The 72,089-nt window shown below is 40.9% G+C and overlaps 3 protein-coding genes and 1 long non-coding RNA gene across 6 annotated transcripts in view; all 4 read left to right on the forward strand.

The window, feature by feature from the left end:
- Positions 1-1,104: 1,104 nt before the first annotated feature.
- On the forward strand, positions 1,105-8,552 carry LOC121718287 (GTPase IMAP family member 8-like). 2 transcript variants are annotated; one of them, XM_042103238.1, is made up of 6 exons: positions 1,225-2,407; positions 4,158-4,853; positions 5,124-5,882; positions 6,083-6,169; positions 6,820-6,969; positions 7,576-8,552. In XM_042103238.1, the coding sequence occupies exons 1-6, from the start codon at positions 2,383-2,385 to the stop codon at positions 7,611-7,613; spliced, it is 1,755 nt and encodes a 584-aa protein (XP_041959172.1). In that variant the 5' UTR covers positions 1,225-2,382; the 3' UTR covers positions 7,614-8,552. The 2 variants fall into 2 exon arrangements, with proteins under 2 accessions (XP_041959173.1, XP_041959172.1); XM_042103239.1 differs by lacking the exon at positions 6,083-6,169 and having other exon boundaries at positions 1,105-2,407.
- Positions 8,553-9,998: 1,446 nt separating this feature from the next.
- LOC121718336 (GTPase IMAP family member 7-like) lies at positions 9,999-12,186 on the forward strand. Its single transcript, XM_042103355.1, has 3 exons — positions 9,999-10,206; positions 11,403-12,077; positions 12,126-12,186. The coding sequence occupies exons 1-3, from the start codon at positions 10,179-10,181 to the stop codon at positions 12,164-12,166; spliced, it is 744 nt and encodes a 247-aa protein (XP_041959289.1). The 5' UTR covers positions 9,999-10,178; the 3' UTR covers positions 12,167-12,186.
- Positions 12,187-49,165: 36,979 nt separating this feature from the next.
- LOC121718409 lies at positions 49,166-51,480 on the forward strand. Its single transcript, XR_006033925.1, has 3 exons — positions 49,166-49,995; positions 50,291-50,325; positions 50,603-51,480. It is a non-coding gene; the product is annotated as an uncharacterized LOC121718409 (long non-coding RNA).
- A 20,050-nt stretch (positions 51,481-71,530) lies between these two features.
- LOC121718284 (GTPase IMAP family member 8-like) overlaps positions 71,531-72,089 on the forward strand; it is a 3,944-nt gene continuing 3,385 nt past the window's right edge. For both annotated transcript variants that reach the window (XM_042103232.1, XM_042103233.1), the window contains exon 1: positions 71,531-71,639. In XM_042103232.1, the coding sequence (XP_041959166.1) occupies positions 71,612-71,639 (28 nt within the window). In that variant the 5' untranslated portion in view covers positions 71,531-71,611. The remainder of the gene's footprint in view (positions 71,640-72,089) is intronic.

The raw sequence follows: 72,089 nt of genomic DNA on the forward strand, positions 1-72,089 counted from the left end.
ATTTAAAAATCACACTGTATTATCCACAATAACAATATGTACACTCATTAACACTCTATGAACCACTTAATGTCACTTGTATTGTTATAAACATTTGACAATAACCGCACCATCATCAAACATGTTTTGAATGCCTTTTCTAAAAATCTGATACCTTACTGTGATCACAGAATTCATAGTTTACCCACCCTTTTATTTTACCACTACATTCCTGGTCTTGAAATATTCACAGGAATCCATAGGAATTAAATATTCATGTTGTTTTATCCAAAATTAGTTGTGCAGATGTATAGTCCATCTTATACACACGCATGAAGCCAACAAAAAAAAGGCAAAAATAGAGCCTTTTGTGTAATTTTTCCATTTTGTGTAGTCATTCTATATCAGAACCTGACACACAATCCAAATAGTCTAGAAAAAAACTCAGAAATGCAGACTTTTATTGTCAGTATGCATTTTGGGTAACCAAAAGTCCTATGAGGAGTTTCCATAAGGCATTACAAAACCCATGAGCATACCTTGGCAAATAATGGTCTAAAATACTGATTTTTCATTTTATATTGATCTACTTTTGCACACAGCTTCGCAAGACCTGGTGCTAGGGCTCAATTGTGTTTCTAAAACCATATCAAGTGACCTAGAGTGCTGAACTGTAATCAGTTCAGAGATGCTTGTTATCTCGCAGAAAGAAAAAAAACAATATTCTAGGCTCTGTAACTCTGTGCCAGTGCTTCCTAAGAAACTACAGGATCTTAGCTTTCTAAAGATGTCCAGCATTTGATGGTAGGCCAAAAGAACACACTGCCCTCTGAGTAGGCAGTGCAATGTTGGGGGAGAAAGCCAAAAAAGGCAGGTTATTGGAAGATTTTAAAAAAGAGAGACTGGCACTCTTGCACTCTGGTAACATTTGTGTGGTCCAGGTGCTGTTGCATAAAAAATGGTCATTCATAAGACTACTTTTACTTTTATACTTTAAGTAAATTTCCAAGCCTGTACTTTGTTACTTTTACTTGAGTAAAGAAGTTAAACCAGTACTTCTACTTTTACCAGAGTATTTTTTAACACAAGTATTTGTACTTCTACTTGAGCATGGAAAGTGAGTACTTTTGCCATCTCTGTTGAACAGTGGACTGTGAGAGAAAGGGTGAAAGTCTTCAAATTTTCCAGTGCACAAATAAGACCCTCAGTCCTTAAATAAAATCTTGAAGCAAAAGCAAGAAAGATTTGTATAAAACTAACTAGATAGCAATAGCAACATGGGAATACTAGTACTGATGGCTACTATAAAAAAAGCAGTTTAAGAATTGTTTAGTTCTAGTGGAGACAATGACTTGTTGTGCCTCATTGATGGAAGGAGCTGGAAAGGAAACCAGTTTTGAAACATGAGACCAGCTTTGCATTTGGTGTGACAAGCATTCCCATCTACACAACTTTAGAACGTGTTGTGTATGACCTCCTTCTGTCTGTGTATGTCTGTGTTGTATCTAATCCTTTATTACCCCTCACCTGTACTCTGTAGGGGCCATTTCGGCCATTTGGGTGCCCAAGTCCATGTGTGTGTCTGGTCCAGTCTGGTTACAATGTTTTTAGCAAGGAGTCCTGTGCCTATTGAGGGTACAGCTTACACACACAGGCAGGGGCATGAGGATTTTGGGGGGAAGAGGCTCAAGTGAAAAAAGAGCACTTCTCATAATTTTCCAAATAAAAATTGCTTTATGACATGTGGGTAGTATATTGGCTAGCAAATGTCTGACTAACCGATTTATTAAAATACCCTCATGCAAATACTACTTAATACTCAACAGATTTCTACAAAAGAATCAGTAGTAGTATTATACAATCCCCCCCATTCACGTGTAAGGCAGGGCTGTCTATATCATGTATTGATAAAGATATATTGGCAAAGAACGAACTAATGGAATGAATAGGCCTAGTTATTAAAAAAAGGGCACTTTATCTCCTGGATGAAAAAGGGCAGGGTCTCAAGACCTCTTTGATGTCTATATGTGCATGTGCACGTGCCTGCACACGGGTACATGCACCATGTGCGGACTGGCTTCACCTTCACAGCCGGCAGGGTGGCCAGTTTCCTCCCCTTTAGCCTACCAAGAGCCTATGGGGGTTGCTGTTTCTGTAAACTGTCAGTCCTGTGTTGTGACATCAGAGAAAAGTTCTCCATTTGGCCCCTGGCCAGACTTCGGAAATCTGGGTGTCCATTTTGTAGATGTTATCTCAGTTAGACTCAGATGCCCGTGTCACAGTCATGAAGACATCTGTGTTGCACTGGTAAGTGCTGGAATACTGAGTGTTAGTTCGGATCTTTTGAAAAATAAGCAGGTGATCTGAACAGGTGCAGGATTAGCAGTGAATCACAAGAATAGAATGTCACAACAACCCAGTCAAGAAGGTAAGTTATATGCAAATATGATTTTCTGTGTAACAAGATGAGGTTAATGAATGTACAGTGTATCTGTATCTGATGGAATAACTATTGATAATTATTTAAAACAATAATACCAAGTAATGAATAAAGCATCATATTTATACTTAATATTTACATAATACTTGGATTGGAACAATGGGATGCCAACGGACTGTCTCTATAGCAATGCCTTGTACGTCAGTCGGTACTATACGGACAGTATGATATGATGTTTTTGTGACTAGAATGAAATGATTGGGGAATGCACAACAAACATTTAAGTATGGAATGCTGCACTGCTGAATTTGATACATAGGGTAATTTCTGGTGTATTAGCTGCATTGCACTGGTTATACACTGCAGGACAGTGTTTTATGCTAATTAATAAAACAAAAACTATTAGTATTAATCGCACCCGTGTATTACTGCAGTGCCCAATATCCCAATGATTCAGAATCAGATTGAGAGGAATGAAGAAAAAAAGAGCATTCCCATGTATAGCCCTCTTTAACGTCATAGCTGAAGATTTTGCATAATCTGTATAAACCTCAGTTAATATGCGGGAAATTGTGGGTAGTCTGGAATATCTGTTTGCATACTGACATTTAGATACTAGTAAAAAAGGAACCAATATTACTGGATGTATAATACTTCATGGACAGTGTAGTAGAAAAAAAAAGTACTGTTTATACTATAGATGCAATATGTTTTTAATATTACCTAAGATTATTTGTTATCTAAACTCAGTGTTTTATGTCTGTTACAAACATTACATTTGCTCTGTGTCAAATACATGCAATCCCATTGGAGAGTGCCGTTGCAGAGGCAATGGTCCGTTCAAGCCCCTGTTTGTAATATTATTTAAAGCATATACATGTGGGCAGCCATGGCCCACTGGTTACCACTCTGGACTTGTAACCGGAGGGTTGCCGGTTCGAGCCCCGACCAGTGGGCCGCGGCTGAAGTGCCCTTGAGCAAGGCACCTAACCCCTCACTGCTCCCCGAGCGCCGCCGTTGAAGCAGGTAGTTCACTGCGCCAGGATTAGTGTGTGCTTCACCTCACTGTGTGTTCACTGTGTGCTGTTTGTGTTTCACTAATTCACCGATTGGGTTAAAATGCAGAGACCAAATTTCCCTCACAGGATCAAAAAAGTATATATGCTATACTTAAAGTGCTGATGCTGTTTCCCTTATGTTTATCTTAACTAATCAACCATCAATGTATAAGGTAGAAAACAATGCCATTTGTCTTTTTTTTCATTCAGTCATGGTCTCTTGATTAACATCACAAACTGACAGGAAGCTGTTAATAGTGGCCTGGCAATGTTGCTACCATGATGTGTAATCTATTTTTACTCCACACTTGTTTTGATGACATACTTGGAAATGCACACAGACAACCTGTCAAACCTGTTGAAACCTGAAACCTATCAACAACAGAGCCCCAGATAATTGAACTTGAACTAAAAAAAATACAAATTAAATACAAATACTGTAAAACAAATGTATTGGAATGACACAAATATGCTAAGATCCCATGAAACCTCTTGTACCGCTATCTCTTAACTGTAACAATTGTTGTTATGATGATAACATTCATTTATCATCAACATAAACATGTCGAAGTTCAACATTTTCCTGCTGCATGTATGGCCATTTTTTTATTTAAATGTGACATTAAGATAACTGGCACATATATATAATAAAAAAAAAATATTTTTGAATTATTTTTCAGAACTGCGAGTGGTGATGCTGGGTTCAATTGAGTCTGGAAAGACATCTGTGATAAACACCTTACTTGGTCATACAGGGTCCGATTTGGGGAAAAGAACAGTTAACTGTGTGAGGAAAGAGGGGGAGGTCAGAGGCAGAAAACTCATTCTAGTCGATACCCCAGGCTGGTGGAGGAACTTTTCGTTAATTGACACAGCAGAGTTTAAGAAGCGGAAGCTTACGCTGAGTGTCTGCAAATGTCCCCCAGGACCTCATGCTTTTATCTTAACAGTTAAGATCGACAACCCCTTCACTGAGAACAACAGAAGAGCCATCGAGGAACATTTGAGTCTCTTTGGGGAGAGCATCTGGGAACGTACAATAGTGGTCTTCACTATCATAAGAGATGTGCTGGGAGCAGAAACCATGGAGGCACTGGTAGATGAAAGCCTTGAGCAGTACATTGAGAGTGGGGGAGAGACCTTGAGATGGCTAGTGAGGAAATGTGGTAACCGGTATTGTGTCCTTAAGCATGATTCTAAGCAGATTTCCCAACTGCTGGAAAAGATAGAGGGTGTAGTAGCGAAAAATCACGGGGGTTATTTTCAACTCGATGAGAAGGTGTTAAAGGAAATTGAGGAGAAGAAGAAAGCCAACGGGGAGAAAGCCAGGTCCCGGCGTCTTATAGTTGCCAGGCAACGGGAAGGAAGTAAACCTGGTAAGTGGCTATTGTTTAACCACTCACAGCTTTGTAAAGCAACACAATGCAGTTCTTTTACCTTAAAATAACATTTTCAAACTCATTCTGATGCTATTCTGACTTATAATATGAAAAATGAAGTCTGGCATTGCCAATGTGCACCTGAAACACTTAACTGGGTTCTGTTTTGGCATTAAAAAACATTGAATATTGATGTCAAAGGGCATAGCTAGTTTCCACTCATTTTGTGATTTGTTTTTTTTTTTTCATTTCTGTTGTTGACGTTAGAGATCCAAATTCTTCTGCTAGGCTGGGTGTGCTCTAGAAAGACCATGGCTAGAAACATCATCCTAAACCTAAAGGAGAACATAGGCTGGAGAAGAACCATCCAGACAAATAGAAAATCAGGAATAGTGGCGGGGCGTCTGGTCAGTGTGGTGGACACCCCTGGCTGGTGGAAGTACTTCTCTGGCCAGTTCACTCAAGAGTGGATGAAGACGGAGCTACGTAGGAGTGTGACGCTTGACGGTAAGAATCCCCACGCCATTCTTCTTGCAGTTCCAGCAGATACTACCTTCCTTGAGGAACAGAGGAAGATTACAGAAGACAACATGAAGATATTTGGCGAGCATGTGTGGAGGCATACCATGGTGCTGTTCACATGTGGAGACCTGCTGGGAGACACAAGCATTGAGGAGCACATTGAGTATGAAGGAGCACCACTGCAGTGGCTCGTGGAGAAGTGTGGAAACAGATATCACGTCTTGGGCAAAGACCAAGGTGGGGAAAGCTCACAGGTCACAGAGCTGCTGGAGAAGGTTGAGGAGATGGTGGCTACAAACAGCATGTTCAGTCTCCACGAAGAGTCTCAAACACCAGAAGTCGAGGAGATGGCTGAAGAACCAGATGAAACAAATGCAGAGGTTGTGCGATTCTTGGACCAGGAATGGAACAGGATGGACAAACAAATGGAAGAGACCGTCAAAAGCATTTGCAGTCAAACCCTTGTCCTAGAGGGAAATAGAAGCATAGATGATTTTCCTGACCGTGAGTTATGATTTTCTGACTTATCTAGTAAGAATGGTAATGTTGATTAAAAAATTGAATTAAAAATCCAACAAATTAATTACTAAAACAATTATCAACAACAAAAAATAGAAATATTGGCCTAATTGTGTTTTGCTGAATGATACTATTGAATGATACTATTTTGATAAATGATGGAATGTCTTCATTGTTCCAATCAGACAATGAGCCATTCACTGATACCAGTGGGAATGAAAGGTTGTCCACAAAGTGCATCAGTCCACTGACCATAAATCCCCCTGTCGCAGGTGAGATCACATGCTATTTCAACCCAATCCTTTCCAAGTGATGATCTGAACACTTTGCCTTATTATAGATGCCTGTTCCCACCAGTAAGGATAACTATAAAGAACACTGCGACAATGAGCGACCACACTGACCAAGGGGGCCCTCAAGTTTAAGAATGTGATGTCAAAAATGTTATGGATTTCCATTGGCTGTCAGCTTTCAGAATTGCTCTGAAAGTTATCCCAGACAATATAATTCGTCATGTTGCTATTTTGACCGTATAAGGTGGTGTGGACGTTGTCATTTATATTAGCTAGCTAGACCGAAAGCTTACTTAAAACTGTTCTTTTTGCCTTTATTGTTATCTTCCCCGTTGTTGTGGATGGGCCTTGAAGGAGAATTTTGGTGATTTTTCTCATAGATCTCTGTTTCTCGAGGTCACAGAGTTTTGTTCTCAGTTTTGTCACTCTGAAGGGGCAAAATGTAAAAATGTTAAATGGTAGTGCAGTAGAAAAAGACTTTTCATAATGATTGGATTGTAAATGAAAGCACTATATTTAAATAAAGTAGTAAAAAAAAAGTTTTGTCACTCTGGGGGCATGAAGGAATGTAGCACTGTAGCTGCCTGGCTGACCTTTATTGACTACATGCTCTGTATGCTCCATGCCAGACGGAGAGGGCCCAGCTGACCTGTCTGAGCAGGCTGAAGGGGAGACGCTGGAGAGGGTGAGGGAGATGCTGGAGCGAGAGTGGAGCCGACAGGAAGTGGTGGTCAGGGAGCGGCTTCACGAAATCCTGTCAGAGCAACACACGCCCGCGGGTGAGTCCACACACAACTGGTGATGACCATTATTCCTCCTGTGGTGATTGATAACCGTTAATCGTCCTTTGGTGTTTGTTTCATGTTTCTTAGTTTTGTGTTGAGTTTGTTCTAGTTTGTAATGGTATGGTAATAAATATTAATATTTGCTGTCTGTAGAAAAAGAAAAACACACAAAAATGTCACCCACACATTCACAAGTGTTGACTAGAGCAGAGCTACAACTGGTTTAAAGACTGTTCCAGACTAAACTATTGTTTTTGCTCAAAGTATTTTGGTTACACTTTACTTGACAGTATCGACATAAGAGTGACATGACACTGTCAAGAAAGTGTCATAAACAAGTCATAAACGTTTATGACATATAGTAATGCTCCTGTCATTAAGTGCCATTCTGTTTTTCATTATGGCACTGTCATTACAAGTTAGGGTTAGGTTTAGGGTTAGTGTTAAGGTTACAGTTAGAGGTTAGGATTAGGGTTAGGGTTCATGTGTCATGACAGTGTGATGTGTTCATGACAGTGCCATGTCACTCGTACAGTATGTCAATACTGTCAAGTAAAGTGTAACCATTTTTCTCAATTTCTTGTCTGTTTGACACCCAAGGTCTGTCATCTGAATCTGATGAGAGTGATCAATCATGAGCGTGAACTCCAAAAAAAATATCTTCAGATGATTTGATGGCACCTCTGGACATGACACTGATGAAGATCTTGACCATGAGAAAAATGAATAGCACATTCACACATGAGAAGATTATATGTACTGTGCATTATACAATTTTATATTTTGTAAGGGGCGTTGTGCACCCCTATGATGTGTGTGTGTGTGTGTGTGTGTGTGTGTGTGTGTGTGTGTGTGATATGTCATCCATAATGCAGTGTGATGCCTAATGTTCATTTTGGCCAATTTACATGGTTAAGTGGTTTTAGCCTGTGCAAATGTCAATGTGAATTTCCGTTATCATTTTCTGTGTGCCATGTGTAAATACTACTGTTTAAGCAACGTGGCACGAGTGAGAGTCGGGCTAGGAAAGGATATAGACCCTTCCTACAGTACGGCTATGGTTTGGCCGCAGGCCGCAGCTACCCCTGAGTTATTTCCATTCATTATGAGTCTTGGAATGCCTCTCATCCAATCAGAGGTGAATAAAAAGCTTAGACTAGCTGTTGTATTTAAGGGAATCTATATGCTGTCAGCATACAATACCCTATGCTTTGCTTTTTAAAGTGATGAGTAAACTTCTTTTTGCTTTAAACTTCTAAAAGTGTTGATTTATACTCGTTCCCATAGTTTTGCCTTCATCAGAGCGCTTTTTTGTAGGCCATATGGGTAATATATCTTTACAATATTTGTTATAATCTGTTCATCCAATCCTATGTGTATGATTGTTTTAACCTGAGTGTTTATTTACAGTGGAAGAACTCAGCAACCACTGAAAAAAGTCTATCTTTCTTTCAACGACACCTAACAAATATGTGTATGTTTCATTTATGTTCTGTAAAACACAGGCAATGGGAAATAGGAATATTTAAATTGCAACTTTATGAATAAAATAATCATTGAGCTGAAATCACTTTTCATACGGACTCCATTGGAATTCATCATCATTCTTTATTAGCTCTTTGAAGATATCCACATGGTGACTGGTTAATGTGTAATAAGACCACTAGATGGCAGCAAACACACACAAACAGGTCTGAGGTTGCTTATTTATGTGTTTTCAGTAAAATCTTCTCTCTGTATATGTGGATTAAGTTACGGAATAGGAAAGGGAAAACTGCTTGAACTTTGAGCTTGGGAAAGATTCAACAAGAGATTACATTTTCTGTTCATGTTCTTTGATATATCAAATGTCCGTACGATTCTGTCTTTCTTGGCCCCTTGGAAATGTCTATGCGATGCTTGATGAGTGCAAAATAAGACCACCAGATGGCAACCAACACCTAAACTGCTAGGCTCTTACAAGCGTCTCTCTGCATGTGTGTATTGGTTTACAGAAAACAAATACACTGAGAAAGAAAAGGGGAAGATGTAAGAACTGAATTTATGTCTTGCAATATCAAAGCATGGGATATGAGTCCAACATATTATTATTAGAAAGGTTTTGATCAAGAGACACAGTGCTAGATTGGAAATAAAGCATTTAATCTTAGGACACATATAATCCATATGAATCAAAATATGTTTTCTTTACCTAACGCTAATCAAGTCTGTAAAACAGTGAAACCATTGGAACGAAACAACGTGAAAGTGAAAATGACACGCTTTGTCATGCCTTTGATCTGGCTTGTCAAGAAGGGTGTGGAACATGTCAGACCATGTCAGCATGGGTGTAGCACAAGATCCTGGGGCCCTGCATAGGCAGTCTTGATGGGCCCCCATGTTCCTTAACCCAGGTAAAATAAAAACTATTTCAGACTTTTCAAGGGCCCTCTCTCCCCTTCGGCCCCTATAAACAGTAGTGGTTTTCCCCCCAGTCCGACACTTCTGCATGTCAGGCCAGCTGACCACCAAAATAATTAAGTCTGGATTTTACTGGTTGCAGCACTTCAGCATCGAAGGCAGAGAGATGAAAGTGTGTTGAATGTGATGGCTGAAGTGACTGCTGCACATGCCATGTGTAAGACGACAAAGGCCTGATGAGGGCAAACAACAATGGCAATGTAATACAATGTACCACATGGTACGACGCAACTTGTGCTCAAACAACCAAGTTGTAACACCTGTTTGTAGAAAGCATTAACAAAGTATCCCACCTGTGTCACAATTCACTATTCCGGCATTCGAACACAGTAGTTCCAACCATGGAGGCATTATATGAAGAGTTTGGTTCCAAAATACTATATCTCCATTTTTGAAAACATTAATAAGTCATGTTATGTCATTGTGTATTTCATGCAGTCTACCTGGTTTACATGATTTGAGGCTGCTGAAACTGTCCACTCTTATACTAACACCAGGCACACTGACATCAGTCATCAGTGAAAAATAAACGTTGTCTGTTCCAACCTTGTTTAGTCGTTTAGCAGTCCTTTTGCTTCATGTTTACACACACATCAGCGACACAAATGTGAAAGAGCTGAAAGTTAGAAGTCCATGAGTCAACTGTTAGCCTACTTGTTAGAGTGTAACATTGAATATTGATCCTGGTGACAAATTGGATGTGCTGAACAGAGGGAGAAATAAATGTTGAATAGAAGAACACCATGTCAGGAGAACATCTCAACCAACAAGGTAAAAACAATGAAACAATGACTATTGCACATGTAACAATGTAAACACAAGAAGTCAGTATTGTCATATCAAATATTACAGGCTGAGTGTGCTGAGTGTGTCTATGTGTCCACCAGGACCCCATGCTTTCATTCTGGCCATTGGTATCGATGTCCCATTTAATGAGAAGAACAGGAAGTCTATAGAGGAGCACTTAGGCCTCTTTGGGGAGAAAGTTTGGGAGCACACCAAAGTGCACATAAAACACAAAGAGTAGCGTAAATTGCACAGTAAATCACACAACAGTTTTGGTTATCATTTTGTAGGATCTTGTTTTCCTCCTTGTTTTTTGATGACGTGATGACGTATTGAAAATGTAGACTGGCCAGTTTATGAGCATTCATTGAAACTCAATGCCATTGGGCCCTATTTTCGTGACACAAAACCAGGCGCAAAGCATATTACTGTATTATCCCAACGCAAAGCTTTTTCCTATCTTACACTTCAATTTTCTTAAACAATAAACAGGGGTGTGGCAATTAACGACATAAGGTGTGGTCTGGTGCATGATCAAAAAATCGCTATCTTACACCATCTAAAAAGCATTACGCCACTGATCAAAAAAAACCTGGTCTATAGCGAAAGGCGCATATGAAGCACAGCTGAAGACGCACTGTCACGAGATGTAGGCAGTTCCTCTGCAAGATGTCCTTTTTTATTCAGTCATTCGAACATTATTGGGATAAGTCTTGCTTTTTTCAGGCTATGTTTTCAATGCCCATTGTCAGTCAATAGTAAAAGTAATTAACTGTGTATAACTGTTTTGTCGTTAACTATGACACCACAGTGAAGTTATTTTCACTTAAACGAGTGCAGATGTGTGTAGCCTATACTCTGCTAGGTTTAGTAAAGCATACTGATGCACTGTTTGAAATTGCGCTTAAAGGGAAGTTGATGTTAAAGGGAATTCTCATTGGTTTAAAGAATGTTAGGCCCAAAACACACCCATGACTGATTAAGAAACATAAGAGCTGCCTTTTTGCACCAGGCATCTGACGTTTGATAACAAATCCACCCCGAATGTCGACTGGACAAACCCCTAAATGTGTTTACACTATTCACTAATGGCCATGCGTTTTAGATCGTTAAAATAGGGCCCGTTTTCTTTTCAAGAAAAGATAATTCCTAAATGCAGTGACTTTTCTTCTCTTCTTCAGATCTTCAAGTGGTGGTCTTAGGTCCAATTGAGTCAGGAAAGACATCTGTAATAACCACTGTGCTTGGTCAGAGGACAGAGTATAAGTCAGGAAAAAAGACGGGTGACAGTGTGAAGAGAGAGGGGCAGGTTGGTGGCAGAAAACTCACCTTCATTGATACCCCAGGCTGGGTGGGGTATTTTCCTTCAACTGACACAGCAGAGGTTATCAAGCATAAGATTGTGCTGAGTGTGTCTATGTGTCCACCAGGACCCCATGCCTTCATTCTGGCCATTGATATCGATGTCCCATTTAATGAGAAGAACAGGAAGTCTATAGAGGAGCACTTGGGCCTCTTTGGGGAGAAAGTTTGGGAGCACACCATAGTGGTGTTCACCTGTGGAGAATATCTGGAGGATAAAAGCATAGAGCAGCATACTGAGAGTGAGGAAGAGGCTTTGACATGGCTGAACGAGAAATGTGGGAACAGGTGTCACATGTTTAACACTGACAGTAGAGAAGGTTGTAATAAAGTGAGTGAGCTACTGGAGCAAATTGATATTCTAGCAAAGGCTAGGAACAGCTACTTTAAGCTTGCTGAGGAAATACTGAGGGAAATTGAAGAGAAGAGGAACACCTACAGGGAGAGAGCACAGCAGAGACGGCAGAAGGTTCAGGACCAAAGAGAAATACTACATAGATATGGTGAGTGGCTACATCATAAGAAACATGTAGTAATACTACATAGATATGGTGAGTGGCTTAATCACACAAAGCAAAACTAGAGAAGAAATTGTCAGAATGAAATCTTCTCACTATTAAGGACTTATTACTTACTTTAATACAGGGGTCTCAAACTCAAATGAGCTGGGGGCCACTTCTGCCAACGTCATCTGATTGGAGGGCCGCGTCAATGTTAAAGAATAATACAAAAAAGAATGACTATTTCCTAAAATGCAATGGTTTTTTTTTTTTTTTTCAAATACTGTATTTTCAAATACAAAACTGCAAACAGAAAGTGCAAGTCTTTTTATCTATTTTAGACACCTGTGCTATAAAATAATGATAAAATAAATATAAATACAAATTATGAAAAGAAACAAAAAAGCATAAAAACAGGTACGTGTGTGTTTCACACCAAATAAAAATATGTTCCTCTCATAACTTATTTAAACCTGGCATATCAAAATTTCAAAAGGCCATGGCTTGAAAGTGGTCAGAGATAAAGTCCTACTGTAAATGTAATAACAATCTTTGAGTATAAACAAAAGTTTATGAAGGGGGTAAATTTACCCATCTAATTTGACACTGGATGGTAAGCACCTCAAATTATGCACCTTTCAGTAAATACTGGATGTTGAACATTTGAGGAGGTTTACTTTCTTTTTGTCATATTACCCAAATAACAAATTAACAGGAACAGGAACAAATTAACAGGAACAGTAGGCCTAAGATGTAACAATAGTAAACTATTAGCCTGTTCCACAAACCGTTATTATAGGTCTACAACAAAGTAGCCTGGTCAAATCAGTTCCTATCGCTAGTGACTTTGTAGTTCTTCAGAGCTGTCTGTACCATGTCCATTACGGACACTATCATCACGATTACCACTGCCACCTCGAGCTATTTTGGGCAAAGGGTCGAAATAAGCATGGTATGCTTAGTGGACACCGTTGTACGCAAAGACGCACCTCCATTCACAGACGCATCGTGACTATCACTGTCAATAGACGATCGATCATAATATAATCTCCAAAGGGCAGATATTCTCTCTCAGAATCAGAATAGGTGAATAGCATAGCCTACCCAAGACTTCATCACACGTAAACATTTTTTCAACATTTGGTGTAGGCCTATTTCTGCTTCAATTTGTGCAAAAATATGGCCTGCATCGCTTCCGCGTCATTACAAACAAATGCACGTCTTCATGTTTCTCGCGTGTAGGCTAATACACTGTATTTCCTGAAAACTGTGTGCAGCGATTTTGGGCTTGAATCAAGCTCTGGATGTCTAGCAACTAGTGGAGGAGAGTACAAATGAGATTTGTCACCGTACTTGGATCTATCGTCTATTTTAATCAGTGTTGTTGTTGCAATTAAAAATATCCTCAAGGGCCGATTTACATTATTATTATGACCGCCGCGCAGCGAAGATGGGACACTGTAACACCAGGGTACATGAAACTTGGTGGGCATGTAACCCCACATGGATAGCATGGAACCATCATTTTTCGTTTTGATCTGTAGCACCCCCGCTGGACTGGACCCCCCGAAAGGAGGGTAGGGCAGACACAGTTTTCTGTGAATATCTCGAGAACCGTAGGGTTTAGGAGGACCATTTTTTTGTATGTTGATCTCAAGGGGCCATGTCAACCCATTCCATAACCACTCATTTCATGTATAGTGCCACCTAGTTAAACACAAAAAAGTAAAAATGAGGTGTTGTAATCGCAGGTATCTCTGACCTAACATAGTCAAAACTGCACGAAATTGGAAGTGTAGGATCATTATGACACCCTCTGAATGCATGCCAAGTTTCGTGGAATTCCGCTCATGGGGGGCCACACAATAAATTAATTTATGTTACTATACACCAACTGGCCTGTAGGTGGCCAGAGACAGTTTTCTGTGAATATCTCGAGAACCGTAGGGCCTAGGAGGTCCACCTTTTTTATGTATGTTGGTCTTAAGGGGGCATGTCAACCCATCCCATTACCACTTATTTCATGTATAGCGCCACCTAGTTAAAAATTAAAAAGCAAAAAATTAGGTGTTTTCATCACAATATCTCTGGCTGACAAGGTCAAAACTGCACGAAATTAAAAGTGTAGGATCATTATGACACCCTCCGAATGCATGCCAAGTTTTGTGAACTTTCGTTCATGGGGGGCCTTACAATAAAATAATTTATGTGTACATTTAGTGACCGTACACCAACAAGGATTCCCGGGACACTGAAAGACCGGGGTACACAAAACTTGGTGGGCATGTAACCCTACATGGATAGCATGGAACCATAATTTTTCGTTTTGATCTGTACCCCCCCGCTGGACTGGACCCCCGAAAGGAGGGTAGGGCAGACACAGTTTTCTGTGAATATCTTGAGAACCGTAGGTCCTAGGATGACCAATTTTTTCCGCATGTTTGCCACCAGGGGTCATCTTAACCCATTCTATGTGCACACATGTGCATAAACAGATACACACACGCATACATACATTCACAGTAATCATATGTATGACACATACTCACACAGTAGACATATGTACGCATGCATGCACATGCACAAACATAGGCACATACGCAGGCACTGACCCCATGTGCCCCCTTTAGGTCCTGACCTGTCAGTGCACTAGCAGGGCTGGGTATGGTTGGGCTATTACCATTATTGTGTGCACCTGTATTTGGGGATGGGGCTATAAAAGGGGGTCCCTGTCAGTCAGTAAATATAGTCTTTGGTATCTGATGCAATATTACAGAAATACATACTTCACAACATCTAAACTGAGACAGATCCCGAGTCAACCGATCGTCCACCTCTCAATCTTCAATTCTGTGGGAAACATTGTATTATACAACATATCATAATGTGGACTAAACAATGTAATCAAGGAAAGTTAATTACTTGTACAACAATGTGTGTCACTAATATGATGCCATTGTATAGGGATAATTATTGTGATGGTTGGCTCTAGGGAGAACGTCTGGAGACACACCATAGCTGTGTTCACAGAATTTCTGAAGGGTAAAATCATAGAGCAGCACATTGAGAGTGCAGGAGAGGCTCTCAAGTGAATTGAGAGATGTGACAACATATATTGTTTTTTTAAACAATCCAACAGGTTGTGGTTATTCAGCTACTGAATGAAATTGATGGCGTCATAGTTAATATAACAACAACAATTTGACTTTCGTGGATTTTGTTGAAACACACCCCTCGGTCATTCCAGCTACACAGATAAGACATATGGACGTACACAGCAGGGGTGCACATATTGCAGTTTTGCAGGACACTATGCCAACCTTCGACCAACACGGCCCGCCAGAGTTGCCCTGGGGATAAAAGGCTGTATTACGTGTAGGAGTGTGTGTGTGTAAATGACATAGAGTATCCAATGAGGCAGTCAAAGTTCCAAATGCGTTTAACAGTTTCCCTTCTTGGTTAATAGCATATGATTATGTTTCAACAACAAAGCCAAAGGAAGGGCTTCATGTGTTTCTCTGTGTTACTATCAGTGGCAGATGCTGGCTCTTGGGAGCAGGGCTAGCATGCAGTAGCCCACAAAGTTGGTGGTTCAAGCCCTGGCTTCCACCGTTGTGGCCTTTTAATCTCATTGACATGTGTACAGTAAGTCACTTTGGATTCTCGCGACTTATCTCCCTTGTACACAATGCAAATGCTTTTGTGAAGATGAAGGATTTAACACTACGTCTATGCTGTATAGCTATGCTAGGTGAACGATTCACTTATTACAAGTTCGTTTACCATCAAATTGGCTTCGTAAAGGTGAAAATCTTGCATAGTGTGCCCTTAATGTAACATGCTGTTGGTGCATTTTGACATTGTAAATGTTCTCTAACAAGAGTGAAAATCAGTTTACAGTAAAGCTAGGCCTACTATTTATTGGCTAAATGTTGGTCTCTCCTCTGTCTCTTGGTGTCCTACAGTAGTGGGACCTTTTTTCAGTGATGTACCACCTGTTAAATATTTTTTCAGCCAAGTACCCCCTAACCAGCGCAAAACATTTTTAGTTCAGAAAAAAAGACTTAAAACAGGTGATGGCAGGTGGCATGTGACAGGTTGGGTCGATTTTTGAGAACCACTGTCCTACAGTACGCACAGTGTGTGATGCATATGGTGGTAGCGGCAGCACTGATCACTGTGTTTTTAACATCAGGCAACTTTTTAAACTGAAACTTTTCGCCTACAAACTCCTCTCAGTTCCTCTCCATCTTCAGCTAACGCCATAGACAAAATAAACTCTCACTATTTATTGTGTGTGTAACAGTTCAGCACTGTTCACATTGATATTTTAAACTGATAGTAACTAATTACTTTTCATACAGTAATGGTTAAAGTAATACAATTACTTTTGAAAGAACTAGTAACTGTAACTAATTTCCAGTAACTTGCCCAACACTGGTAACAACTACAACTACCGCCTCCTGCTATACTCCTCCACCTTTGTCTTGCTGCTACACTACCTTGACACTAACACCAATTATCCATCAGGTGTGCTGCATTCTGGTCACTCTAGTTGAAACTAGATGTACCGCAGAGCGGTACAAAATATGACCGCCGCCCAGTCCAGCACATGTTTTCTACAAAAATAAGTCACGCTGAAAGGCATATATGATTATGATTATATGATAATGACTGTCTCACTGAATTGCATTATGCACACTCAATTCTCACTGGTATCTGCTAGACAACAAGTACCAAAACATGATTAGTTCATAGATTTCACATGTAATATACATTTTATACAACCCCACCCCCACCTTGTCTGAGAAATTCTTGAATTGTGTGCATGTGTGCATGTACATGTTTATGTTTATGTGTGTGTGGGTGGGTGTGTGTGCGTGCATGTGCTTGTGTGTTTGCCTGTTTATGTGCCTGTGTGTGTGCATGTGCATGCATGCGTATATGTCTACTGTATGAGTATGTGTCATACGTAGGATTACTGTGAATGTATGTGTGTGCGTGTGCATCTGTTTATGTGTGCATATGGAATGGGTTTACATGACCCCTGGAGGCAAACATACGCAGAAAAATTGGTCCTCCTAAACCCTACGGTTCTCGAGATATTCACAAAAAACTGTGTCTGCCCTACCCTCCTTTCGGGGGGTCCAGTCCACCGGGGGGGCTACAGATCAAAACGAAAAAAGGAGGTTCCATGCTATCCATGTGGGGTTACATGCCCACCAAGTTTCGTGTACCCCGGTCTTACAGTGTCCCGGGAATCCTTGACGGAAATTTGGACATGCGAAAAATAAAAAATAAAAAAATAAAAAAAATTAAAAAATCTGACTAAACCTATACGACCGCCGCTTCGCTGCGCGGCGGTCATAATAAACCCAAACCAAGACAATACATAATAGAAACAGGTCAGTACATTATAACATGAATCAGAAGTTTTAGAGAAGGATCTGAAGAAATTGTCGCAAAATTTTATTAAACAGCAAAATTGAAATAGAAATGAGGAGCATAAATCTGTAAAGCAGAAGTACAAATGTATTTTTCTGTCCACAGATCATCGTTGGTGTTGGTTGCAGCAGACAATAAAACATTCACACTCAGACCTTGATTTACAATCCAAATCAAAAGGTCAAAGTTCAACCTGATCACTTCACATAGAAAACTTATTAACACTTGCAGTTCAGAAGACATCTAGACTCAAGACTAAAAAGAAGAGACTCAAGACCAAAGAAGACGGAGCAAAGAACTGCCACTGCACAAGTTTGTCAACACTGAATCCAAGATTCCCCAGATTTTACCGAAGTTGCTGAGCATTTCTGACATCATTATGCACAACAGGGAAGTAGGAGGAGCTATTACTGGAGGAATAGTTGGATTGTTAGTTGCAGTTCTGTTCAATGGAGTACCGAGACTAGCTGCTGTCATAAGTATGCCTGCTGTTTTACTGGTATCCTTAATTGTAAGTTTTTGTGTAAGTAGTATTTTGCTATTTGGCTTCCCGACCAAGGATGAACATGATTTTAAGGGTGCTCTTGTAGGTGCTATTGTAGGTATTCTTGCAAGTGTAGGTTATCTTGAAGTAAGGTGCTCTTGGAGGTGTTCTTGGAGATGAAGCTGCTCGTGTAGTGTCAGTCGCTGTTGTTAATGCAAATTTGGTACTTGTAGCTCATCTTAGAGTTGAAGGCACTTATACTTTAGTAGGTGCTTTTTTAGGTGTTGCTTTAGGTGCCCATGTAGGTGCATTTTGGGGTACTCTTTTATGTGCCCTTGTAGTTGCCCGACTAGGTGTAGCCGCTGCGGATGTGGCCACTCTTAGAAGTATGTCCTCTGCTGTAGTTGTATCTGTTTTTGTAGGTGCTCTTGAGCAGATAGCAGTTGCTTTAAATGTGGAGGCTGTCACTGTTGTAAATACAGTTGCTCTTGTAGGTGCTTGTGTAGGAGCTTGCACATGCCTCTACTGTCCCAAGAAAAGTCCCCAAATCAATTTGTGATGTAATCACTGTATGTTATCAGCTTTTAACATTATTCTGTTTAACTTTTATGTTATTTTTTATATGTTATTTTGTGGGTGTAGCTGGGCTTGTAGGTGGTGTTCCTGGAGTTGTGACATCTCTTGTTGGTGCTCTTATAGGTGCTTATTTGGTGAAATGGTGCAGCAGGATACACTGTTTAAATAAAAAAAAATATAATATATAGTTGTGCTGTCAAATCGTAAATAAACAGGGACTTTTATTTTTACTTTTAATAGATAGGGACTTTTAAAGTCAAAAGATCAACTCAAAGATTGATCTCTGTTTCATTCCATTTTCCCTTATTTGGTCTGTGCTTCCTGTCTTATTAGTTTTCCCTCCGTTTCTGCTTCCACACCTGTTCCCCGTTATTGTCTCGTTGGTTTCGTCCAGTCCTCTGTCTTTCTGTTAATTGGTCTGTGTATTTCTACCCCCCTGTTTCTCTGTCCTTTGTCGGATCGTCTCTCTGTCTTGTTGTAGTCCTAGATGTTTGTAATTCTGTAAGTTTTGTAGTTAGCAATAAAGTTTGTTTGTCTGTAATTCTGCCTTGAGGAGTCTTGCGCTTGGGTCCTATCCGCCTTCCCTGACAGTACGATCTGACCAGCATGGATCCAGCAGACTCCAGCATGGAGGAGCTTAAAGAGGTGGAGTACACCCTCCGTAGGCTCAACTCTGAGCTGGGGAGCTCTACAGATTTGGAGCGCCGGCATGCAATTTGTTGCTTGATGGAAAGGACTATTTCCTCGAGGCCCTGGCTACAGGAGATTACAGGAGCTACCCTGGCCGACCAGCTCTCCGGTCTGGGAAGAAGTCGTCAGGCTCTCCTTGGTCCCTCCAGTGAGACTGCTAGCTTCCAGCCTGACCCGGTTCCTACGTCAACTAGCTTCGGGCCAGTGTGCCAGGGGCTTAGGGTGGGACACCTTTGCCTCCAGCCAGCTGCTCCACATCTAGAACCCCAGCCTGAGTTCCAGATCCATGACCTAACTGCTATCCAGGTCTGGAATCTCCCTTCTCAGGGACACGGTTGGCCATCAAGTCATCCAGAAGAAGGCGAGGTCCTCAGTTGCCAGACGTTTCAGCGCCTGCTCCTGTGCGCAGCCCCAAGGCGCCTGCTCCTGTTCCCGCAGACGAGTCGCCCGAGACCACGCCTGCTGCCCAGCCACCCGGGCCACGCCTTCTTCTGACTGTCCGGTCCCGCCTCTGCCCGAGACCCTCTCTGTCCCTGCCCCCGTCTCTGTACCAGTCTCTGTGTCCGCCACCGTGCCAGTCACCATCCCTGATTCTGTCCCTGTTACTATCCCGGTCACCATTCCCATTTTTGTACCTGTGTCGTCTGTGTCCCCGTCTCCTGTGTCGTCTGTGTTCCCGTCTCCTGTGTCGTCTGTGTTCCCGTCTCCTGTGTCGTCTGTGTTCCCGTCTCCTGTGTCGTCTGTGTCCCCGTCTCCTGTGTCGTCTGTGTTCCCGTCTCCTGTGTCGTCTGTGTCCCCGTCTCCTGTGTCGTCTGTGTCCCCGTCTCCTGTGTCGTCTGTGTCCCCGTCTCCTGTGTCGTCTGTGTCCGCGTCTCCTGTGTCGTCTGTGTCCGCGTCTCCTGTGTCGTCTGTGTCCCCGTCTCCTGTGTCGTCTGTGTCCGCGTCTCCTGTGTCGTCTGTGTCTGCGTCTCCTGTGTCTGCGTCTCCTGTGTCTGAGTCTGTCGTGTCTGAGTCTGTTGTCCTGCCTGAGTCTGTCCAGTCTTTGTCTGCTTGTTCCCTGCCCAAGTCTGCCCAACCATCTATCTGTCCTGCCCGTGTCTGCCCTGATGGTTCCTGCTCCGTCCAGAACATTTGTCCTGACCCTGACTGCCAGTCCCTACCCGCCTGTTCCATGTTCCTTGGGAGCGCTCCGTGAATAATTTGATATTTTAAGAAAATAACATGTTTGCCTTCCATACTGGCGAAATAATATGTATTTGTATAAGTTGTACTAACTAATGCTCTCGAAAAGTAACGATAGAAAGTGACTTGTAAAGGTTTTAACCAAGATAAAGCATATTTCTGGCGGCAACCACAATGTGCTATGTGTTATGAGAGCATTGTCCTGATTTTGGTTTTATGTTATTTTAGACTTTTGTATGCAGTCGTGATTGTGGATCTTATCAATTGTTTGTTTGTTTGTGACTGCAGGTACGTGGCAAATGCATAATGTAAATATTTAGGAATTTGTGTGTGAATATTGCAAAAGTAAAGTGTTAATGACGTGTTAATGAAGAACTATACGATCACCCAGTGTGCTAATGGCATATTCTGTGCTTTTTGGCTGTTTTATTTTGTACTTTTGTTTGCACAAAGATTTACAAGATGTATTTTTTTTATTTCCATTGATTCCAGTATCAGTATGCTATGCAACGCAGAATGCAGTAAATGCAGACGAATAAAAGCCACTGGTTTTTCAATCACCAACACCTGCGGAAGTGAGGGTCAAGAGATTCATCTTTGTGCAACTACTTCATAAGAAGTAGTTAATACCATAGGAACAATTTAGACTTTCCTTTACAGACCAGTTTCATCATATTTACTTGGAAAATTGTTCTGTTTTACCTGGTAATATTGCATAAAATGCATAGTGATTAGAATGGTTGAAATTAAGAAGAGATTAATATTTGTTTAATTACTTGGTAGAAAGTTCCTAATAACATAGAAACAATTTTAACTTTCTTTTACAGTTTAATTTTATTGTATTTAGGCCTACCTGAAAAAATGGTTCTATTTTACCTGGTAATATTGCAGAAAATGCATAGTAATGATTAGAATGGTTGAAATGAAGAAGAGATCTTTGTGTAATATCTTGGTAAGAAAATGTCAATACCATGGGAACAATTTCTTTTGGAAAACTTGGAAACTTTCTTTTACAGTTCAGTTTGATTGTATTTACCTTGAAAATAGTTCAGTTTTACCTGGTAATATTGCAGACAATGCATGTTGATGATTAGAAAGGTTGGCATGGGGAGGAATGGAATTGCTGTGCAATTGCTTTGTAATGGGCATTAATATGGAAACAATCCATACTTCTTTTTTACCATGTACTTACCAAGTACATTTCTATCAACATGTACATTGACCCGGTAATAAAGAAGACCCTGATGGAGTAATTTGTGCAGCTGTTGTTACCTGGTAAGTACTAAATAAACCCATTCATGATAAATGGGTATAGGTCTATGTGCTGGAAAGGACAGAGAAGTTAATGGGAAATAAAGGACGTAGTTTCTTAGAAACACCTGTGTTCTTTCCTGGTAAATACACTGTTTTAAGCAAAGTCATTACCAGCCAAAACAGCATAAGGACATGGTAAGTAGTTGAATGGGTGAAATACTGGACAATATTACGAGGTAATTGGGTCATAATTTCTCTCTTTTACATAGTTATAACATTTTGGTAGTTACCTTAATAATTCCTGAAGTAATTACCCATTAATGCAAAATAGTTTCATGGTAATAATGAAAGTATTTCTAAGTAATTTATTCCTAATTAATCTGTATGTTAGTTACCATGTAATTTCTTGATATTACCATATTGTTACTGGGTAAATACCTAGTTATTAGGGGACTGTAAAAGAAAGGGTTACCAATTTGGCTTGGCTGGGTTTGCGAAAACATTGCGAAAACATTGCGAAAACGTTTCGCTAATGAGACCAGGTTGGCATTTTACCCATGTTCGAGAGGGAGTGGGGAAGACGAGAAGTGTGGTAAGATTATACTTTAAAAGTCTCACAGAGTGGGTTGTAATTTAAAAGAAAAAAAGAAAGGTTTTGACTGAATAAATTTTGATTATTAAAATGTAGGCCTGTTGTCCTGCAAGCTGTGAACTTAGTCCAGTTATTTGTTTCATGTGATTATAACCGATCACACAGAAAGGCTATCTGGTGGATGCAGCGGCGCCGGAAAGAGTTTGAAAGTGGGGGTGCAAAAAAGAAAAAAAAGAAAAATCTGGTTTCGGGCTGGGTTCCCAGAGACCATTTTGAAAATTCCAGAGGCCAACTATTCACGCACGTTTTCACGTGGGATATTATGATATAAGATAGTCTAATAATAATTTTTAAAAAGTCTAACAAAAATTGTCATTATGTTACAGTAGGTGCGTGGTTAGGTGCTGTGGTTTCATTCAAGCTGAGTGGACTGCAAGTAGCGTCTTTTTACGCACCTAGTGATTTAGGCTACAAGTTCTAAATGAATAATCTGTTAAAATAAACTGCGCCTGATATTGACAGACACAGACACACCAGCATAACCTGAATTTCCATTCCATCCTGTGCACGCAGCCAAGCCTTGTTAATGACTGTGATGAAAAGATCTGCACGTAACCTACTTCCTACATTTTAAAGGTTAGCTAGTAACCTGTCACTGTTTATCCGACACTAGAATTAGTTACCCAATTGTACCTGTTCCCTTTGTGTTTGACTGTAATCATGTTATACATTAATTAGTGATTAAAAATGACCTTTCTGCGCTCTACTTGTAACACGAACTGATCTGACCCGAGTTTATGTGTGTGCCTGTCTGCACTCATGATTCTCTACAACTTTTTACTGCATTGCCATGAACAAAATAAAGGCAAAAAAGGTGTTTCTTTGTCGAACAAATTGGGATGCAATGTGAGCCTTGCATTGAATACCATGCAGGAATTTGCTAGCATCTCAAAACCGGATTATGAACATTTCCTTGCCATAGAGAAACACTCAATAGCGTTGGATTATAAACATGCTTTGCCACAAAAACAGAGAAAACGTGAGGTAAGTCGAGCTATATGAAGTTATTATTTTGCTGTCACTTCGTCTGTTTTATAACCAGAAGGATGTACTTGGTATCAAATGATAGCTCTGCCACCTCTTTCATCTGACATGCGTGGCATATCTATCCGATGACAGGTCCGCGAGTAATTCAAACGAGAGTAAGGGGTGTGCAGTTGGTTTTTGTACATGACGTTATTATTTTTCAGTCACTTTGTCTGTTTTCATAAGCCAGAAGGTACCAATGGATAGCCCTGTGTCTCCTCTTTCATCTGATATGCTTGCCATATCTATGCGTTCACGGGTTCGCGAGTAATTCAAACGAGAGTAATGGGTGCGCAGGTGAACGCAGAGACTGTAAATATGATTTAATTTCATGTTTTTTTTAATCTTCATACTTTAACGTACAGACAAGTGCGTGGTCTCGTTGGAAAGCCCCACTTCTGCTCTATCACAGGATAAAGGCTTCTCGCTGCTATGAACAGCTGCGGAGCAATGTAACAGAGAAGAAAGGGTGTGTTTTTTGACGCACTTTGCATCAATCGGCTTCGAAGGGTTAAAATCTCACGTACCCCCTGGAGTGCCTTCACGTACCCCCATTTGGGAACCACTGAGCGATGCCGTGTCGGTGTTGTGGTCAACAACTGCCCTTTTTTTTTTTACCCCCGAAAAGTGGGGGTGCGTTCACACCCCCTGCACCGGTGCTTCCGGCGCGCTTGGGTGGATGCATTGTGAATCATCAGGAATTGCCTCAGACCTACCTGTAAATGACTTACAGACAAAGGAAATGGATGTAACTGACTGAACTAGAGCAAAAAAACTATAGCACATTATTATGACTGCTATTAGCCTTAATTTAGTGTTTGTTAGCAAAGTGATTCCTGGGACACATGCATGTGGGCATGAGTCCACTGATCAGCAGTAGAAGCGTTTTGAATTGTATTTATATCTAATGAACATAAAAACTATAGCACATTATTATGACTGCTATTAGCGCTAATTTGTTGTTTGTCAGCAAAGTTCAGTTTGTTTTTCCTCAGCAATTTTATATGATTCCTGGGACATTGGGACACACGTATGTGGGCATGAGTCCATGAGTCCACTGATCGGCAATAGAAGCGTTTGGTCCCCAGGGACCACTCCCCCCACACTGGGCCCCTGAAAGCTGGTTAGGCCAAAAGCAGCGTTCAGTGCCCATCGTGAGCACTACAAGTTATGAATTTGATATGAATTACATTACTGCAAGTGGTTAAACCATCTGGCTCAACACCTCCATCTATAGGCTGACAGAGGGAACAAGCAGGGCTTTCACAAACAAACTCACACTCATACATGGTTGGGCACACAGATGTGCAGATTGCGTACAAATACATCATCAAAAATGTTAGTTTCAACAATCATTCAGTAACCAAAGGTAGAGCATGTAAGACGTGTGGTTTTCAAAAACGAAGCACCAACAACGTGGTTAGCGAACCCGGACTTTATTACAGTCGTGGGTCGTGGTGTCGCTTGGGCCCTCAATCTCCCTGCAGTGCAGCTGCGCCACCTTACAAACATACAGTCCCACTGCAGTCGAACCCCCGGATACGCTGGAACCCCTGGACGTTCAGTAGCCCCTTCTGGCTACTGTACTTGTGTCAACCGGAACATGCGCACTTCAAATCTCAAACAGTCCACAAAATGGTAGCTCCCAATGGTAGCTGTGGTCGTCTTCCGAGGTCGCCCAAGAGTTCGCACTCTCTAGGGATGAGATCCTCCTTTAGCCGTCTTCTACATCTTGATCTGCGTGTCTGGATCTTCACGCCCCAGGAGGGGCCCATCCCACTTCTGATACCAATGTAACAAACCGCAAGTTTGTCTCAGAATCATTTTTTTGGTTTAACACACTCAAACACACGAACCATAATGCCGGGCCAGACCCTGCCCTTATGCCCCAGGACTAAACCTCTGCCCCAGGCTGTATCTACTGTAAAACACACACCAGCCAAACCTGGTTCTGAACACTCTAACCAGCTGTAGAACATGGACACGACAGACATGACATATAACATTGGCAACTTGCATGGTTTCAACATTAACATTCATAAACACATAACACAGCATCATGGGAGTTCAAAGTCCTGAACCAGCTTAGGCTCGGTTCATTACACTATTTTATTCTTACTATTCTTTCTATTCTATACACTTTTATTTCTTAAAAAAATGCTTTATATGAAGCCTTTTATTAGGAATCTTGGTAACACTTTACTTGACGAGTGAGTTTATAACACATTCATAGCAGCAGTCAGAAACTGCACATAAAGCATTCATGACTGTTTCATGAGACATGACTCAACATTCATAACAAACCTTTCATGAATGTGGAAGACAGAACAACAACAACTTGTCAAAATAAAAGTCCAACAATCGCAAAGCAGCACCGTTTACTCTCCAGCCTTTATAAATATTTCATGAGCAAACCTTAACTTACTATACACTGCTCAAAAAAAGTATACACTTTAAAAAATAAAACACATCAGATCTCAATGGGGAAAAAACATCATGCTGGATATCTACATTACATTACATTTGGCTGACACATTTTTAGCCAAAACGACTTACAACCTGGTAAACAGTTTAACACTTTTAAAACAATTCTCTAAACAATTCTAGAACAATTTAAAACAATTCAAAAAGGTAGAGTACAATAGGGAAAAGTGCATCAGTGAGTGCTGTTGTTATACAGTCAAGTCAGGTGGTATGTGCTAGAATTAGCTAGTTGTAAGTAGTGCTACGAGAGGAGATATTCTCTGAAGAGCTGGGTCTTCAGGAGTTTTTTGAAGATGGAGAGAGATGTCCCTGCTCTAGTAGGAACTGGTAGCGCGTTCCACCAACAATGAACAACAGATGAACAAAGTTTGGATTGACCTGAGACGTACCGGTGGCAGAGCTAGACGATGTTTGTCTGAAGAGCGCAATGGTCGGGGGGTAGCATATATGCCTGTATGAGGGCATTCGAGTAGGTGGGAGCAGTAGGTTTAGCTGGGAGGACCAGCAGTTTGGGTTATGAGTGGTTTAGCAGGAGGTGGTGTGCCTTCATCCATGTAGATATGTCTGAGAGGCAATCCGAGGTCCGTGCCAAGACCAAGGGGTCATCAGGTGGAAAGAACAGATAAAGCTGTGTGTCATCTGCATAATAGTAGTATGAGAAGCTGTACGAATGAATAATCTGTCCCAAAGAAGTGGTGTGGATAGCAAAGAGAAGGGGGCCCAGTACTGAGCCCTGGGAGACCCCTGTGGTGGGATGGTGAGGTGCGGACAGCTCTCCAAGCCATGATACATTAAACGAGCATCCTGTGAGGTAGGATTCAAACTGATATGGACTGGGTAATATGTTAGGAACAAAAGGATGCGACTTCGTTATTTGGGAATGAAAATGATCAATCCACAGAGGACTGAATTAAAAGACCCCCGAAAATCTAAGTGGAAAAAATGACGTGGCTAGCTAGTCCATTTTGCTTGAATTTCAGCGCAGCAACTCATGATGGTACTCAGTTCGTATGGCCCCAACATGCTTGATGGCATCGGGGCATGCTCTTAATGAAACAGCAGATGGTGTCCTGGGGTATCTGATCCCAGATGTGGACATGGCCATCACTGAGCTCCTTGACAGTCGGTGTTGCAACCTGGCGGTGTTGGATGGACCAAAATATAATGTCCCAGAGGTGTTCAATCGGATTTAAGTCAGGAGAGTGTGGGGGGACAGTCAATGGTATCAATGCCTTCATCTTCCATGAACTGCCTGCACATTCTTGCTACATGTGTCCAGCCATTGTTGTGCACCAGGAGGAACCCAGGGCCCAATACAGGATCAGACAATGGGTCTGAAGTTTTCATCCTGATGCCTAAGAGCAGTGAGGGTGCAGTTGTCTTGCCTGCAGAGGTGTGTGCGTCCTTCCAAGGATATCCCTCCTCAGACCATCACTGGCCCACCACCAAACCAGTCATGCTGAATGATGTTGCAGGCAGCATTACATTCTCCAAGACATCTTTAGACCTCACATGTGCTCAGGGTGAACCTGGTATAATTTGTGAAAAGCACAGGGAGTCAATGGCGAAACTGCCAATTTTGTATTCTATGGCAAATGCCAATTGAGCTGCACGGTGCTGGGCAAGTCAAGTCAAGTCAAGTCAGATTTATTTTTAAAGCGCATTTAACATGCACATAGTGCAACCCAAAGCGCTCAGTGAGCATAGGTCCTTCCAGAGGCCATCGGGCCCTCAGGCCACCTTCATGAAGTCTGACAGTGTGGTCAGAGACATTCACACCAGCGGCCAGGAGGAGGTCATTCTGTAGGGCTCTGGCAGGGCTCCTACTGTTTGTTGTTGCACAAAGGAGCAGATACTGGTCCTGCTACTGGGTTAAGGACCCTCTACCATCCTGCCCAGCTCTTCTAGAGCAACTGTCTCCTGGAATCTCCAACATGCTCTTGAGACTGCGCTGGGAGACACAGCAATCCTTCTAGCAATGGAACGTTTGGTGTGCCATTCTGGAGGAGTTGGACTACCTATGCAACATTTGTAGGCTCCAGGTACTGGCTTATGCTACCAGTAGTGACACTGACCCTAGCCAAATGTGAAACTAGTGAAAAATCAGTCAAGGAGGATAAAGATGGAAAAAGTTATCATTTGCCACCACCTCCAAAACCATTCCTGTTTTTACAGACCTATTTCCCTTCTTCCTTTCTTGTTAAAGTTTTTGGAGAAAGTGGTCTTCAATCAAGTCTTGGACTTACTATATCAGAACAACCTCAACTTGTATTGAGCTTTTGGTGTTTCCACCACAAAGCACATCCAAGGACTGGGCACTGAACGCACTAGCAAGTGTCCTAAACGTGCTGGTTCACTAACTAGCATGAGCCCTAATGTTTCAGGAGGGAGCTAAACTCATAAGGTATTACGTATTTAAATTAGCTTCATTGACAGGCATAATCATTTTATGGGATGCAAAATGTAAAACTACAATAAAACAAAATGGACCTTTTCAAACAATCACTATAAGCCTTAAATTGGCATATGCTAATTGGCCCCACCCACCTCAATTGAATTAGGCTAACAGTAGGATGTGTTGGACTGGGTGTATGTACTAATTTATCTAACTCTAGGATAGAAGACAAAACAGCTAATTTCCCAAAAGGAAGCATGTTTCTTAAAGAGACGCTAGCATCCATGGGTTTTTAGCCTCCTTGCTAGCATGCCAGCCTCTAGGGGGCAAATTAGAAGGATTGAGTCCAGGCAAGTGCAGAGTTTAGTCACACAGTCAAAACTTCACAGATAGCCTAAATGCACCCCAGTTTTTGACTCAGTGTCAGAATGTATGGCTACTTCTTTAAAATCCAACCTGTCTGCCATTTTAATTATGCATGATTGTCTCATTATATATTTCATAATGCTGAAAGATGGCTATAGACGTCATATTAGAAGTCAAGATAGGGGCTATATTAGAAGTCAAATTAGAAGTCATATTAGAAGTCAAGATAGGGGCCACTAGGGGGCGCTATGTGTTGGGGTCCATTTTAATTTTTGATCACTAGGGGTAGTACTATAACTGTACCAAGTTTCGTGCTTTCTGCAAAAACTGAACGATTCAGGTAAAAATCTGGCCTTAGCCGCTGTACTAGAATATCTTATGAAGTCTACATCGAATGTCACTTTACTATAAAAGTTGGGAAGTATTCGTAATTCGTACGTATTTCGCACTGAGTTTAACACTGGGAGGTAAACTAGCCTACATTCAGCAGACCCGTATTTGTTAACCTGGAACGGTTGGACAATGGACATTCCCAGTAGCAAATGATGAGAAATTATCTTCAAAGGTTACATCATAAAACAAATAATTTTTGTTAATAATTGTGGTATTATGTGTTAAATAAAGTCAAACAAAATTCCAGCATCCAGATCCAAAAGACCCAGCGTCTGCCACTGATAGTAACACAGATAAACACATGAAGCCCTTCCGTTCACTTCTGTTGTTATATAAACATAATCAGAATATGATACAGTATGTGATTAACCAAGAAGAGAAACTGTTAGACGCATGTGGACCTTTGACTGCCTCATGGGCTACTCTATGTCATTTACACACACACGCACTCCTACATGTAATACAGCTTTTATCCCAAGGGCAACTCTGGTATTTTCCCCTCTTTCGTTTTTATAAACAATTCTGTTCACAATGATGTTATAAACAGCTGGGGAAGGATGTTGTGAACACGTAGAGCAAACAGGTGGCCAATCAGAGATTTCAAACAAACGAGGGAACATCACCTCACAATGCAAAAACGCTGTTTACCTGTTTTCATGCAATTTTGATTTGTTTCCCAAATCTCAACTTTGGCCGGAGTTTTCAGAAATAATTGTTTTCAAAAACCTCCGTTTTTGTGTAAATGAAAGGCCATGCGTTTTCCCTAAGTGTAAACGGGGTCTAAGTCTGCATGTCTTATCTGTGTAGCTGGATCGACTGAGGGGTGTGTTTCAACAAAAACCATGAAGTCAAATTGTTACTATATTTACTAAGAACACATGACACTGTCATGACACTCTAACCCTAACCCTAACTTGGCATGACAAAAACCGAATGACACTCAATGACAGAAGCGGTACGTATGTCATAAACGTTTATGACTTGTTTATAATGTTTATGACATGGGGCATTTCAGGGGCAGCCGTGGCCTACTGGTTAGCGCTTCGGACTTATAGGCACGACCAGTAGGCACGGCTGAAGTGTTCTTGAGCAAGGCACCTAACCCCTCACTGCTCCCCGAGCGCCGCTGTTGCAGGCAGCTCACTGCACCGGGATTAGTGTGTGCTTCACCTCACTGTGTGTTCACTGTGTGCTGAGTGTGTTTCACTAATTCACGGATTGGGATAAATGCAGAGACCAAAACGGGATCAAAAGAGTATATATACATGTTCATGAAAGTGTCATGTCACTCTTATACCTAGATACCTTCAAGTAAAGTGTAACGAATATTCATGTAAATTCAGAGCTGTAGCCCTGGGCATTCTGGCCATGTCATGGTACATTGACACATAAAAACAACAGAAACAGAAAATACACACAAACATTATCTGATATCGGTGAGCTCCATGTGACTCAATGTCAGTGATGACGCATTTGTCTCCAATAGGAAAAAGCAGTCGCTCCAGTTCATCAACACGGTGAGGATTGCTTCTTGGAACTCTTGTTTTTATCTAGTTGCTGCTTCAAGTGCTGGAATACAGAACGTGGATTTTGATCGTTCTCTTCATTAATTTTGATCAGTTCTGCAGACCAGGAAGAGGTGCTCTGAACAGGTGCCAGATTATGTGGAAATCAGATGAGATCAGGATGTCACAACAACTCAGTCAGGAAGGTAAGACAAGTGCAAAGGTGATTTTCTGTGCAACAACAGTCCTGCCATGGTAAAATATTTATATCTATATATCAAACAATGAGAAGGCATACCATTTTCATCAGCCTAGACAACATTAGGTTAAGAGTTATGTAAGAACAATGAAATGTTCAGTCACTACGGTAATTGGTCTTAATCTTTTCATAGGGCAACTATACATAGTACTATACAGTATTATTCATCTTCTTACTGAGGAAAAACACTACATACTGTACATGTAATGGGTTGCTGTTGTTGTGTTGTATTTATATATATATATATACACTCTGGAAAAAAAGTGTCTGCAAAGTATCCTAACCATAAACAGGTCCATAATATGGGTGTGAGGTCAAGTTTGTGTTTTGCCTCAGGATTATGTCCTTGGGAAGTGTTCAGAACACCATGTACATTGAAGTATGTGATGGTATAACACAACCTGGACATAGCAGTATTAAAAGCAAGAATAGTTGCAAAGTAGGCATGTGTTGTGAATATTTTGTAGTATTATTGGTTGCTTGAATTCAGTGTTATGTCTGTTAAAAGATGCCTTTTATTGCTAAACCATTATATGACATTATTAGCAAAGCAGCATGCATGCATGTAAATAATGTACGTTATATCATGTATAGTTGCTATGTACCTTATGCAGCTTAATTTAGATTAACTTTAAATCATGAGAGTGTTCAAAATATTTCAAAGAAGTCCTGATGTAAGTGTATTCCATTCATGTTATTTTCTTATATTTACATATCATGATGAAACAATGGTATTTTGATAGTTCAACATACTTTTATTTATTTCATTCATTTATTCATTTCTTGTTTCTTTCTTTCATTCAGAGCTGCGAGTGGTAGTGCTGGGTTCAATCGAGTCTGGAAAGACATCTATGATAAACACCTTACTTGGTCAGATAGGATCGGATTTGAGGAAAAGAACAGTTAAATGTACGAGGAGAGAAGGGGAGGTTGGGGGCAGAAAACTGATCCTTATTGATACCCCTGGCTGGTGGAGGAACGTTTCATTGAATGACACTGCAGGGTTTATCAAGCATAAGATTGTGCTGAGTGTGTCTATGTGTCAACCAGGGCCCCATGCTTTCATTCTGGTCATTGGCAGGGATGCCCCGTTCACTGAGAAGAACAGAAAGTCTGTGGAGGAACATTTAGGGCTCTTTGGGGAGAAAGTTTGGGAGCACATCATAGTGGTATTCACTAGAGAAAACTATCTAGATGGTGAAAGCTTAGAGCAGCACAATGAGAGTGAGGGAGAGGCTCTGAGGTGGCTGGTACGGAAATGTGGGAACAGGAGTCACATGTTTAACATTGAGAGTACAAAAGATTGTAATGAAGTAGGTAAGGTACTTGAACAAATTGATGTTCTAGCCAAGACTAGAAACAGTTGTTTTGAGCTTGCTGAGGAAATAAGGGAAGTTGAAGAGAAGAGGAACACCTACAAGGAGAGAGCACAGCAGAGACGACAGGTGGTTCAGGACCAAAAAGAAATACTACAGAAATATGGTAAGTAGCTTAATCAATAACACTTTATAATAACTACACACTATAAAGCATTTATTAAGCATTTGTAAACTATTAATAAATGCTGTGTTCCTCATTTTAAATCATTGTTCTTACATTAATTATCATCAGTAAAACACAGTTATAAATGGTTTGTTAATAGTAAATAAACATACCTCTAAAATATGTTTATACAGTTTTTAATACTTAATAAAATTATGCACTAATGTGTTAATTAAGTAATATTTCCATTATTGAACAGTTGTTAAGGAATTGTCTATGACTGGTGGACAATCACCCATTCTAACTGATCTTATAAACCACAGACAATTCCTTAAAGTGTAAGTTCAGTGTAAAATGACCCATAACCCTGTTGTATAAGCTCACCACATGCAGCCCATCGGAAAAAGAATGAGACATTTGGGACAACGTAGGCCAAGTTATGGGCAGGCAGCTTAAAGCAGACCCATGGGGCATCAAAACGGAAACTGAAAGTAACTCCCCACTGCCCCATGGGTCTGCTTTAAAGGAGAATTACGGTGTGATATTGACACAAAGTTTAGCGTTTGCAGCCATCTTGAATTTAGTCACGATAAGTTGAGCAACGAGTAAGAATGAACAGGTTTGGAATCCATGCATTTCCACGGAATTATTTTTGGAATCTGATCCCTTATCATACCTGTTCATTCTTACTCGTCGCTCGACTTATCGTGACTAAATTCAAGATGGCTGCAAACGCTAAACTTTGTGATACTGTCAGTATAAATCGTCTTGTAAGTAAACTACCAGTGCTTTTTCAAAGTTCTCAATGTCTCGTTTTAAATGTCAGGGCCCTCGGAAGTCTACCAATGAAGTGTGGAGATACATTGAGCCTCGTAAATGGTGTAAAACAGTGATTTATTTGCATGGCTAGCCCGATGCCGAAGCACCACCATTGAAAAAGCTGTTGGTAGCATCGGCTAACTAGTGCCAGATTTTGGAGTGCAGGGGACAAGTCGAGATGGTCTATGAGACATACGTTCACACTCGGTATCATGTTTCAACACACTTTAGGTCAATATCACACCGGAATTCTCCTTTAAGCTGCCTGTCCGTAACTTGGCCTATGTTGTCCCAAATTGTCTCGTTCTTTTTCCTATGGGCTGCATTTGATGAGCTTGAACAACAGGACTATGGGTCAATTTACACTGAACTTACACTTTAACTCATTGAGTGCCAAAAACGTAATATTACGTTTTTCCTTCCCATGCGTTGAGTGGCAAAAACGTAATATTAAGTTTTTAGTTTTTTTTTTTTTTAATTACGAAACTAGACACTCTAACACACCTTCTATGTGATTTTGGGAACTCTGTGATGAATGGAAATGAAATATATGACGATCGAAAACTCATGAAAACGCACAATCTGGACATTTTATCTGGACATTTTGCCATAACTCGGTTGCCGCTTTGGGTCGAATTAGTGACGCATGCACGTCATCTCAAAACCAGGCCATTTTCGTGGGTCTATCACTAGGTGGCAGTCTCGCCAGGTCTCGCTGATCACTTCCCGGAAAGTTTACAGGCAACACTTCATAATTTCATGAAAGACGTTATATCTCCATTTCTAGAAAAAAACAGCGATTTTGATGAAAACTAGCCACTGTTTAGCTTGGGATTTCTCAGGAACAGAGGTGTGTAGAAATACACGGTTTGCACCCACTGAGAGCTTAAAGTCTCACCTTTTAAACGAGCCATTGTATGTGTTCATAGCTATAACACAGAATATGCTGTACAAAAATCATCAACAATGGTCTAGATTGCTGGCACTCTAGGACAAAGCTTCCGAAAACAGCTTGGCATTCAATGAGTTAACAACTGTTCAATAATGGTAATATTACTTCATTAACAAATTATTATTTAAATAAATTATAAGTATTAAAACAATGTATAAACATATTTTAGATATAGGCTTCTTACTATAAACAAACTGTGCACAAACGCTTTAATAATGAGAATTAATCATGTATGAACAATGCTTTACAAATGAGGGACAAAGCATTTAGTAATAGCTTACGAATGCTTACTATATGTGCAATAGTGGGTTTATCGTAAAGTGTTACCATTCTGTAATCATACAAAGCACACCTATAGAGAATAAATGGTCATATGTTAAAATGCAATCTCCTCACTATGAAGGACTTATTACTTACTATAATGCAGTACAGTACTTAAGTAGCATGCATGGAAAAATATTTTTGATCCACAAGTAGTCTGATGATATCCCATTTCCAAATCTGTTTAATCAGACGACTTGCACTCAACAACAGAATTTAAGATTATTCTATTGGGGTGGTTGTTCTCTGGAAAAACCTCTGCAAAGAATACCATTTTAGGCAGAGTGAAAGATGCAAAGAGAACTAGAACTTATCAATCTGAAAGACAGTCTGGTGAAGTTGCTGGAAGACGAGTCTCTGTGGTAGACACCCCTGGCTGGTGGAAGTACTTACCTGCTAAATGCACTCCAGAATGGATGAAGACAGAGTTGCAGAGAGGGATGAGCCTTGATTCCAAAGCTCCCCATGCCATTCTTTTAGCTGTTCCTGTAGACACAGCCTTCTCTGAGGAACAGAGGAAAATCACTGAAGACAACATGAAGATGTTTGGTGAGCAGGTCTGGAGACACACTATAGTGCTGTTCACCATTGGGGACGTGCTAGAAGACACAACCATTGAAGAGCACATTGAGAGTGAAGGGGAACCTTTGCGGTGGCTTGTGGAGAAATGTAAGAACAGATATCACGTCCTGAGTTGGAATGACAAAGAAAAGGAAGTCATGGACCTGCTGAAGAAGACTGAAGAAATGATGGCCGGTAACAGTTTATTTAGGCCAGAGCCAGAAGCACAAATATGTATTGATAAAAAGACCACTGAAAATCTGATGGAAGTACCTACTGAGATGGTGCAGTTCTTAGACCAGAAATGGAAGAAAATGGATACAGAATTAGAGGAGAAGATTTGGACCATCTGCAGTGAAATGACTTCAAAGCTGAAAGGAAGCGTGGATGCTCCATACACAAATTGTGAGTTTTGATTTTGCTCTAACTGGATTTTATGTTTACGTAATATTCATTAACACTAAGCATTATTGATATAGGATAGACATACAATACGTATAAGTTATATTTAATTTGTAATCAGTTGGAGACACTCACCCATCGTCTCAGGATGAGGAAATAAACCCAGGAAAGGGCACCAGTCCACCTGATCCTAAATTCCCCATTAAGAAATCTGTCTTTGATGCTGCCACAGGTAATAACTCCATTTTGGACTCATCTGATACATGTATATCACCTCTCTTTTCATTGCAGGCATATGCTTGTTTCCACTTTTTTAAATTGCTAAGGTTTTGTAGGTTTTTAGGTTGATTTAGCTTATTGCTAAACTAGTAATATCAAAAGTGCAAAATATATGTAGCAAATGTCATTCTCATTGCAAGGTCAAAGTTTGAAATCAAAAGTGTCAAATACCCATTGCAAGGGAATTTTGACCTTGATTTTAAGTTTAGATTGTTCTCTGCAATTTACCCATCCTGGGCACACACACACTCAGAGCAGTGAACTCACTAGCACACCCACACTAGGAGCACACATACACTCAGAGCAGTGGGCAACCCTTGATCCGGTGCCCGGGGAGCAGTTGGGGGTTAGGTGCCTCATCCGTGGATGTGGGAGAGCTGTTCAATCACTCCCCCATCCACATTTTTCCTACCAGTCAGGGATCGAACCAGCCACCCTTCGGGCACAAGTTTGATTCCCTAACCAGTAGGCCACGGATGCACACAGCATTTACTCATCAAAATGCTACATGATGTGATTAGGTGATCATTTGAATGCCTATTGAGCACACATGTGATCAACCAGAGATTGAAGACCAAGAGCCGACCAGAGAGAAGCCTGCTGGTCAGATGGAGAGAATGAAAGAGATGTTTGAGAGGGAGTGGGGGAGACGTGAGTTGAGTGTCACACAAAGATTTCAACGTCAGTTATCAGATCTAAGAGAATCTGGTAAGATTATACTTTAAAAGTTCCACAGAGTGGCTTGTACTTAACCTGACTCTCGCCAAATGAATTTCGTTCCACCTAGCTCCACTCACAACCATCTGGGACCTCTTCCGTTGAGAGTTTATGATGGCACCAGATTTTATGGTAGAGCCAATCAGGACGCGGGGCGGGAGTTTCATAGATGTGACATAGCGTAGAAGCGACTTTGAGACTGTTCTCAGCGTCACAGGTTGGCTTCAATGTGAGTGGTTGTAGTAGCACGTCTAGAGATGACGGACAAGTGGCTTATCCAATCATATTGCAAGGATTTGGAAGGATTCTCCAATGGATCGATACCAGATGGATGAGTGGAGCTAGGCGGAACGAAATTCATCTGGAGATAGTCAGGTTAGCTTGTACTACCTTTAAAAGAAAAAAAAAGAAAGGTTTTGACTGAATAATTTTTCAAAACATTTATTCACACAAACCATTCTAATTGCATTTCATGTAAAATATTATTTGTTTCATGTGGTATGATTATTGCAAGCAGTAGTTCCTCATTCATGCATGCTTGAATCCCCCCAGGGTCTGAAGTTGATGTGCATGACCTTGACCGATCATACAGAAAAGTCGTCTGGTGGATGCATCGTGAATCATCAGGAATTGCCTCAGACCTACCTGTAGATGCATGCACGTGCAGAGAGGGGAGCCCCTGCCCCCTTGCCAATGAATGTCCAAAGTGCCCTTTTGAGTGGACATTTAAATTACCAAAGTTGTGAATCAATTATTCGAGAATAAGGCTTCATAATCAATTTTGCCTGCCTGCAAGATGCGCATCGTATTGTTGTGGTTTTAAGAGACGGTGAGAAGCAGGGTAAGATCACTACAGACAGTCTGTTTCCAAAACCGTTTACAGTAGGCATCGCTTTGAAATGGCCACTTCAGTCGCGCATTACGAGGTGTGAAGCTGCGTGAAGCTTTAGTACCACTTTCAGCCACTGTGCGTCGCTCTGCCACTGTACATCGCTCTGCCTGCCGCCCCTTCTGAAAAAGTTTGATTTACCTCGATCGAAATCGAAATTTGCCGTCTACATTATTGTCAGTATTGGGGTAACGCAACTACGCAAATCAAAACAGTGGTGTGATAATTGAGCCAGTAGAGAAATAACTGTTCAGAATTAATCTGTAGCCTTGGGTAGGCTTCTGTGACGTTTTTAACTGGCTACGCTATAGAGGCTTAGACAACTACTGTATGACCCACGTTTTGGTTTCGTAAATTAATTTGCCCTACTTCTTGACTGCAATGTAGTCAATTGACTGTTTGACATGTCATTTTTATTTTTCTGTACAATAAACAAATACATCTGCTTTATGCCGCAGAATTACATTCATATTTGGAACTTGGTCTAATGCATCGTTACACTACGTTAGTGTTTCCCAAAACCATAGTAGCAACGAACGTTCGCAACCACTATCGTAAAGTTGTGTAGTTACAACTACACCTCTCGACCTGTGGTAGAATGCTAGTAGAAGCATAGTTCCAGGGATCTTCATGTCAAAGACGTCACTGACGCCAGTTATTTGTTTGCAAATTAATAATTATAAACATATTTAGGTTTCTAATTGATATTTACACTTCTAACCACCATACATCCATATTTTAAAATGCCCAAGGCAGAAAATACATAAATTAAAAGTCAATTTGCAGCCATGTGCACGTAAGTAAAAGTCACATACCTGCAGATAATAATATGGTGGTGCGCACTTTTTGACCAGTCAGCTGAGAATATGTAGCCTTTGATTTTCATGGGGGGGTCCTTGTTAGTTTACGCAAACAAAGCCAAGAAGGCTGATTCTGATTTTGATAATATGATCTGCACAAAAGATAAACTTAGGTAAACAACGATGTCAATATTGTTGTCAAAATCTTAACCCAGATTCGAACTCTTGGACAGGGGACTGGTAACTGCTGTGCAACGGCGGCTGTCATCTACCGGCCTCAACGCAATGCACCACAGAAGTATGTGCAGGTGCCCGTTCACGTGCTACTAAACATCATTAACTACCTTAGTCCAGACTATTGAAGTTACTATCATGGTCCAAACTTACAGTACTATGTAAGTACGACAGTTTTGGGAAACAGTCGTAACTTACATGTTGGTTAGTTGAACGATGCATCCTGTTAGTAAAAAGCTAACCTCCGTAGTTGTACGGGAAACGCACCCCAGATCAGCTTGTAGGCCATTAGCAATCTGTTTATTTTATTTTATGAAGCCTACACAGTAGATCACATGGCACATTTTCACTTTCAATAGACAGATGCAATAGCCATTGGTCAAGTATTGAGTATAAAGCAATTAAGATAGTACCCTATACAAAAAGTACTTCATACTATCATAAAAATTCGTTAAAACGAATTGCATTTTGCAACTTGACAAAACACTGGATTAAATATCGTAGACACAGGAGAAAACTTGTACATCCATTGGCCCGTGGGGAGATCACATGCCAGTTGCCTCTCCCATCCGTGCTATGACTCGTTCGGCTGTGAGCTTGTTTCGCCAAAAAAACCTCTATTGCAGATATCAATGCATCTTTGTTCATGGGTTTGGCCTCACAGCAGAGGCTTAGACAACTATGACCCACATTTTGGTTTCGTAATTTGCCCTACTTATTGACTGCAATGTACTGTAGTCAATTGACTGCTTGACAGGTTATTTTTTATTTTTCTGTACAATAAACAAATACATCTGCTTTATGCCGCAGAATTACGCACTTGGCCAGCCTATAGAACGGGTACATTTTGGAGAGAATAGAGAATGTATGCACGCAAGAATCTGTAGGCTATTTGTGGCTGGTTACCAGCAAACAATGTTTAATGCATTAACTCAAGACGTCAAACATTTTCTAAACAATACAAACAGAAAGGATGCAGCAAATGTAGAAGAGTCATTTCCAGTGGAAGAACAAAATGCTGAATGAAGCCCAAAGATATGAAGGCATATCTGGCGAGTTGTTATTTTTTGAAGACGTAAATGGTTGGGGTATAGGCCTAGTTTGCAAGAAGGAGACATAAAGCGTGAGCATGCCACACTATCCACAGCTGTGGTAGCGGGGGTAGGAGGATTACTGTTAGCGCAGGATTTATATAAAATTCTTCAACAGAAGGCCTGCCTCGAATGCAGGCTTGCCCAAAAAAAAGGCCTGTGGTTTGCGCAGCTTACAGTAAGTAGGTCTTAGTGAGTTACAGTAGGAGTCCTCTAGACTTCTTTTAAGCTGTCTCAGAGGTGGAAAGTTGTGTTCGTTGGGGGAACGGCCGGATTAACAATTCATAGACCCTTGGGAACAAATGTCTGATGGCCCCCCCTGCCCCTCAGCCAACGTGAATCGTGCGGTCAGTTAATAGGCCCATTTAAGGCACGAGCGCATCTGTGAGGCCAAGCCTCACCAAGTAGCCCATTTGTTTACAACTAGCATTACATTTAATTAAACTGCTTATAGGCTATGCCGAAATAGTTTCAACATTTTGAATATCAGTGTTGGGTGAATTAGGAAATGCCTTATGGCTGAAAGCTGCTTGGGATCCCCCCTGTCAAGCAATAACAAAAAGTTAAAAACAGATGACATGATGCGCGTCACTGACATAATGCGCACATAATATAGCCTAGATATTCCAATATATTCGAATACATGTGTTTATTTTAGAGGGGATATTCGAACGTTATTTTTGAGCAATTTTGACAGCCCTAGTCCACTGTAGGCTACGCCAATCGTCTATTAACACCTTCCGCCTAACCCCGGTGAGTGGGGGTCGCTATAATGTGTGTGAAATAGTACCATTGAGTAGCCTATGCGAAATAGCCTTAAAATCGTTCCGGTGTTGTGTGCCTTCTGGTTTCTCCACCTACTGGTTTCCTTGCGCGTGCATGCGCTGCAGCAGTTGTCAGACATTCACAAACAAGTTGTTTTAGGCGGTTTGAAGTCGCTTTTCATACGCCATGAGCGCTCGGCTACATTACAGCCACTCGGACAAAAGACAAACTAGCATTAAACTGAATTCGATCCCGCAAAAGCAACACACGTGTGACTCTCTCCATCCTGATTCCCTACTTTTTGAGCCAACTAATATGTCACGCGACTCAATTAACTATTGTAGGCTACCATTAATTAATAACGTAGGCAACACCCATGTTGTCCAGGCTATCTGAAACAAGGGGTTGCCTCTCATCTACACAACTAGTTACCTTGGGCTGCTACAGTCGTCAGTGCACTGTGCACAGTAGGCCTATGCTACTCTTTGTGGTTGATCAACTAAAAATAAAAGATGTATTTGGTGATGACGTTATTGTAGGCCTAGTAGACCTAAATTCTGAGAAATTAAATGGTACGAGAATCGACTACATAGCGCACCAGACCACGATGTCTTCAAGAGTTGAATGAAGGGAGTTTGCAAAAATTAGTGTATTTTTCAAGTCAATAAACATTCTTAATTTTCGAATGTCTTTGTCAGGGAACATCTGACCATAGGCCTGGTAGTCGCTCAGACAGCAGTTCAGTGAATTAGCAAGATACCATCAGAAGCCAACAATCATAAAGCACCTGTGCGCGCGTGCTCTCTCCCCTGCACATGAAGCTGTCTGCGTGTTGTAGGCTAGATTTGCGTGAGTTCTTTCTATCTGCTTTACTTTTGTGAGTTGCGACCACCTAGGCTATGTTATAGACATTCTATGAGGTACCAGTGTTTAGCTGTGTCACAAAACGATAAGCTTTGTCAGACTACTTTTAAAGTGATATTCAGGGCTATATAGCCTACATTTTAAACATTCTGGGCTGAAGACCCGACAAAGCCTTGGGTTAATTCTTCAGTGTCAGGACTTTTCATACGAGAGAAGCTCTCATTGGTGGTTAGTATATGGAGTAGGGAATTGACAGCAACATATCCAATCACATTATGAGAGATGCTGAATTTAACATAAACTGCGATGTTTGATTTTAAATTAATGTCAATTTAGCCGGGACTGTAAGCTGGCACACGTGGGTGCTCGATGTTTTCAGTGGGTTCCCGAGAGACGGAGCACACACGGTATCAGCGCCTATGACAAGCGTATCTCGCGGTTGCATCCATTACAAACAAACATGCAATGTGAACGTCTGGGATTGGGGAGAGCACTAAATGCTCTTCTGAATAAGCACAAAGTCAAGCCTTTAAATGAAAAACACTCTTTAATAATCAAAAAAATAAACTTGTGACCATCAAAAATAGTTTATCGCCTGTAACTCCGTGATAACAGGACGTAACAGGAATGCATTTGGCTGAGCAACGGAGGTTAATATGCTCTATATTTTGTCCAAATGATGTCTGTCTATCATCGTTGCACTCGGAGAAAACCAGAATGTTTAATTTGTCCTGCGTTTCTTCTACGGCTGCAAACGGGATTCACTCGCCGTTAACCAAATATTTCTTTATTAGGGCAGGGCAGGCATATTTCTGGCTATTAAATTATTTCTAAACCAGTCTGCTAAAGTCTGTAGTGAAGTCTGTGTAGGGTTTTCCAGCTCCATTTCTTTTTACGAGACACCTTGCTTCACTTGAGACCTCTGCCGGTTGTTGCAGCATCGTTGCAGCGTCACTGGAAAAATACAAATTAAAGTCGCGTGATGCTGCGTGATCCCGCGCGCGGACCGCGAGGGAACCTGGCCAAGTCGAAGCACTGCCCACTGTAGCTGATTTTGAAAAATAGTATCGTAACATTTATCTCGTTTGTCAACAAAAGCTTTTCAACAAGCATAATTTTAAACTGAATTGACCGGTGACGTGGTTAATCTGCTATTAAGATTAGTGGAGTAACTGCTAAATCTCAGGCCATGTCCCTGGGTAAAAAAAAAATAGTGAAATTCTTTGTCAAGGCAACGTGGCATCATGACTTTGTGTAAACATACATGCCACTTTCTAAGGCCAAGTGGCATGTTATCTCATACCAGGCCCGGAGTGGGTAATCAGGAGAATCGGGTGAATTCACGGTGGGCCGCTTCACTTTTGGGCCGGTCAAGGGAAACATATTGACATTTGCCACGTTAATCTATCTTCTCTTACTAGGCCTATGAATTAATATGAAATGTTGTCATTTAATGTAAGAAAGAACAGTATATGACAACAGTAGGCTACATGATCAACCTATATGCCTTGTTTGCTCGGAAGTGGGTGTAATAAAGGAGTAAATCACCAAACAGCAATAGCTGACCCATGCAGAAAAACATACAACAATTTCATACAACAGTTCAGTATGCCTCTTTTTGGAATTGTGGGATACATTTCAAATGCTTTATTTCTTTCTTCCTGTTTTTGTTAACTTATCAACCTACCCAGATAGCAAAATCAGATTGGCAGATAGCGGAGCGCTGGTGGTATGCCGCCGGTGGTGTGCCACTTGTGGTCCGCCGTTGGACCACCATCTCCTTAAATTTAACTTGTTATGAATATTAAGAAAAGTTAATACAAATGATATATGGAGTACAACTAAACAAATGAAATATTTTAGACCAATAGTAGCACAATATTGGGCAATTTGTCTGGAAACCGCCAGCGGACCGTCAGCTATGCCCCCAATGGACCGACAGTGGTCCGCCAGCATATTGCTATCTGGGTATCCTTGCGGAATAGTGGAATATTGGTACTAATAAAAACTACAGTATATAGTAAGAGCTGAACTGTTGCTTTATTTATCCAATTTACACCACCACTAAAAAAGTGGGCCGGTCTTGGGCCTGAAACTCCCGGGCTGAAAAGTGACCCGACTCCGGCCCTGTCTCATACATAAGCCACTTATTGAGATCAGTCTGTGTAAATTGACATACAATCGGAAGGTAATATAAGTTAATGGAGACCAAACGGCGTTGATAAACACACTAAAAAGTGATTATGCATCTTGATAACGCACCAAAATGGCATACGAATTGGCTTGTCATAATACGCCACTTATTGAGATCAGTCTGGTCCAGGTGTGTCCTTATAAAGGTTAAGCTGAGTTGTGCATGATTGTAGAAGAGTCATCTATGATCAGCATCCATGATGACAAAGTGGTCCATTTTGGGATAGGGTGAAAATTTCAACCACCAAAACATCATACCCAAAGTGGAGAATAGTTGTGTTGGTTTGTCCGATCGATTGTGCATTCGATTTTCGAACGTAAAGTGACAGCCCTACTTGAAGTTGATGAACATTGGGGAAATAATTATTGGCCATCTCTAGGGATCATGTCGGGCAAATGTTTTCTATAACAATGTTTTATTTGCTAGTGTCCTCTGTGTTAGTTGTGTGCATTTTTTAGATTTGTAAATTATGCTAAACTATGATGTCATTGTGCTAAGCTAAGCTAAGTTATTCTGCTAGGCTAATTGAGTTAATCACTTATGACATGCAATGCAAATGATGCTAAGCTAGGCTAGATAAGTACTTATGCTTTGTATGCTAGTCCATGTGGAGGCTAGCTCATACACTTGTATGAGTGTAGCGGTAGCCATGTGCTATTTGAAACATTTCTGTTGTTGAATTACTGAAATTAAGTTTATATTTTAGAAAAAAGCTAATGTACTTATGCGACAACAGTCCTGACATGGTAAAATATTTAATATCTATGTAAGGGGTAAAGTATAGAACGCCTGTCATTATTTGGAAAATAAGTCCCGACAGGGCGAACCGGACGTGCCAGCGGAGAGGTCTTCGCCCTGAAGGGACTTATTTTCCCAATAACCACCGTTCTATAGATTATCCCGCTTATTTTATGGCTACTTGCCAAAACGTATAAATAAACTCCACGATATGTCTCTTTACATTTATTTGTTACCGTTTCGTTGTGGCTTTTGCTGAGAAACAAATAGTTCGCAACACCAGTGTTGGGCAAGTTACTAGTTACTTCTTCCAAAATGTAACTATATTACTTACTCAGTTACAAATTATAAAAGTAAGTAGTTACTTCAGAAAGTAACTATTGCGTTACTGCTCAAATGTGACCCCACCTCCACCCCTTTTTAACAGAACTTAAAATACATGTGCATGTTCATAGGATAAATCTGAATATTATAATGTAATGGATACTTAATACAATACATTATTAACAGAAACAATGTACACAAATCTAAACTATTTTAATGTTGCTGTGGGACAAAGTGAGACTAGCCTCCAATCAAATGCCATGTATGTAGATTATGTTTATATAGTGGATTGATACAAATAAAACAATAGATGTTTTGGAACTTTTTGGAGTCTGGATTGAGTGCTAAGAAACTCTGATGACGGCGTCAACCAAGAAACAACAAACAACAAACGGTCACTGTCTAGGACCACCGAGCTGATAATCAGCAGGGTCGACTGTCTTGTCCTTCCAGTGCTCTCCAGACTGCCAGTGAATTCTCCGGGTTGGTCAGTTATAAAGAACTTTGTTGGTGTTGCATCGTGAAAACACAGTTGTGTGCAGTTTTCACGCGGGTCATCTTTGCCCTTGGACATTTTCAGCCGGTTGGAAATTGGACTAATTTTATTTTTAATTTTTATTTATTTTATTTATTAATTTGTTTGTTGTATGTCTTGGTGTCACGGGTACACTGGCGACTACGCCGCTTCGGCGCTTTCTTATTTTTTTCGTATTTTGGCAACTAGTGCCCTGAATGAGTCCAACTCAATAAATGGTAGCATATCCTCCACTACATACTGTACCTGGCTACAAGTTTGACCAGTTCGCTGAGTCTAAGCTTTCTCATGAAACCCTTTCACCAGCTCTTGTAAGATATAAGGCTAATCGATAAACTCTAGTCTTGTTTGTTTGTGCAACATTGATAACATAATATTAATATATGCATAACACCAGAACTTAAGATTATTCTATTGGGATGGTTGTTTTCTGGAAAAAACTTCTGCAAAGAATATAATTTTAGGCTGAGTGAAAGATGCAAAGAGAACTAGAATGTATCAATCTGAAAAACAGTCTAGAGAAGTTGCCAGAAGACGAGTTTATGTGGTGGACACCCCTGGCTGGTGGAAGTACTTAACTGATGAATACTTACCTGACAAATGATTCCCCTTGGGGATCAATAAATTATCTATCTATCTATTTATCTATCTATCTAATACACTCCAGCATGGGTGAAGACTGAGTTACAGGGCTGACACTTGCTTCCAAATCTCCTCATGCCATTCTTCTTCATTCGACACAACTTTCCTAAAGGAACAGAGGAAGACCACTGAAGAATACATGAAGATGTTTGGCATCCACATGCACAGACACACACTCATGCACACACACACACACACACAGGCACACACATACAACCATATACAAAATTCGCAAAAGTAGGGGATGGAGTAGGAGGTGGAGACAAACTGACAAGCGGGAGAGGGAGCGACAGTCGTATTTTGTACCGCTATGTGGTACATCTACAGTAGTTCAGTAAATTGTCATGTTTAACTTAATAATGTTGCAGAACCTACATGCCCATTAGCATGTAGATACCTTCAAGTAAAGTGTTGCCAAATATTCTTCTTTATTGTTCTTTAAACAACTAAATGTCCAGTCCAGCACATTTATTCCACAAAAATAAGTCACGCTTGTCAAATTGTGTTCATTTCCTACTTTGTTCCTGCTTAGCTTCAGTAATTCAGCAAAGTCAGGGTATCTGCTGGTCTGGCTGGTGAAAGGCATATGATTCTAACTGTCTCACTGAATTGCATGATGCACACTCAATTCTCACTGGTATCTGCTAGACAACAAGTACCAAAACATGATTAGTTCATAGATTTCACATGTAAAATACATTTTATACAACCCCACCACTATCTTGCCTGTTCATAATTCTGAGAAATTGTTGAATTGTGTGCATGTGTGCGTATACGTGTTTATGTGTGTGCGTGTATGTGCTTGTGGGTGTGCCTGTGTGTGCATGTGCATGCATGTGTACATATATCTACTGTGTGTGTATGTGTCATACGTATGATTACTGTGAATGTATGTGTGTGTTTGAATATCTGTTTATGCACATGTGTGCATATGGAATTGGTTAACATGACCCCTGGAGGCAAACATATGCAAAAAATTGGTCATCCTAGGCCCTACGGTTCTCAAGATATTCACAGAAAACTCTGTTGGTGTACGGTCACTAAATGTACACATAAATTAATTTATTCTATGGGCCCCCATGAACGAAAGTCCACGAAACTTTGCATGCATTCAGAGAGTGTCATAATGATCATACACATCCAATTTTGTGCAGTTTTGACCATGTTAGGTCACAGATACCTGTGATTACAACACCTCATTTTTACTTTTTCGTTTTTAACTAGGTGGCGCTATACATGAAATGAGTGGTTATGGAATGGGTTGACATGGCCCCTTAAGATCAACATACAAAAAAAGGTGGTCCTCCTAAACCCTACGGTTCTCACAGAAAACTGTGTCCGCCCTACCCTCTTTTCGGGGGGTCCAGTCCAGCGGGGGGGCTACAGATCAAAACGAAAAACAATGGTTCCATGCTATCCTTGTGGGGCTATATGCCCACCAAGTTTCGTACACTTCGGTCTTTCAGTGTCCCAGGAATCCTTGACAGAAAATTGGCCATGTGAAAAAAAAAAACCTAAAAAAACCTATTGCTTCGCTGCGCGGCGTTCATAATAACCCTGACCCCTACCTTGCAGTGTTAACTCATTGAGTGCCTTCCTTCCCATGCGTTGAGTGCCAAAAACGTAATATTACGTTTTTAGCTTTTTTTAAAAATTACGAAACTAGACACTCTAACACACCTTATATGTGATTTTGGGAACTCCGTGATGAATGGAAATGAAATATATGACGATCGTGAAACTCATGAAAACGCACAATCCGGACATTTTATCTGGACATTTGATCATAACTCGGTTGCCGCTTTGGGTCGAATCAGTGACGCATGCACGTCAGGTCAAAACCAGGCCATTTTCGTGGGTCTATCACTAGGTGGCAGTCTCGCCAGGTCTCACTGATCACTTCCCGGAAAGTTCACACAAGTAAGTAACAGGCAACACTTCATATTTCATGAAAGACGTTATATCTTCATTTCTAGAAAAAAAACAGCGATTTTGATGAAAACTAGCCACTGTTTAGCTTGGGATTTCTCAGGAACAGAGGCGTGTAGAAATACACGGTTTGCACCCACCGAGAGCTTAAATTCTCACCTTTTAATCGAGTATGTGTTCATAGCTTTAACACAGAATATGCTGTGGCTGTACAAAAATCATCAACAATGGTCTAGATTGCTGGCACTCTAGGGCAAAGCTCCCGAAAACAGCTTGGCATTCAATGAGTTAAATAAAGTCAAACCAAATTCCAGCATCCAGATCCAAAAGACTCAGCGTCTGCCACTGATAGTAACACAGATAAATGCATGAAGCCCTTCCTTTGGCTTTGTTGTTATATAAACATAATCAGAATATGATATGTGATTAACCAAGAAGGGAAACTGTTAGACGCATGTGGAACTTTGACTGCCTCATTGGCTACTCTATGTCATTTACACACACACACTCCTACATGTAATACAGCCTTTTATCCCCAGGGCAAATCTGGTAGTCCCTGTTGGTCCTTGGGCACCGGCAACTGCAATATCTGCACCTCTGCTGTCTATGGCCATGTTTATACGTAGCAGGGTATTCTGAAAAAATTATATTTTCCCCTCTTTCATTTTTAAAAATAATTCTGATCACACTGATGTTAAAAACAGCTGGGGAAGGGTGTCATGAACATGTCGAGCAAACAGGTGGCCAATCAGAGATTTGAAACAAACGAGGGAACATCACCTTACAATGCAAAAACGCTGTTTACCTGTTTTCATACTATTGTGATTTGTTTCCCAAATCTCCACTTTGGAAGGAGTTTTCAGAAATAATTGTTTTCAGATACAAAACCTCCGTTTTTGTGTAAATGAAAGGCCAAACCGCATGAAAATATATGCGTTTTCTGCATTTCTTATCCGTGTAGCTGGGTCAACCGAGGGGTGTGTTTCAACAAAAAAAAATGAAAAACCATGTCAAATTGTTACTATATTTACTAAGAACATATGACACAGTCATGACACTCTAACCCTAACTTGTCATGACAAAAACCAAATGACACTCAATGACAGAAGCGGTACGTCATAAACATGTATGACTTGTTTATAATGTTCATGACAGTGTCATGTCACTCTTATGTAGATACCTTCAAGTAAAGTGTAACAAATATTCATGTAAATTCAGAGCTGTAGCCCTGGGCATCCTGGCCATGTCTGAAGGGTACATTGACACATAAAAACGACAGAAACAGAAAATGTGCACAAACATTACGTATCTGAAATCTGTGAGCGCCATGTGACTCAATGTCAGTGATGACGCATTTGTCTCCAATAGGAAAAAACTGTCGGTCCAGTTTATCAACACAGAATCTGGTGAGGACTGATCGCTTCTTGCTCTCTGCTTGCTTCTCTAATTGCTGCTTCAAGTGCTGGAATACAGAACGTGGATTTTGATCGTTCACTTCATTCATTTTGATCAATTCAGCAGATCAGGAAGAGGTGCTCTGAACAGGTGCCAGATTAAGTGGAGATCAGATGAGATCAGGATGTTACAACTCAGTCAGGACGATAAGACATGTGCAAAGGTGATTTTCTGTGCAACAACAATCCTGACATGGTAAAATATCTATATATATATAGTGTATCAGAGAATGAGAAGGCATACCATTTTCATCAGCCTAGACAACATTAGGTGACGAGTTATGTAAGAACAATGGATACCAATGTTCAGTCACTATGGTAATAATTATGGTGTTAATCTTTTCATAGGGTAACTATATAGTACTATACTATGCAGGAGTGCGTTTCCCAAAAGCATCGTTGCTAACTACGGTAGCAACTAACATGGTTGCAACTATGTAAGTACGACACAACTGTTCCCCAAAACGATAGTGTGAACTATGGTGGTGGAACTTACTGTACATAGTACGATGCATCGTGACACTGCGTCAGTGTTTCCCAAAACCATAGTAGCAACTAACGTTCGCAACCACTATCGTAAAATTGTGTAGTTACAGCTACACCTCTCGACCTGTAATATGTAGTAAGAACCATAGTAGACGACGTAACCCTGATGACGGAACACGCAGAGGACAGATGGATGAGAGGTAGCCATTAAACGATCCCATAACATTGCTGTGGGATACCATACCATAGCATTGCTGGAAGCTACAATTGCACATTACTGGACAACGTTATGTGGTACAGTGGAAAGTGAAGTGTTGTGGAGTTAGCCTACAACAGAGCGGCCTGTGGTGAAGTGCTATGGTGACCGCAATCATCTGTGTTGTTATTATTCGTGAATTTACATGTAGCCTAATGCTAATGTGTCAGCACAGATTCTTTCAAACACCCGTTAAGTTAAGTTATCTGGTGATAAAGCTTTTGAATGCCAACGGTATTGTTATGTGAGGCTAGCATTGCAATTGTTATAAAAGGATAACGTTACATTGTAGTCGTATGTTAAGTGTGTTTGGATGAAGCATCTGCTAATCATACACATAGCTAACGGTATATGGACTCTACAGCCCATTATGATGTGGTGAAGTGACTGTGCTGTGGCAGAGACTGTAGCGTGTGTGCTTTACATGAGAGAGGTCAGGGGTTCAAGACTGAGTCGATGGGTGTGAGGTGAGTATGCCTGTGGAGTGGGGTTTGTGTTGTATCTTGTCTGATCACAAGCTATGTTTAGTGGGTGTATAAGTTAGGCTGCTCTCAGTTATTATATGATCTTGATATTTGAACACATAAATTACGCTGAATTATGTTGGTACAATGACATTGGAGAATGCTGCTGTGAAGTTGAGTAGCCTCTCGCTTGGAGAACTTTAAGACCTCTGGGACTTAAGTGAGCATACAGAGTGCTGTGGTCAGTGTCAAAATGTGACATGATTTTCACTGATTTAACTTGTCCTTCATGGCCCAGGTATGGGTAGGCCTGTCATGGGAGGCGGAAAAATGGTAAGTTGCCTTTGCTTTGTGACCTTTCAATCTGTGTATGTATTTTGATGTCATGGCTCATAGGGAACATGTGTGTGTGTGTGTGTGTGGGAGGGATCATGGGGAGAAAGTGATGGTGGGAAAGTTAAGTACATTTACCCCCTCACCCCCACCAAACTAAAAGAAATGTAAAAAACATAAACAAAAGGGGAAAGAACAGGTAATGTGGCAGGGAATTGTGGGGTTTGGGTCTTTAGGGGCCAAACATATGTGCAACTAATTCCCAGTGTGCTTCCAGGCCAGCAGGAAGGTGTGCAGCAGCCACTGGAATGACTTCTTCCACCTCCTCCACTAACAGCTCTTCATCAGCAGGCAGTGGGATGTGATCCTGAAGGGCCATGTTGCAGAAGCGCCGCCACCAAAACTACACTGCACGCCTTTGCAGGATGGAGCTTCAGGCCACCAGCGGATTTGCTCACACACCTTTCCACATGCCCAGGGCCCTCTCCACAACAACGCAGGTCCGGCTATGGGCGTTGTTGTACCGCGCCTCTGCCTCGCTGTTGGGCTCCTAGATGGAGCAGTTGACATGCTTGTATTATCATAGGGGGTTGATGGAATAAAGTAGGTCTTGAAATGTCAGTGCACTCAGGGAATATAGACATGCATTTGAACAGTATAGACTTTGCTACTATCTCAGCAGCAGAAGGCAACAACATGAGCAGCACCTACAGTAACACTGTGTGTGTGTGTGTGTGTGTGTTGGTACAGCTGGCGCAGATCCTTAAACCATTTGAGCATTGAAACATTTGTGCTATGTGAACTGTCATTTCGTGGTTGTGATTCAACACACAACTTCATAACTACAATGGATGAAAAGTAATGGTAAAAAAACTGTATCTGTGCATTTAAAATATCATGAAATACTTGTGTGTGGTAACAGTATTCAATTTTCAGTGTCACAGTGAAAACACATAACAAGGGCAACATTGGAAAAATGCTGCATAAAGGCATGAAAATATTCCAGTGAAATGAAGGACAATCATAAAGTAAAGTATTCATTTGTATAGCGCTTTTAGAACAGAGTGAAACCCAAAGCACTTACATAACAACATTTTCAACATTGTTCATATTACATATCCATATTTATTCTGCTCTTACTGTAAGGTAACTGCTAAGATACTGCACATATTTATATTTCATGTATATTACTCTAAACCACCTTCTGCAATCCAACTGTATACTACTGTCTACACTGCACTATAATTATTGTCCTGTCTATGCACCACCTGTCTATACTTTATATATCACATTGCACTTTTCTGCCTTTTTGGCACTTCTGGTTAGATGCAAACTGTATTTGGTTGTATTTGTACTTGTGCTCTGCACAATAACAATAAAGCTGAATCTAATCTAACCATGCCAGTTTCCATAGAACATAATATACATTTATCCTAAGCCTAGGCTAGTAAGCATATGGTCTCCAATCAGTAGTTAAAACTAGGACTACAGGTTCTAAACGATCATAGGAATATTTAGTGAATGAGCCTATGCAAGATTCCAACACTATTGTTAATTGATCATTATCTAGGCTCGAACCTACGACTACAAGATCCAAAATGCAGAGGTCTATCCTTTCATGCCACCTTGTCACGCTACAACAAATGAAAATATTGGCCAGTATTTAGCCTATAGGCTATTCGGTGTGTTTCATTAAATGTGTAACTTATTTGTTCACATTTGCTCGGTTGGCGATTTATGCTTCATTGATTAGGCTAATTAGTAGGCTACGTTCAATAGACTGTGACGTTATTATTAAAATTATCATTATTATGCCTATTATTATTATTAGCCTAATATATATTTTTTTAAAAGCATACATAGCCTAGGGCCTATTGAAATTGTAATAAGTATTATCATTATGTTTATTATTATTATTATTATAATTATTATTATTATTAGGGCCCGAGCACCGAAGGGCGCAAGGCCCTATTGTTTTTGTAAGGTTTATTATTATTATCGAGTATTATTATTGTTATTCTACTTTTTTGCTTTCCTGTTTTTGAGGTGGTTAACATGGTAGAAAACTCTTGAAATTTGGCACACACGTCAGGTGTCACACATCGCAGTTAGGTACAAGAGCTTGACCCCGGGCGTGGCCCAGGGACTCGCTAGCGCCCCCTTACGCCCCCTTAGATGACTGATCCCGTGGTGGGCATATACTTTCAGCTACACACACCAAATTTGGTAGGTGTCTGTATCTCCCCAAGATGAACAACTTTCGTATGTGCAATGCATTAGCCACGCCCAACAGGAAGTGAGGTATTTGGGATTTTGTGCAGACTAATATGTGATGAAATATGTGATGAATCATGATGCCAAAAGAGGTGCTTCCCATGGGTGAAAACACATGAAATTTGGCACACACATCAAGTGATACAGTGAATAGACAGGGATACAAGCTTGGCACCGGGCGTTGCCCAGGAACTCCATAGCGCCCCCTTATGTCACTGTGACTTGTGGTTGGCATATAGTTTTAGATACACACACCAGATTTGGTGGGTGTATGTAACTCCCAAAAACAAACAACTTTTGTATTAACATGCCATTAGCCACGCCCACAGGAAGTGAGGTAATTGAGATTTTGTGCGTTGTGTACATGATCAATTTTAACGTACTCCTCCTAGACGGTTGATCCGATTCATGTCAAAGTTGGTATACATGACGCCGAGATGTTCCTGATTATAAATTGTGAAGCTTTTTTTTGATATGTTGTAATTTGATGAAATGGCGAAATTATTCATTTTAATACCCTTCCACATAAACAATAAATGTGTCATAATTCACCATGCATGGCTTGAAATGTTTTAAATTTCACAGGTCATTGAAGACCATGTTAAAGGAGAATTCCGGTGTGATATTGACCTAAAGTGTATTGAAACATGATACCGAGTGTGAACGTATGTCTCATAGCCCATCTCGGCTTGTCCCCTGCACTCCAAAATCTGGCGCTAGTTAGCCGATGCTACCAACAGCTTTTTCAATAGTGGTGCTTCGGCATCGGTCTAGCCATGCAAATAAATCACTGTTTTACACCCATTTTACGAGGCTCAATGTATCTCCACACTTCATTGGTAGACTTCCGAGGGCCCTGACATTTAAAACGAGACATTAAGAACTTTGAAAAAGCACTGGTAGTTTACTTACAAGACGATTTATACAGACAGTATCTTCACGAAGTTTAGCGTTTGCAGCCATCTTGAATTTAGTCACGATAAGTCGAGCAACGAGTAAGAATGAACAGGTATGATAAGGGATCAGATTCCAAAAATAATTCAGTGGAAATGCATGGATTCCAGTTTCTTCCAGTAGCAGCAACTGGAATCCATGCATTTCCACTGAATTATTTTTGGAATAATTCAGTGGAACTTAACTTAACTTACTCATTTGCAAGTTCTCAATGTCTCGTTTTAAATGTCAGGGCCCTCGGAAGTCTACCAATGAAGTGTGGAGATACATTGAGCCTCGTAAATGGGTGTAAAACAGTGATTTATTTGCATGGCTAGCCCGATGCCGAAGCACCACTATTGAAAAAGCTGTTGGTAGCATCGGCTAACTAGCGCCAGATTTTGGAGTGCAGGGGACAAGCCGAGATGGGCTATGAGACATACGTTCACACTCGGTATCATGTTTCAATACACTTTAGGTCAATATCACTCCGGAATTCTCCTTTAATGATAATATTCACATGCCCATAATGCATGTTTGCCATTGCGCCACCAACTGGCAACAGAAAGAATGACAATTATGCTGATGCCATATGATCAATTTGAACATACTCCTCCTAGACGGTTTGTCAGATTCATTTGAAATTTGGCAAATATTATGCCAAGATGTCGCTGATGTTAAATTGTGAAGGGATTTTTGATAACTTATATATTTGATATGATTTTAATATCTCACCACATAAACAGGAAATAGATAGATAGATAGATAGATAGATACTTTATTGATCCCCAGGGGAAATTCAAGGTCTCAGCAGCATACATACAAGACAAACACATTCTTTAACAGCAGAAGAGTAATTAAAGTATATAATATAAAAACACAACTAAGCAGTAAGGACAGTAGAAGATAAAGAATATGCTAAATATACTAAAATACAAATTATACTAACACTTAATACAATATATAAAAATATACTAAAATACAAATAACAAAATTACCAATTATACTAACACTTAATCTAAATCAATTCTAAAAACAGTATCCACATAGTGGTGATTAATAAATCAGAGGCGCTTGCAATGACTGAGGCAGGGACTGAGCCTGTGATTCTCTGTGCATAGTAAGGTATGGTAAGGTGCTCTAAGGTGCTCTGTGTGAATGAGTGTCATGGTGGTAGTGCAATGGTGATAGTGGTCATGGTGATAGTGCAAATGAGTAAGTCAACAGTGCAACAATGCAGAAATAAAGTAAAGTAAAGTCTATATATCTATATATTTAACTATTTAAGAACATTTATAAGTGTGGCCACAGTTCGGCTGTGGCATGGAGGGGGGGGGGGGGGGGGGGGGGGGGGGTATGCATATGTGCTAATGTGCTAATATAGCACGCAAACAGTGAGGCATAAAGACAGTGGTACAAGTGGCTAGTGGACAGACAGTACCAAACATGGAGGGGATGAAGAGGCAGACAGACTATGCAGAGAAGTCTATCTCTCCTCTTCCCTTAAGTGAGGCATTGAACAGTTCAATGGCCCTGGGGACAAATTACTTTCTCAGTCTGTCAGTTGTGCAAGGCAGTGAGCGAAGTCTCCAGCTGATCAGGCTCTTCTGTTTAACAATAGTGCTGTGGAGTGGGTGACACTCATTGTCCAAGATGTTGATCAGTTTGTTCAGGGTCCTTTTGTCAGATAGTGAAGTGATACACTCCAGTTCAGCTCCCACTACAGAGCCAGCTTTCCTTACCAGCCTGTCAATTCGCCCCACATCCTTCTTCCTTGTGCTTCCACCCCAGCATACTACTGCATAGAAGAGGACGCTGGCAACAACAGACTGGTAGAACATCCTGAGGAGCTTACTGCACACATTGAAGGACCGCAGCCTCCTCAGGAAGTACAGCCTGCTCTGCCCTTTCTTGTAGAGTGCATCAGTGTTGGCTGACCAGTCCAGTTTATTGTCCAGGTGGAGACCCAGATACTTGTAGGTGCTAACCACCTCCACATTGACCCCATCAATGTGAACTGGTAGCAGAGTGGGCTTAGACCTGCGGAAATCCACCACCATCTCCTTGGTCTTTGAAGTGTTAAGTTGAAGATGATTGAGTTTGCAACATTGCAAAGTCCTCCACCAGGCTCCTGTACTCCTCCTCCTGCCCGTTCCTGATACACCCCACAATTGCAGTATCGTCAGAAAACTTCTGCATGTGGCATGACTCGGTGTTGTAGCAGAAGTCAGATGTGTACAGGGTGAACAGGACTGGAGAGAGCACAGTTCCCTGTGGCGCTCCGGTGCTGCAGATCACAGTGTCAGAGAGACAGTTCTTCAGTCTGACGAACTGTGGTCGCTCGGTCAGGTAATCTGTAATCCAGGTTACCAGGTGAGCGTTCACACCCATCTACAAGAGCTTGAGGGGCTGGATGGTGTTAAAAGCACTTGAGAAATCAAAGAACATGATTCTCACAGCACTTTTCCCCTTGTCCAGGTGGGAATGTGTCCTGTGTAGAAGATAAGTGATGGCATCGTCCACGCCCACTTTCTCCTGGTAAGCAAACTGTAACGGGTCTAGTGCATGGCGTACCTGGGGTCTGAGCATGCCTAAGACCAATCGCTCCATTGTCTTCATCACATGTGATGTAAGAGCGACAGGTCTGTAGTCATTAAGCTCACTAGGGTGTGGCTTCTTAGGGACAGGGGTGAGACATGATGTCTTCCACAGTGTTGGAACTTGTCCAAGGCGTAGGCTCAAATTGAAGATGTGCTTCAGTGGTTCCCCCAGTTCAGCAGCACAGGCCTTGAGTAGCCTTGGGCACAGTCTGTGTGTCATAAATCCCAGTGCATTGAATGAATGGTCTGAAACTTCTCAGGTTAATAGATATCATGATTATGATGATATCGAGACACCCAATGGGCCTGCCTGGCATAGCACCACCACCTGGCCAAGCAGGAAATGTGCCAGAAATGGACAATGTCTTAAGTGATTGATCTGAAACTTTATAAAATATCAGACATCATTATTGTGATGATATTCACATTCGTAATTCACAGGGCTAGCATAGCGCCACCATCTGGCCAAGCAGGAAATGTGCCAGAAATGCTCTATGCTTTGCAGAAATGGTCTGAAACTTCTCATGTTAATAGATATTATAATTATGATGATATCCAGACATCCAATGGGCCTGCCTGGCATAGCGCCACCACCTGGTCAAGCAGGAAATGTGCCAGAAAATGGACAATGCCTTAACTGATTGATCTGAACGTTTTCAGATTTGGAAAAATTTGGATATCATTATTGTGTATCCCATGTGTAATTTCCATGCCTAACATTGCGCCACCATCTGGCCAACCAAAAAGTGTATCAGAAATGTTCTTTGCTTAAAATGAATGGTCTGACATTTCTCAGGTTAATATATATTATGATGACACCCAATGGGCCTGCCTTGCATTGCCCCCCACCTGGCCAAGCAAGTACATGTGGCAGAAAATCAAATACAAAAACAAATAGCACACGCATCAAATATGTACATTTCACAAACGCACCACGTCGGTGCTTTGTTGGTTTCCGACATGTCACGGGTTGCGGCCCACAGGTGCTCGGGCCCGCCATTGCCGTTTGCGGCTATATTTATTATTGATATTATAACAGCTGGGCCCAGGAAACGTCATGCAATGTCAAATTTCATTACTTTTACGTGACTTCATGCGTTCGGCTCTAACCGACAGAGCCCGACATTCTCCGAACACATCTGCAACCATTGTAGTCTGAACTATGTTGGTTGAAACCAACATGGTTCAAACTAACAAAGTACTATGTAAGTACGACGGTTTTGGGAAACAATCGTAACTTACATGTTGGTTAGTTGAACGATGCATCGTACCACGTTAGTAAAAAGCTAACCTCCGTAGTTGTACGGGAAACGCACCCCAGTATTGTTCATTTTTTACTGAGGAAAAACACGTAATGGGTTGCTGTTGTGGTGTTGTAGTTTTTTTTTATATTATTGATATTATAATGTTAACTACTGTGTTGTTGTGAGACGCTCTGGAAAAAAGTGTCTGCTATCCTAACCATAAACATAAACATAGCACAACCATAATATGGGTGTGAGGTCAAGTTTGTGTTATGCCTCAGGATTATGTCCTTGGGAAGGGTTCAGCCATGAACACCATGTACATTGATAAGTGAGTTGCAAAGCAGTCATACTGTATGTCCTCAATATTTTGTAAAATTACTGGTTGCTTGAACTCAGTGTTATAAAGACACCTTTTATTGCTAAACCATTATTTGACATTTTTAGTAGTAAACCACCATGCATGCATATAAATACTGTACCATGTATTGTTGCTATTTACCTTAAGCAGCACAATTGAGAATCACTTTAAATCATTCAAAGAAGTCCTGATGTAAATGTGTATTCCATGAATGTTATTTTCTTATATTTATATATCATGATGAAACAATGGTATTTTGATAGCTCAACATACTCAGTACATAAAGATTTATTTTTTCTTTCATTCGTTCCTTGTTTCTTTCATTCAGAGCTGCGAGCAGTAGTGCTGGGTTCAATCGAGTCTGGAAAGACATCTATGATAAACACCTTACTTGGTCAGATAGGATCGGATTTGAGGAAGAGAACAGTTAAATGTGCGAGAAGAGAGGGGGAGGTTGGGGGCAGAAAACTCATCCTTATTGATACCCCTGGCTGGTGGAGGAACGTTTCATTGATTGAAACTGCAGAGTTTATCAAGCATAAGATTGTGCTGAGTGTGTCTATGTGTCAACCAGGACCCCGTGCTTTCATTCTGGTCATTGGCAGTGATGCCCTATTTACTGAGAAGAACAGGAAGTCTGTTGAGGAACATTTAGGGCTCTTTGGGGAGAAAGTTTGGGATCACACCATAGTTGTGTTCAGTAGAGGAGACTATTTAGATGGTGAAACCATAGAGAAGGACAATGAGAGTGAGTGAAAGGCTCTGAAGTGGCTGGTAGAGAAATGTGGGAACAGGTGTCACATGTTTAACATTAAGAGTACAGAAGGTTGTAATGAAGTAAGCAAGATACTTGAACAAATTGATATTCTAGCCATGAGTAGGAACAATTGTTTTGAGCTTGATGAGAAAATACTGAGGGAAGTTGAAGAGAAGAGGAACACCTACAGGGAGAGAGCACAGCAGAGACGGCAGAAGGTTCAGGACCAAAGAGAAATACTACAGAAACATGGTGAGTAGCTTCATCTGTAACACATGATAATAACTTCACACTATTAAACATTGATTAAGCATTTGTAAACTATTACTAAATGCTTTTTTCCTCATTTTTAAATCATTGCTCTTACATTAATTATTGCCAGTAAAGCATTTGTACACAGTTATAAATGGTTTGTTCGTAGTAAATAAGCTCACCTCTAAAATGTGTTTATACATAGTTTTTAATATAATGGTGGAATAATAATTTGTTAATGAAGTAATATTTCGATTTTTGAACAGTTGTTAACCCTTAAAGGTGTAGGTTTTTGAACATTCTAAGTTCCCCAACAATTGAAGGTTCTAAAATTCTATGTTGAATTCAATGAACCCAGATATTCTTCAGAACGTTCATTTCCCAACATTCCCATCACACTGGTGTGACGGTACTCACTTTTTTAAGGAATTGTCTGTGGTTTATAAAATCAGTTGGAATTGGTGTGTTACGTAAGTGATAATGTATTGTCCGGCGGTCAATATCAGAAAATACTGTAAGTCCCAAAAGGGTGAACATGACCCTGACGCGCAGCGGAGGGGTTTTGCTTCATCCTGAAGGTACTTATTTTCAGATAATGACCAGCGGATAATACATTATCCCATTTATTACACAGATACTTGCCAAAACGAATCAAGAAACTTCACACAATGGTAGTACTGGGCGGTATACCGGTTCACACCGAATACCGGTGTATATTTTCGTTATGATATTCATTTTTAATATACCGCCATATTTAATTATGAATGTTCGAAACGCTGCGCCGCGCGACACTGTTTCAGACGGGACCCTTTTCAGTGTTGCTCTTCTAAACACGCATGGTGCAGGTAAACAGTTAGTGCTCTGGTGTTAGCTTACGGTGAAGATGGATAGATTAGACATTGAAGCTGCAGAACTAGAACATGATGACAAAGAAGAACTTGTGCCAAAAAAAGGAGCCGTGTCTGTTGTTTGGAAGTTTTTTGGTTTCAAAAAATCTGACGTCGACCAAACAAACATTTTATGCAAGTGTTGTCGGGCTAAAGTTGTCGCCAGAGGCGGCAACCAGAGCAACTTGCTCCACCACCTTAGCCACAAGCATGTCTTGGAATATCGAGAATGTATGAAGTTAAGGTCAGCACCCTCCACATCAACAGATAACAAGGGGAAAGCAAAAGAAAAGTCGAGCCAAATGTCCCTTCAAGACACGTTTGCTAGAGGGACTCCCTACGACAGAAAAAGCAAACGGTGAATCGAGATTACAAACTCTATCACTATCCACCTAGCCAAAGACATGGTCCCGCTTAAAACAGTCGAAAAGGAAGGCTTCGTGCAGATGATCCATACGCTGGATCCCAGGTATGAAATACCGAGCAGAAAGTACTTTAGCCAAGTTGCTATCCCCAACTTGTACTAAAAGCACAGAGCTAAGCTTGAAACAACCTGTCCACCGTCCACCACTTCGCAGCAACGACTGATATGTGGTCCAGTCGTACTATGGAGCCCTACCTTAGCCTAACAGTTCACTTTATAAGTGATGAATGGGTGTTGCAAAGTCATTGTTTGCAAACAAGCTACTTTCCTGAGGACCATACTGGAGAGTTACTTGCAACAGGCCTGCAAGAGTCAGTGATTCCTGGGGGCTTTCAGAGCAGAAGCTAGTGGCCATCACTACAGACAATGGAGCCAACATCAAGAAGGCTATCGTACTGAACAATTCGACAAGACTCCAGTGCTTTGGTCACAGGCTTCACCTAGCCATAGGTAAGCAATAGTTAGTTATTATATTAATAGTGAACTATAATTGATAGCTGTAAAATTATATTATTAAGGAGTTTTCTATTTTTCTTTTCATAATTATTATTATTATTATTATTATCAATGCCTGATATAAGATTATTTTCAACTTGCTGCATGTGGGTTTATTAGAAATCATTTGGTTTGGTAAAATCAATGTTTTTCTATTTTATTTTTCTATTTTTTATTTTTCTACACAACCGTGTCCCGGGTTACCCACCAGTCTCCAGACAGGCCGATTCTTGGGGAACTGTCTTGTAGGTTTCTCAAAGTGTGGTCTGCAAGCTATCCCAAGTGATTCGCGAGCAGACGTTGTTTCAATATTGAAACAACCTGTATGTAAATCCAAACAGTTCTGTACACTGTACACTGCCTATGTACGCCAGTTTACATCATATAAATCCTCTGACACAATAAGCAATTCAAAGACAATAAGCAGGGTGGTTCACTGAGTAGGCCTTGTGTAAATATACTGTTGAAGTAGGTCTACTCTTTAGCTAAGTGGTCCTTGGTCTGAAAAAGTTTGAGAAACACTGTTGTAGGCTACTGTTCAAGTATGACATTTACAAGTTTATGTGAAAATGTTAGGCTACTTAATAAATGTGCCATTTTTGAAATAATTTAAATATTTTTCATGAGTGAATGTCTATTTCTAAAATTATACAGGTTTGAATCAAAAGTAAAGTTTTTAATGTCCCTTATCGACAGCAAGTAGCCTACACGATCATAATAACAGGTTAACTGTAGTACAGGAGAAACTTTTCAATTAATAAAAATAGAGGTGAATATCAGTATCGGCAATCGACCAAAATGAGCTCGTAAATATCGGCATATCGGATAAAATTCAATATCGTGCATATTTTCGCCCCTTCTCAAAAGTTCTCCAATGGAAAGCTCCCAGATGGATATGCCGAGCAAATGCAAAGCAATCCATCTGGCGGAGTCAGGTTACCACCATACAACATATTGTCGTCTCTTTACTTTTGTCTAATCATTAAGTGTCTGCTGGATATACTAGTTAGCTAGCTGGCTAGCTCAGAACTCCCGTCAATGGATATATCGTACTCACAGTCTCCGAGGCAAGGTTAATGACACGACATGAATCCCAAGGTAAAGTTGAGTTGTTTACTGAAGTATGTAGCATAACAACAGGGCTGCAAAAGTCACCTATAGCTCCGACGAGGAAGAGTTACTGTATCTCGCCAGGGCCATATGGTGGGTAATATCAGAGACTTTCTAATGTGGAGACACAGAACTCAAAAAATACTCCATAGAAATGCATGGGGCTAGTTTGTCACGGCAATATGGCCGTGGTCTACACATATCCCATCCTTCCCCCTTCCTCGGCAAAACGTCGACATGTGAATACATTGAGCCAATCATGTGGTGTTTGGTTTAGGCAAGTCCCTCCACTCGGCAGCCATATTGCAACGCTTTTTGGGCACTCATCGGGCATCCTATTCGGCAGAAATGCGCGTGCGCAAGGCTTCACGACACCAATCTTGCTCCAGCGGAGAGTTCACAACACATGATTGGCACAATGTCTTCACAACACACCATATGATTGGCTCAATGTATTCACATCACACCACATGACTGGCTCAATGTATTCACATGTCGACGTTTTGCCCGAGGAAGGGGTGGGATATGTGTAGACAACGGTGTTACAAACTAACCCCATGCATTTCTATGGAGGATTTTTGGAGTGCTGTGTCTCCTCATTAGAAAGTCTCTGGTTCAACCTAATTGTTCATTTACCTGAAACAAAACAAAAAATCCACACACGTACACCATGAGACAATATATTGTATATGACCAGTAGACCAATGAAAACCCAACAACCTTACCCTGTCAAGTTTATGCCACATTGTAATGCATTACACAGAGGACATGAAAACATGTCAATGCAATGGACAATTATCCTTGCTCATCTTTGTTGCAGTCAATTGCATTTTCTTGTTATAAACATAATCCTAAAGTACATGAAAATACATTAATAAATGACAGACAAGTGTGACTTACGTTAACACAATTGAACAGGGCAGGCCATCTTTACTTGTGTGCCACACTGGGGGACTACTGCACAATCTCATTCCTCCTGAGTGAAAAAGTCTTGGACATCTTTTGTTTAATGACAATTGCATTATCACGTTTCTTTACAGTACTTCGCTTAGTAGTACTTGTGTTTCTTTCTCCAAGCTTTCTTCATTTTCCCCCACTGGAAAGGGAGGCAGATAGTTGACTTTGGCTTTTCTTGTTTTTTTTTATGTTCTTGGCCGATATCCGGTCCTCTCGCTTTCTTGTTTTTTAGCGAATTAACAGCCACTTCTGGACAGCCGAATTTACTGAAGCGCTGGCGATAATCCCCCATTTTATTTCTGAGGTGTTACACCAACCATACAGGCCGCTCCAAGATCCTGGTTCTTCAAGACAAGGATATTGTTGAACTAGAGCTGCGGCAACAGCGGTAATTTCAGCGCCTGTGGGGTATACTGTATATATGTGTATGGCTTGCGCTAACTTTTCCTTTAGTTGTTTTTCAATTGGACTGAAGTCCATCAATGCCCCTTCTTTCCTGTATCCATGGCATTTTGGAGAGCTCTCTCTACTTCAGGTGAGAATTTAGGTATTGGGAAGTCTTTTGGCCAGAGCAGTGTGGACTGCATGACTGTGGCAGCAAATGAATGAGTCTCATCTAAGAGTGCTGACATGCTTGCATTGGTCATATCACTCTCATCACAACACAGTGTGAGTAGAATCGGAGCAGGATAAAAAAAATGTTGATTGTGTCTTTATGTTGAATTTGGTTTGTTGCAGCGAGAGTGAAAAAAATCATTACATCCCAAATCCATGTACTGCAAACTGAACTCGTCAGAGGTGAACTGCATCCTTTATAGCCAATTTCAATTCATCCACTGTATTTGGGATCCCTGAGGGAAGTATTAACTTGTTGATGTCCTGCTCAATGAGCACAGGGCCGACTGGATCCATTGAGTCATCAAGAAGCCTTGAAATAGGAAGAAACATTAGCCTGGCGGGCCATCCTATATCATTGAAATGTATAGTCTGGAATCGAACCATTCACCTCGCTTAATCCAAGGGGCGGGCAGAGAATTGTTTTGTAAACTGCTTAGGCATGCAATAGGCCAGCGCTACGACCATATCCGTATCCGGTCGGCAAAAAGGCAAATACATCCTTCTTCGAAAGGAATGACTTAAGTGCATTGTGTTTCAAAAAAAAAAAAAAAAGTCTAACTCCTCCAAAGTTGACGTCAACGCCGATTCAAACAACCGCTCTTCGTTCGCCATAGCCACCTTCCTTGGTGTTCACCGTCGCAGGACTGTCGTTATCCTGTTAAGCCCGCCTTAAGACACTCTAACAAAATAGAGCGCTGTGATTGGATGACGTCCACGGCGTCAGCCAATAGAAATCCCTATGGTTTGATACTAGACGTACAGGCTGAGCAAATTAATTTGCCGCCGCTAGGGTGCGTCTAGATTTCTAGGCTAAAGACACATAATATTTCGAAAAAATGATCCACACTGAAAAGTACCTGAAATCACACAGAAACAACTTCTTACAGCTAGCCATAAATCCTCTGATAGTCAAAGACTTCTCTAGTATGAGATATATATGTGATGCTTCAGTGTAACCATGCACTTCTTTTGCCATGGTATAAGCTGACAAGGATACCAATCATTAAGTTCCTTGTGTTCAACAAGACGCATACCTCCAGAATACTCAAGGTAGTATGATCTGAGATGCTCATCATACCATGAAAACAGACTCCTCACAATGAAACTGACATTGTTTTCCAAGATGAGAATCTGACAAATCTCCACAAAATCAGACAGACCACCAGTGCTACCATATGAAAGAATCATTCCAAGCCTGTACTTGACTCTATTATAAACCACAGTGCTGGATAGATCTACAACTGTGTGGTTTTGGTGCTTTAGACCTTAGTGCTTCTTGCACATCTGTATGTAGCAATTCAACAGGCATTGCCGACACCTTGCTTACAGACAATGAGGCCTTTCCTCCATTTGCTTGTATACTATAGGCCATTATTAGCTGAGTTGAGACATTTTTTAAATTTCTTGAGTGCCTTACAATACGCTTGAAGAAGCTATGCTTGGATTCAAAGCGCATGGACCATAATCATACAAATGGACCAAATGCTTCAATCAGCTCTGGGTAGTGCTCCAGGAAATGATGCTTTGGAAGACGTTTCTCACTTCGGAAAATGTCAAGAAACCTGTGTCGGAGTTTGGATATTTTAGAATCAAGATAGCCCACAGTTTCTTTAGTGTGGACAGGGGCCCATGGCCGGATTATCATGACCACGGGCCCTGGGCACAAAATTGGAATGACCCCACCCCTCCCTCCCCCCATGGACGGACACATGCACGCAGGCAAATAGTAGCCTACAACCTCACTCTCGTGAAGGACACCCAATGTTTACAGTGTATAAACCCTCAATTTAACAGGCTACAGATACGTATGTTTTAGTGTTGTCTTTTTCTCGTGGATTACCATTTTGAAAAAGTTTGAACACTGGAAAATAAGTTTAGGCTGAGAGGCCGACGGGAAACAAGATGGCTGCCTGAGCTGAGAGCTCCGTTTTCCCTCTAACTTAATTTATTTTTTTACCTCCGCTCGATAAAAAATGAACTCTTTTTTGAGTTAAAGCTTTAAAACATGGCTTGACTGCAAGATAATTGGTGCTGACCTTGAACCGCCAGACTGACAATGCCCGAACGCGATGATCAACCAAACAAATCGACTATCAACTTCCTGAGATAATCATTCAGACAAGAGACTAATGTATGAACTGACATTTCAGCGTTTCGTGCATGGTACTGGTTGTCTACGACCAGAAGGCATAACGTTACGCACTAGAAAATGTGAAAAAGTAGTAATCAAAACCACGCCAGATGAAGACATACATTCCTCCAGCCATAGGCCTACTACTGCACCAAATACAGCTGCAAGGCTCATCTACTACGGTTCGACTTGGAAAAATAGGTTAAATGCTAAACATTGATTGACTAGCCTACGAGCTGAAATTTGGTAATAATGCTACACAAATTCGGGGTTTCTCCCCCAAGGGCATTTTTAGAATTCTGGCAGCTAATTGGACGTTTTTCACACAATTTTAGACAGAAACTTTAAGCTGAAAACAGGCAAGCTGCCCGCATCTGGCTCATCCAAACCACACACTGCAGGCGTGAAACAAACACTAACATCCCAGATAGCAAGAGGCTGGCAGACCACCGTCGGTCCATTGGGGGCATAGCTGGCGGTCCGCTGGCATTTTGCTCATCGGTTCTCTGGCGGTCCACTGGCGGGTTGCAGACAAATTGCCCAATATTTTGCAGCTATTGGTCTAAAATCTTTTTCATTTGTTCAGTTATACTCCATGTATCATTTTATTAACTTTTCTTAATATTCATGACAAGTTAAATTTAAAGAGATGCTGGTCCAACAGCGAACCACAAGTGGCACACCACCAGCGGTCCGCTATCTGCCAATCTGATTTTGCTATCTGGGATGGAACTTGGAGATTACAATAAATGAGGATACCCATAAATAAATCTGCACTGATAAGAGGTTTAATTGACAAAAATCAATGTCGTTTGTGTAGTCTATCATTTAGAAACTACAGTACAACAAAGTATTTCTAAGCAGTCCATCGGTGGTTCTCAAAGCTGCTGTAACCTAGCCTACTGGTTGTGCTTTGGGGTGCGAGTGGCACTCTCACGTCCTGTCTTACCTGCTGATCCAGTAATAGATATATTCGCCTTTAGCTTCGTCTCGCCAAAATGTGTGTCTTATTTATATGCTAAGACACACTGTGTTCATCACACAGTATTTTTGTTCCAATAATGAGTGGCAACAGCCTTATCAGGGCCCAGTTCTCGTGAGCATTACCCCCTACTGTCCTACCTGTCCTGTATTACCTGAGGACTGTTCGTTTTATCACTGTTTCTAAATGGAAAATGCCCAATGCCGTTATTGAGCTCATTTAGAGTGATATACCGCTTCTTAAGTCTTGTCTGCATTAAATTGTAATCTATACCAGGCACAAATGTGCTTGCTCTATGCGTAAAGCCACTAAATTATGTGTGTGCTTACTGCGCTAAACTCAAAACTTAATTTAGTGTCTCTACCTCTCAAAAGTTTAGACATAAGCAGATTTCATGTTTATGGGTTGTTGAAGTGTGGACTAACTGCTCAATTGCGTTCGAGAAACCGCTAACACGTTAGCTAAAAATGACATCTCGACATGACGAATAGCCTAGTCTTGATGTTATGAAAAGTTTCGACGTGATAGCTCGACCTCACTCACTGACCATGTCAGTGTAGAGCTGATGGCAGGCGGCATTTGTGCAGACACCGTTTTTGACGTGATTTAACATTTTGATCGAACGGGTTGCACAAATCTGCATATGATTTGGGAAGTGAGGCCTGCGTTTGTAACGTGATATAAAATAATATTTTGACTGTGCCCAGGGCCCCTTACTGGTCCTGTGCCCTGTGTTAATCTGGCCCTGCAGGGGCCACCACAAGTTCAGTGATATCTTTCAGAACCATAAGCAGCTCCCATGCTGGTTCATCACACAGTATTTTTGTTCCAATAATGAGTGGCAACAGCCTTATCAGGGCCCAGTTCTCGTGAGCTACTACTGTCCTACCTGTCCTGTATTACCTGAGGACTGTTCGTTTTATCACTGTTTCTAAATGGAAAATGCCCAATGCCGTTATTGAGCTCATTTAGAGTGATATACCGCTTCTTAATAAAACAAGAGTGAGGCACAGTGCTAGTTCAACTGGTACAACCCCTTCAAATAAGTCGTGTGACAGATCAGGGGGATAACCACGAGTGCAATGAAAGTGTGACAAGTTTTCTGTCAACACACAGGCCTTTTTAATGCCAAAGCAGTTGGTTTATTGAGGGTCCTCCGTAACAGTCTGTACATGCAGGGCATAGTTCACCTCTGTTCTACGTGGCAAGACACCTAACCTGACTTCCTTTCCTTGAATTCCTTGTGATTAGCCACACAGTACCGGCAAATGTAACCTGCCGGAAAAACTTTCAACTAAAGCCCTCCTTACACTGACAGATTTTTGAAAGACTACAGTCTCAGACCCTCTTACATCTAAAGACAAGTAATAGAGTTTTAAGTATCAGATTATGATTTTGCAATGACTAGGGATCTTGCAGGGTCACTATTTACAAAACTGCAACTAGATTCCTTTAAATTATTACCCATCGTGCAATAGATATCAACAGAAACTGAAATGATAGCCTACTAAACTTAAAGTCATATTTTCGTGTTTCTGCAGCATTGTTTCATTCGTGACATCCCGAACCAATATAGAGTTGTTCTGTCACGTGGAAGAGCCAACTAATGATGTATACTGCTACGACACAAAGTATTGCACCCTTAATGTACAAAGTATTGCACCCTTTTCCGTATACTGTTACTGTAAACACCATGCTGTTCCAAAAGACTGTCTCTTAGAAGGGCCATGGCATAACCAAACCGTTTGATGTCATTGATTTTACATATAATAGCTAGATTAATAGCTGCAATTGATGATCTCAGTTGAGGATGCAAGTTGGCCAAAACCCAATACATTGCAGTAATTTTGTGTTTTTTCTCGGATGTACCAAGAGGATTACACACTTCAAAATCATCAATGTAAAGAATTAACGACAAATTTAGTCTCACTTCCCTCATAAAAAAAACATTTCCTTATCAAGTAATGATTCAAAAGAAGACTAGACACTTGATTTCTCTTTGAACAAATGTTGGAAATTGCTGTCTATCACCTGCCTTAATATTTTCAACAGAGGCACATACTGTACTGGTAACTTCTCTTTTGACTCACATCCAAACTATATTGTACAGGATCTACAACATCCAAATGATTAATTATCTTTGATGCATCTGGAAGCTAGTCATTGCTGCCAATGCATGAACTGTCACTATTACTGAGTCAGTGGCTCAGCAGGCAGACACCTCTTCAGGCCTATGGTACGCCCCGCGGCACTGGGGAGTGCGTGAGGAGAATTGTGTGATTTTTACGGCATGAGTCACGTTTTTAAGTCGACCGAAAGTTAAGACCGCGCGTCATGTTGACGTGTAGACTGCGCATGTGTGAAACGGAACTGCTGTAAACATGCGCCTCCAGTAGGTGGAACACATATAATCTGAACACTTAAAACGCAGCAAACCAATGCAGAAGAAGACTTGTTTGGTTATAGTTACCATAACGATGATACAAAAGTCTAGCATGTCAGAGAAGGCTACGATAGGCTACATGATCTTGTAATGTGCCCTATCTCCCCACCAAGACGCAGGCAATCATTCGGGGTTCTGTTCTGATTTGGGGCTATTTATTGGCTACATTTTGGTACCCCACCTGCCCCTTGGTGCCTTTGTGCATGATGCATGTGGTTGAAACATTTCCTAATCTCAGTTATAAGCTACACCAGGCACGTAACTGAAGCGTTCCGTTCGCGTTTTCGCACTTTCGTGTTTTGTTTCTTAAGGGGAGCATTTACTGCCTGAAATATCTGATTTTGTTGACCACACTCGGAGGTTAGTGCTGGCCTGGTGGGTCGCCTATTTACGCTGTTTCAACGGCACATGAACAGTAAGACCGAAAATTCTCGTCATGAAATTAAAATTCCACTGGAGCTCTAAGCGGATGTGTACACGCAGCCTTACAACAATGTTCACAGCTCTTCAAGTCATGGTAAAATGTAATTTTTGGTACATAGCTAATTTAGATACACCTATGGTGTGGGTGCTTGTGTTAATCAGCTGTCTTGGTTTGTATTGAAATTTATATTAAGTGACACATACACGCAAGGCGGCGCAAATACGGGACCGACGGTAATAGGGGGAGTTCCGATAGGCCTACTAAAAATTACATTTTATTTCAATTTCATTTACACACAATGTCCTGAATTGGCATCTTGCAGAGCCAATGCATGATCTGAGCTACATGTTTAAGAAAAGGGTGTGCAAGCTTACAGGTGGTAACCATAGGCGGAGTTTGACATTCGAGCCAAGGGGGGCAAACCAAAAAAAAAAAAAAAAACTCATTTTAACAGACCTGGCCTACCACTTGGGGATACAGCACAAGCACATATGGACAAAACAAAAATGCTAAATAAACATATATGTTTATTTTTAAAGCAGATTTAAAATGACATTGTAACGATTTAAAGGGATACCATGCAAGCCTGATGCTTTTTCTCTACGAAACTCCCCCTAGCGTCTGTACGTGTCGATACGTGTTCGAGCCCTCGCTCGGTCTGAAGCTCTTTTCCTTGTCTTTGCATCTTCCATCAAGGGTTTTCACTGCTTCTTCGCCGGCTCTGGCATTATACCATACCTGTCAACATTTAGCTGTCCAAAAACGGGAGATTTTTTTTCAGGGGGGGGGGGGGGAGTTGGCAGTGTTTATACCGGATCTGTGTTTGCATATTTAATACCTTTCATACACGTGTTTCAACACTGCATTTCGGTCGTTGCTTTTACCTTACCGTTACCTTACGCATGCCAGTTATGTATCCACCAGCTGCCTGCCTGCAGCCTACTTCTAAAACTCCAAAGCTGCTTGCTGTCAGATGTCCGAGGGAACAAGTTCAGTGTATCAACAACACTCAATAACAGTTTATGTGATGTGTTAATCAATTAAATTCCCAACAATTTCACAACAGCTAGTTCTGGAGTAGGCCATTCAACTAGCCCGCTTGCTTACGACGAGACTCAGGCTGCGCAGTTGGCACCCGCTTCCTTATTTGGGTTTTGGGTTGCCAGGTTTTAGCCTATGACAAAACAGTTGAAATTGAAACTAAGTGATCGTGTATGTGTAGGGTGTATTTCATACACAACCTGGCAACCTGAATGGATCAATGATTTTAAAATGAAGTTTGATGGCCATGCAAATTACGGGAGTTTTCCGGGAGAAATAACAAAACGGGAGGGTGCTGGGAGATGACCTTGAAATACGGGAGAAACCTGGGAAAAACGGGAGTGTTGACAGGTATGCATTATACACATGTTTGCAACAATCGCTAGCGTTTCGTTAGCCTACAGTACCTCTGTGCTGTGGATGCAGGATGTAAACTGATCCTGCTTCTCGCGATGTCTGAGACTTTGTGAGACTGAAGGTCGGCAGGTATGATACACTGAACTTGCAAGTGGGATATTCTTCCTACAGGCAGTAGGGCGGACGAGAAAGTCTTCATTCGCCCTGTAATGTGTCATTTAACCATATATCGACTTATGAAGATGATTAATTAACACGAAAACGTTGCCTGGTATCCCTTTAACAATTCACACTTCTGAAACCCAATTGCGGCACGGCTGTCTTGAACGCAAAACAGACGGTGGCGGAATGCTCGACACTTAAATTCAACTAAAATGTAACAGTGAACAATCAAATACCCACCCCCCAACATGGTAAATTAAGTTCTAAATCATAGGAATCCAGGAATCAAAGGAAGTGTTCGACCTAGGCTATAGTCTGTTGAGATACCTCTCCAAACGCAGAAACAAAGCGCAATCATGCCATCAAAAATTAACACGTTAAGGAAAACGTTAAGGAAAAAGTAACGTCCTGCTGCACTGGTTCTCATGCTTGCATTTGAACATTCATGGTTCATGTTCATATTTTTGTATTAGTGTTACCCTGTTGTACCATCTGTGTACTATTGCTTATATATTTAACATGGGGAAATATGTTTTTGGTTTCTGAAACAACATTGCATGTATGGGGACGTCAGCCATACTTAAGAAAGGCAATCCATATCTATCTTAGTATTCATGATTTCAATGTTTTTATGACACTTTGGATGTTTTGATGACACATTCATCACCAAACCTGTTAGGGCTGATCCCTTTGGCTTCATATTTACACCAACAACACAAGAGAAGCCAGTGTATGAGGAGTGTATAACTTGGACATCTGTTGGTCAGTTGTTACTTGTTCAGTTTAGAGAAAGTGACACTTGCTGCAGAAATAGATGTGGAAAACAAGAATAAAATGTCGGGAAAACATCTCAACCAACAAGGTAAATTACATAATCCATGTTGTAACAATGTAATATGTTTAACTGGCTATTAATGATGTGAGATAGAAAGATAAAGGTACATAGACTATGAGAAAGCAGCACATTATGACTTTGTATTCATAACAATGGTTTATGTAAAAAGAAAGTGTGTCAATGTTCTATAACTGAAAAGGTATAATAATTCATTCATATTTTGTTCTCATGTAATTCGACTACTTTCACGACTGTGGTGTTTTCCTGCATTTTATGTACAAATCTGATATTGTTGTTGTTGTGTATCTACAAAATACTGCAATATACAATGATAGGTTACAGTATCTTCGGATTTTCCTCTTTATTTGCTAAGCGAGGTATAATGCATAGCAGTGCATATTTCCCATGATATTTTCTGACCATATCTTAGAACACTAGTCATAATGAAATTGTTATAGTTAGAAAGTCCAAAATACT

This window comes from Alosa sapidissima, chromosome 9 (genome assembly GCF_018492685.1).
Source record: "Alosa sapidissima isolate fAloSap1 chromosome 9, fAloSap1.pri, whole genome shotgun sequence".
Lineage (NCBI taxonomy): Eukaryota > Metazoa > Chordata > Actinopteri > Clupeiformes > Clupeidae > Alosa > Alosa sapidissima.

Coding starts and splice junctions, on each gene's coding strand:
- LOC121718287 (XM_042103238.1), top strand. CDS start 2,383: ATGTCACAACAACCCAGTCAAGAAG. Junction 2,408..4,157: donor ACAACAACCCAGTCAAGAAG/GTAAGTTATATG, acceptor ATTATTTTTCAG/AACTGCGAGTGGTGATGCTG. Junction 6,170..6,819: donor CATAAATCCCCCTGTCGCAG/GTGAGATCACAT, acceptor GCTCCATGCCAG/ACGGAGAGGGCCCAGCTGAC.
- LOC121718336 (XM_042103355.1), top strand. CDS start 10,179: ATGTCAGGAGAACATCTCAACCAACAAG. Junction 10,207..11,402: donor AGAACATCTCAACCAACAAG/GTAAAAACAATG, acceptor TCTCTTCTTCAG/ATCTTCAAGTGGTGGTCTTA. Junction 12,078..12,125: donor GGACCAAAGAGAAATACTAC/ATAGATATGGTG, acceptor TAGTAATACTAC/ATAGATATGGTGAGTGGCTT.